The sequence below is a fragment of the Neolamprologus brichardi genome, chromosome 15, assembly GCF_056152115.1.
Source record: "Neolamprologus brichardi isolate AB-2024 chromosome 15, ASM5615211v1, whole genome shotgun sequence".
NCBI lineage: Eukaryota > Metazoa > Chordata > Actinopteri > Cichliformes > Cichlidae > Neolamprologus > Neolamprologus brichardi.
In genome coordinates this window covers 36,289,601-36,360,856 of record NC_142118.1, presented here as the reverse complement: position 1 = coordinate 36,360,856, position 71,256 = coordinate 36,289,601, and the positions used below count along the sequence as shown (strand labels likewise).

Sequence of the window (71,256 nt, the reverse complement as noted above, 5' to 3'; positions counted from 1 at the left end):
TCAAGCTGCTTATCAAAGAGGTAAAGCAAAGTTTGAGTTTCTGCAGCATGAATTTGTGTGAGAGGCGTCTTTTCATCTTGTGGGTTTATTGACACCTTGCACCAAATATTAGTGAATTAGTTTATTGTGTGGCACACGTATGATAATTTGAGAACAGAAATCCTTTTCTTCTGTCAGAACAGAGTCGTGCTTATGTACTGCTGTCTTGCTACTTTTTCATGTTAATGCGATGATGAATGAAAAGGTGTTTTAAATTTTTATTTTATTTTTTTTATCTAAAGAAATTGTACTGGTTCAACATTTTCAAATATTTGTTTTCTTGTGATTTCTGGATCTTTCTCTGGTTTTCTCTCTTTGTTTTGTTTTGTTTTATTTGACCTCTTTGCTTGCCATACCGATTCCTCTCTAAATCCTTCCGCAGGTCCTCAACCCTTTCTACATCTTCCAACTCTTCAGTGTGATCCTGTGGAGTGCCGATGAGTATTACTACTATGCTGCGGCCATTGTTTTAATGTCGGTCATATCCATAGCTACCTCTTTGTACACCATCAAAAAGGTGAGCTCTACAACACCAGGAGATTGAATTGAACTCGTATTTCTGTCAGGAGCAATTTAAAGTCAGTGGATTGAAAATTAGTTCACTTTGTTTTTCTGTAATACTTAAATTTTGTTTAATGAAGCTAAATTTTAGCACAGAGATCTACTTATACAGAATTAATCAGCAAATGTGTGAAAGAAGAAACAGGTTGATTCTTTTTTTCTAATATAAACACTTGTTTTGAAAATCTTCAGCATCCTTGGAATAACTTAAACTATTCAAGTATTTATGTCATATCAGCCACTGATAACGTTTCCTTAGATTTACTTATTGTATCATTATGTCAAAACACAATGATCACGGCTTACTTAGCTTTTGCTTTTTTTCCCACCTCAGCCCGGTTTGTCCAACCGTGTTTTTGCCTGATGGCGTTCCCACGATTGTTTTTGTTTTCAGTCTCAGATAAACGTCTTCAAAGGGTGACTCATTTATGGAACATTACATTAAGTACCACAGAATCAGACGACTGCCTGTTGAAGACCTTTTCCCTTCTTATTTCCTTCTACTATTATGATTTATACCAGTGACTAAACTGAGTATCTAATCTAGCGTTTTCAGGCCAACGCATGCACGTGGTTTACTGGCTTATGGTTGACTAACTCAAATGAAAACATCCTTGCAATTCACAGATGTTCATGGGAAAGGTTTTTTAATCATTGTTATCTTCTCTTTCTCCAGCAATACGTCATGCTTCATGACATGGTGGCAGCTCACAGTATTGTTCGTGTGTCCGTATGCCGAGCCAATAATGGTTTGTAAAACTTTTTCTTTGATTTTGTCTTTTGTTTGAGATTCAAAAATTATTTTCATAGGAAAAATGCAGCAGGTATTTTATATTCAGCTAGTTTCAAAAAGTGATTTCCAATCCAAATCTGACAACAGGGATTTTTCTGCATTTATGCCGAGCCAGCACTGGCTGCCCTCTAAATGTCCTCTGCTGTAAAACACTGCAACGTTAGAGTCTATATGACAATAAGGATGGACAGTTTGGTCTGTTATTCTGCACAAAAGGTTCTGTTTGTGTTTGCAGAAGTGATGACAATACCATCACCTTAGCAAAATGCAGGTCATTAGTTGTCCAAAGGAGGGCGGTTGAACTTGGGTTTAGAGTTGTCAGACAGCTGTGGGGGCACATAAACTGTAAGGTACTGCTTATGATGCCTCAGCTTTTTCCACTGCTGCGTAGAGAGGCATTATTAATGAGAGAAGTGCTGAACAAGACCATGAGGCTCTTAAACGCAAAATATCTCTGTGGCGGGGCTGCTGCCAGTGCTGCAGGGGAGGCGGACACACCTGCACGGCATCTGCAACTCTGTGCTGACTGACTGTTGTTGTTGTTGTTGTGTGTGTCTGTAAAGGACGACAACAATATGTTGAAAAGAATGAGTGAGTTGTCGGGTCTGCCTTGTGTTTATTACAATCTCGTCATCCCTGTTGCCTTTCATGTCCACTGTCTACACTTGGAATACATGTCTCACGTCTCCTGTTTTAGGTATGATGTCTGTATCTGATTGCACACATTCACTCACTTCGTTTCTACCACATATTTCCTGGCAGATATCGAGGAAATTTTATCTACTGATTTGGTGCCCGGTGACGTGATAGTCATCCCCAGCAATGGGACCATCATGCCATGTGACGCCGTGTTGGTCAGCGGCACCTGTATCGTCAATGAAAGCATGCTTACAGGTTGGTAGAGAAGCGTCTGGTTTTCCTCTTATGTATTTCTGGCAGTGCTAATGTCTTTTAATCCTCATTAGGTGAAAGCGTTCCAGTGACAAAGACCAACCTCCCAAACCCAGTGGCAGGGGACAGGGGGGAGGAGGCTGGTAGTGCCTACAACACAGAGGAGCATAAGAGACACACACTCTTCTGTGGCACCAATGTCATCCAGACCCGTTTCTACACAGGCGAGCTGGTCAAGGCTGTAGTGGTGCGCACAGGTTAGTTTGGGGTCTGGATTCAAGTGCTTTAATGATTAATGTGATTCTAATAATCCAGATCTTTAAAATAAAATGGGGTACTGCTACTGTATAACAGTGAGATTTAGCCTATATGGAGCGATCGTGGCTCAAGAGTTGGCAGTTCGTCTTGTAATCGGAAGGTTCCTGGTTCGAGCTCCGACAGTCTCGGTCGTTGTGTCCTTGGACAAGACGCTTCACCCGTTGCCTACTGGTGGTGGTCAGAGGGTCTGGTGGTGCCAGTGTCCGGCAGCCTCGCCTCTGTCAGTGCGCCCCAGGGTGGCTGTGGCTACAATGTAGCTGCCATCACCAGTGTGTGAATGTGTGTGTGAATGGGTGAGTGACTGAATGTGTAAAGCGCTTTGGGGTCCTTAGGGACTAAGTAAAGCGCTATACAAATACAGGCCATTTACCATTTACCATATGTTTAAGTTAGTGACATAGTCTCTAATGAAATCCTTTATCAAGTTGGCTGGAATTAAATGGTTTGTCAGTTTAGAACAACAAGCTTGCTGTTTGATCTATAAAAGTCCATTTGGTCAGAACATTTTGCCTCAGTTCAAATGACAGAATGAAAGAAAGTAAGGGCCTGTCTCAATATGCGTACTTGCGTTCTCATGTACTCGTGGTACGTCATCAGTCGGAGAGCAAGTACTGTTCCAATTCAAAGTACGCATCAAGCCGGGAACACGAAAAATTCCCGGATGTGTTCTCGCTCCGCCCGTTTTATCGCGCATGCATCGGTGGTGACTTGTGTGGACTTGGTACAGCTAAATATCCCAGAATGCATTTCGTCCAAAACTCAAACGCGGCAATGGCGGACGAGCGTGGCTAAAAACTTAAATATTACTCTTTCTGGGTCACAAAATAAACTTTTATGTTATTTTCAAGCGAGAATGTAGCTGTGTAAACTTCAAATATCTGCTCGATTTATCAAGATATCATATAAATTCAAACGTGCTCCGACGTTTTCGGAGACGTCTGTGACCCGCCAGCTCCATAGCAGACAGCGAGGTCGAGGATCACTAGAGCCGGCGAGAACATCTCACCTGCTTGTTTTATTAAGGCACACATGTACACTATTTTTATTAATAGAGATTTCACTACTGAGGTTAAACATGATATATAAGTTTGTTTGGTTTATTTCAGTGTTTGATTTGTTCCTGAGTAAATCAGTTTGGCTGTGATTAAAGTTAAGCTTCATAACATCTTACTCACAGTTAAATTAAGAGGGGACGGCAGTAAAAACTCCAGACCTGTGACATCATCAAGCGTCCTGGTGTTCCAGTTGTACAAATCGCGAGTCCGTGCTCGCGTTCTCGGCAAGTCCGGACTCGCCGAGAACGCGAGCACATGTACTTGAGCATTGAGAAAGGGCCTAAGACTTAAAAATGACCAAAAATTCCTTTTCTTCACTCAGGTTTCAGCACAGCTAAAGGCCAGCTGGTGCGCTCCATCCTTTATCCCAAACCCACCGACTTCAAGCTGTACCGCGATGCCTACGTCTTCCTGTTGTGTCTGGTAGCTGTGGCTGGAATCGGCTTTGTTTACTCCATTGTACTCAGTATCATGAACGAGGTAATGCAGAAAGTTAACGTTTCCCTTTTTAATGCAATACAATTGAATAGGGTTAGTTGAAATGCCTGAGGCAGCTGTTCTAAGAGTGAGTCATCCTCTGTAACCAGTAGAAACAAATATTTTGTTCTCCAGAAAACTGACAGCCTTCTCATGCCTTTGTGTATCTCTTAGCACTGAAGAACATGGGCTCTTTGTGAGTTGTCGAGAATCAGGGTTATCAAACATGCAAACGTCTGCAGTTTTTTGTTTGTTTGTTAGGTGCCAGCTAAGGCCATCATCATTGAGTCCCTGGACATTGTCACCATAACAGTACCACCGGCGCTGCCAGCCGCTATGACAGCCGGCATTGTGTACGCACAGCGACGCCTAAAACGTATTGGCATTTTCTGCATCAGCCCACAGAGAATTAATATCTGCGGCCAGATCAATCTGGTGTGCTTTGACAAAGTGAGTCTCTAATTTATTCAGATTATCAGTTGTAAAAGTCACTTTGTAGAATTTTAGTGCCATGTCATATGTAGAAGCAACTGGTAGCAAAGATCACCCCGAGTTGATTCATTATCTTTTATCTTTAAAGACTGGAACTCTGACAGAAGATGGGTTAGACCTGTGGGGAGTCCAGAGGGTTGAGAATGGCAGGTAAGATGCTCTGTGCCCTAAATTAATAAATGTTTACTGTAGTTTACTGCATGTTGTAGCCTAAAGAAACTACAAATCTGAAGGTGTCATTTATTTTAGCCACTGATAAACTGTTAAAAAGAGCTTAGAATATACTGGAGTGTATCTGTGTAACATTTCATGTCCCTCTAAATCAGGGATGTCAGACTCATTTTACATTGTGGGCCACATGCTGCCCACTTTGATCTTAAATGGGTCAGAACAGTAAAACTCTGATAAATGTGTAAAATTCAGTAACTAACTTAATTTTTCAAAGATTTCCAGTGGGCCGGAGTGGAGTCTTTGCTGGGCTGATTCTGGCTCCCAGACCTTATGTTTGACACAGTTGCTGTAAATGCACAAATTACACTGAGGATCTGGGGTGTTAACATTAAATTACATAGACATTTACTAGTCTTTTAATCAACTCGGATGTGTTGTTCCTGTCATGGTTGTTTCAAACAGCTCAGAAGAAATTTGGATACAAGCAGAAACCAAGAAATCTGCTTGTCTCTGAGATTCCCAGTGATGCCTAAAACTGATCATGTATTATAATAAGCAGTGGCTGGATGATATGTCTTTTTTCTAGTACTAAGTTTATCGTTAGAAAACTGAATTGTAATAGCTCTGAATTTTAAAGGCCTAATCATTTATTTACCAGATAGATTAAAAGTTTTTATTTTGCAAATGCTCATTTCTCATTTAATTTCTTGCACGATCTGATATCCTCGTGTTGGTGTTGTTCCCACATCATCATAATAAATGTTGTTCCAGGTTCAACAGTGCAAGTGACCAATCACATTGTTGTGACGTCATACTGTTGTGACTTTGGAAAAAAAACGCCGTAAAAAGTAGGGGTGGGGAAAAAATCGATACTGTGTAGTATCGTGATATTTTGTTTGCTAATAATGTATCGATACAGGGACAGCAGAAATCGATATTTTGTTACAAAAAAAGTTTTTGTGCTCTGACTTCAGAGCATGTTGATCCTTTTTCTGAGCAAGAATCCTGACATTCCTTCACTGTCCAAACATGACAGTTTACTTATTTTAATTTAAGACATGTTTTATTTAATTAAGTTTAAAACTTTTTTATTTAATGTAAAATTATATTTTGTTTTAATTTACTTTCAAATTCTTCAGTTGCTGAAGGGGCTGCATAGTTTTCATAAACTGCATAGTTCAGAATAGCTATAATTGTACCAGATGGTTGATTCAGTTAAGTTGGACTAGACTGTAATACAAACCGTTCAGTTTGTCAACAATAAAACTGAAATGAGAGAAAGACTGAGTGTGAGACTTTGATATTAGAGAAAATGAATATTGATAAAGTTTACCTTTATGTACAGAATCTGAATATCGCAAAATATTTTTAAAAAATTGCTATAATATCGTATCGTGCGTTAAGTATTGTGATAATATCGTATCGTGGGATGTATGGTGATTCCCACCTCTAGTAAAAAGAAAAGTACTTAACTTGCGAGAAACCACCTCTGTCCTCCGATCCAGCGATTTGAATTCTTTGCATTTCAGGATACTGTTCTTTAATGAACGGTAAGCATTATACATATTGTTCTTGCAACATTGGAATTTCATAATTGAATCGCTTGGCTTGCAGAAGTGTTACGTCCCAACAAGGTGATTGGTCACTTGCACTGTTGAACCTGGAACAACATTTATTATGATGATGTGGGAACAACACCAACACGACAATATCAGATCATCCCAATGTCTTATGACTCCCACAATGTAGTTAAAGGACTATAATTTAATCTCTCTTCACCGCCCACTTCTTCTGCCTCTCCAGCTTCCACCTGTCAGAAGAAAATGCCTACAAGGAAAATCTTGTCAAGTCCCAGTTTGTGGCCTGCATGGCCACATGCCACTCACTTACCAAAATAGAAGGCCAGCTGTCTGGAGACCCGCTGGACCTCAAAATGTTTGAGGCTACAGGCTGGGTGAGTTCATCTGTATCTATCCATAGAGTTATGAGACTCATGAATCCATTTTGTGATGCAGTGTCCTCTTTATTCTCCCTTCTCTGTCAGTATTTACGCTGGATACAAGTTTGCTAAACTGGGCATTATCGCATCATTGCTTTATAACATGATTCATGTATGCATTCCAATCATGTTGATGGCTCGAGATTAGAAAGGTCTTCTTTTCGTCCGGTTCGATCCCCGGGCTCTCTGTCCTGGTCGTTGTGTCCTTGGGCAAGACACTTTACCCTACCGCCTACTGGTGATGGCCAGAGGGGCCGATGGCGTGATACGGCAGCCTCGCTTCTGTCAGTCTGCCCCAGGGCAGCTGTGGCTACAACTGTAGCTGCCTCCACCAGTGTGTGAATGTGAGAGTGAATGAAGAGTGGCATTGTAAAGCGCTTTGGGTGCCTTGAAAAGCGCTATATAAATCCAATCCATTATTATTATTATTATTATTATAACCTGACACAAAAACATCTGCATGATTCCAATCATGTTGATGGCTCAAGATTAGAAAGGTCCTCTTCTTTTGTACTAATCTAGTGTACGAGTTTTAGATTATATACAAAAGCTGCGCTGTTCTGATTTTTAGTCTGACTGTCTTTGGCATGTCTGGATAAGATTATTCAAAGTAAATGTTGCCTCTGCCTAAAAGACACGTAAGCATTATTTCAATGTCTTAATGTTGCACATCTAAAAAGCTTCTTGGTATGAAATGTAAACATTTACTTATATTTACCTGCCCAGATCCTGGAAGAAGCTACCGAGGAGGAAACGTCTCTTCATAATCGCATCATGCCCACTGTCGTTCGACCGCCTAAGCAGCTGTTGCCCCCGGAGCCTGCTGTAACACCAGAGCAGGACATGGTATGTACAGCAACCCGGTTGTTAGCAGGACACCACAGGCCTTCAGAGTCTAGAAAAAGTATAAAATTATATGAATATATCTGTCCAGCATCTAAACGTGCATTTTTTGTGTGTGTCCATGTTATTATAACATTAAAAAGAAGAGTGTATTTTTACTCTAAATGACTGGTTTATTTGTTGTTGTGTGTTTGTTTTGTTTTTATAGGAACTCTATGAGCTCTCGGTAAGTAGTAGTTGTATTTCTTTTCATGCCTGTCAAAGTTAACTGTTCATTTCATTTTTATTTATTTATTTTTTTAAAGAGAGTAATTTAGTAATGTGAGTATTTGTGTTTTATTCATTTCTATAGTGCCTTTTTGTATAACTGGTATACTTTTAACTCGATTTTAGCATCTCATCTTTCTCTTTCTAATAAACAAATACTTTTATTTTGTTTGTCTTTACGTGTGCATATGCAGGCAGCCTATGAGATTGGTATTGTGCGCCAGTTCCCTTTTTCTTCAGCGCTCCAGAGAATGAGTGTAGTAGCTCGTCTCCTCGGGGAGAAACGTATGGATGCCTACATGAAAGGTGCACCAGAGGTTGTGACTAGTCTCTGCAGAAGAGAGACGGGTGAGGTGTCCGAAATGTAGAGATGTGCATGTTGTCTTACAATTTGTTTTATTTTTTTCTTTTATACATTTTTCTACAAATGTATCTTTGTCCTGGTATATCAATGATTTTGTCCCAAAAGTGGATTCTGTTCATCTGGAAACTGTTTTCTGATGAGCAGAATCAACTTTTTGGGACTTGGATGATTGAGCATACTTCAAGATAATGATTTTGTTGCTCCAAAATTAGTATTTAGTGTTGGTGCTTGCACTATGAATCTATAAATCTTGGGTTTCTGTCTTGTTTTCTTGCTGTTTGTTACTGATGATGAATCACTGATCGGCTCTCCTGTTATTGTATTCATTTCTTTGCAGTGCCAGAAAACTTTGCAGCGGTTTTGGAAGGCTACACGAAACAGGGTTTCAGAGTCATTGCTCTCGCTCATCGGCGGCTCGAATCAAAACTTACTTGGCACAAGGTCCAGAACATCAACAGGTAGCGTACTTTGCATTGATGTAATACATGCATTCTGTGATCTGATTAAGAAAATAAAGGGAAGTGGCTCTGCGTGGAACAAAAAAATATCTACTCAAACATATTTTAATGAGAGATAATTTACTGGGAAGACATGTATGTTTAATATGGGGATTTTGTTAGACACAAACACATTCATATGTCTTTCTTTGAATTAGGGATCACATAGAAGCAAACATGGAGTTCCTGGGTCTCATCATCATGCAGAACAAGCTGAAGCCAGAAACTCCAGGGGTGCTGCAGGACCTTCATCAAGCCAACATTCGCACAGTCATGGTTACTGGTGAGAACATGCTGGTATTTTCCATCATTGCATAACAAATGAGAGGTCACAGGTATGCCAGCAATAGTTTACTCTGCGTGTATAGTTTAACCAGCGGTTCCTGTCTAGACTCACTGTACTTGGCTGTGAATCAAATTCAACTTTGAACCTTAAAAAGAATTGATTGTTTCACAATTGATCGATGGTTTGCACGTACTCTGGCTCACTTTTAACCTGTTGTTTGCAAGCTCATCCATCTCCATTAGCCCCCAAACTCTACTGTGGTGTCACTTAGGGTGAGGTGACACTGAGCTTGTATTTCATCATTCATAATTCATCATCTATCATCAGTCACAGCCAAGCGAACCCTTGGGTAACTTATTTATAACCCAAGGCTGAAGATGAAAACATGACAAGCAAATGACTGAATTGTGGGATGTTATAGCAAAATTAATATTGTGATCACTTTGCAGGTGACAACATGCTGACGGCCATCTCTGTGGCCCGCGACTGCGGAATGATCCCTCCCCAGGACACAGTCATAATTGCCGATGCCCTCCCTCCACACGATGGACAAGCCGCCAAGATCACCTGGAGATACGCCGACAAACCTCGCAATGCATCCCGACTTCAGGTGAATCGATGGGTCTAATTCTAACACTGGGACAACACAAAGGCAGCAGAACATACTTCAGCTAAACATCACTCGTAATGTCACATATACATTGAGCAGTATCTTGTCTACTAAAGGAAATGTAAAGGTTTTCAGCAGATCGACTATAAAACAAAGGTGTGATCAGATCATCCAAAACCCATTACCTGTTATTCGATTAACATCAATTGCAAGTTATAGAAGTTATTTATTGATTAGATAAAATGCAGCTGATTTTAACATTCAATAGTGAATTTCTGTGTGGGTTCAGAACCTTTGTTAACCCTTTAAAGCCTGTCGGAGCAGGCACGCTCTGTTTTGCGTAACTATTTTTAAATCCTGGTAGCTCTGCAACCACGTAAGCTAGTGCAATATTTTTTTTGCATATGAAACCGGAGGAGTTGTACTTACATCTTATGCCATCAGCTTGTCCTCGGTCACAGTTTCCTTCCACATACAGCTTTGCAAAAACTGCATAAAAAGCGCTTGCAGCAACAAAAACATAATATTCCAGAAACACACTTTGCCGATCCGATCAGCTGTTCATAACACTTCCTATGTTGGAATAGACGTCAGCGTGAACTTTTGCATGTCCGCCATGACCTGCCCGAAACCGGAAGTGACGTCATTTTTGCGGAAATTTATTTATTTATTTACCATGAGGGCCTTATGAGCCTATACTGGTGTTTTTAAAAGTTATCTTTGACTTTATGATTTTCTGTGTCGTTTCTGGGATGCTTAGGACTCATATTGCACTGCTGGAAATAGTTTATTTTGATGCATATGCTGCTTTTTTTTTTTTTTTGCAAATTTGCATTATAATATTTATTTTCGTTTTTCCTGCAGTGTATAAAAATTGGTGTATTTCAAAAATAAAACTATGAAGACACTTAAAATAAATTTCCTGTGGTGGGAAACTATTTTGTGCAACTTTTTTGTATTTACAGTTTTGAGGGATAAGCCTCTTAAATTTCTCTAACTAGAAATATATGTTAAAAAAGCAAAAACGATTTTCAATTTTTTTGTAGTTTATTGCACTTTTTTGCAATTTATGTAATTACTATGCACTTAATGCATACATATTATTAAAATCTGGGCTATAATGGTTGTATTGATGTATAGCAACTTGAAATGCTCCCAGAAATGGCACTACTGCATGTAAAAATATAATATAAGCTCTGGTGGACTTGGTTCTATGGTAGGTCTTAAAGGGTTAAATAATATAAAGATGTCTTTGTTGATTGTTAAAACAGTTCAAAGACTTGGTTTTTACTATTTATTGAATGTTCCTGTTTTGTTTTGTTTTTTTTAAATCTCGATGCATTTCTTAAAATTTCTCATACTTTGGAACAGGAAGTGAACATAAGCCTGGAGGATGTCTGTCACATAGATGATCCCAAAAGCCAAGAGCTCTACCACTTTGCTATGAACGGAAAATCATTTGCTGTAATCGATGAACATTTCCCAGATATGCTTCAAAAGGTAAGAAACTGCTCAAATGAAAATGGAGCAGAAGTTGCATCAATTACATCTTTGTTTCTGACTCCTGATTGCGTGCTCTGCTTTATAGCTCGTGTTGCGCGGCACAGTGTTTGCCAGAATGGCACCTGACCAGAAAACCCAGCTGATTGAGACGCTGCAGGGTGTCGAGTGAGTATTTAGTCAAATATGGGATGTAGCTTTTAGAGGTGGGAATCACCATACATCCCACGATACGATATTATCACAATACTTAACGCACGATACGATATTATTGCAATTTTTTTAAATATTTTGCGATATTCAGATTCTGTACATAAAGGTAAACTTTATCAATATTCATTTTCTCTAATATCAAAGTCTCACACTCAGTCTTTCTCTCATTTCAGTTTTATTGTTGACAAACTGAACGGTTTGTATTACAGTCTAGTCCAACTTAACTGAATCAACCATCTGGTACAATTATAGCTATTCTGAACTATGCAGTTTATGAAAACTATGCAGCCCCTTCAGCAACTGAAGAATTTGAAAGTAAATTAAAGCAAAATCTAATTTTACATTAAATAAAAAAGTTTTAAACTTAATTAAAATAAAACATGTCTTAAATTAAAATAAGTAAACTGTCATGTTTATTGCTGCCATAAACAAGTTAAACACATTTGGACAGTGAAGGAATGTCAGGATTCTTGCTCAGAAAAAGGATCAACATGCTCTGAAGTCAGAGCACAAAAACCTTTTTTGTAACAAAATATCGATTTCTGCTGTCCCTGTATCGATACATTATTAGCAAACAAAATATCACCATACTACACAGTATCGATTTTTCCCCCACCCCTAGTAGCTTTGAACTTGTCAAAAATGAGATTTTAACATTCTGTTATTTAACATTCCCATGTGCTGCTGGACAGTTTGTCATTAATGAGCAGCAGAATCAGCTTTTAAGTGAAAACTGAAAGTTTGTGGCATCGTAGCTTTGATCTTGCAATGACTTTAAAAAGCACTGAGTAAAGATTCACTGTTTGTTCTCATGTGCTCGCAGCTACTTTGTTGGAATGTGTGGCGATGGCGCGAATGACTGTGGGGTATGTACACCTTCATCATTTGGACAACAGCTCTCTGTAATGGACACAATCTGACAGCAGTATGTATATAATGCTAACTAATCTCACCCAGGCTTTGAAGAGGGCTCATAGTGGGATCTCTCTGTCGGAGCTCGAAGCCTCAGTAGCATCTCCGTTCACCTCAAGGACCCCCAACATCTCCTGTGTCCCTAACCTCATCAGGTCTGTATTTTTATTTACATGCTGATCCATAAATGAATAAAACAATATTAAGAATAAGTATCTTATAGGCTGAATTTGCAGTCTGGTAAATATACACAGTGTCGCACTATTATTCAAATGTTTCAAGGAGTTGAATTTGTTGTTCTGGTACAATTTTTTTCCCAGTTATGTTGTTAAGACACAGTTTGCTTTGTTTTTGCAGGGAGGGCCGTGCTGCTCTTATCACCTCCTTCTGTGTGTTTAAGTTTATGGCCCTCTACAGCATCATCCAGTACATCAGCGTCACTCTCCTCTACTCTGTATGTAAAACTGCCTGCTTAGTTCGATGAGAAATCCAGTGAATTCAGATTTTGGTCATCTGTACCGTGTTGTTTTTGGTTTTTAGATTTTAAGTAACCTTGGCGATTTCCAGTTCCTCTTCATCGACATTGCTATCATCCTCCTCATTGTTTTTACCAGTAAGTACAACTAAAGTATCAAGGATAAGCGATATGTGTGTTTATTTGTTTTGAATGTAATAATCCTCACTATTCACTCTGCCCCTTATCAGTGAGTCTGAACCCAGCGTGGAAAGAGCTGGTGTCCCGTCGTCCTCCATCAGGTCTGATCTCAGGGCCTCTGCTGTTCTCTGTGCTGACCCAGATCCTCATCTGCTTGGGCTTCCAGATCTGGACATTCCTTTGGGTCAAACAGCAGCCCTGGTACAAAGTGTGGACGCCACTTACCGAGTGAGCACTGACTATTACTCCTAATGTGTAGCAGACAAATACCCAAATCCAATAATAACTTGGTTTCATTATAAGTTTTAAACGTTGTCATGTTATATGTTACACGAGGGATTAAATTCTGCACACAATAGAATTTAATCCACCACAATGAAATTCTTGCAAATGTATTAAAAATCTAAACAAATATATAACATGTACATTTTTCCCGTGACACTCAGAATTGATCTTATTGTTTCCACTGATCATGTGAGATGATCTTCAACTTGATTGAAGGCCACTTGTGGCGAATTCAGTTGATTGGGGATGATTTGGAAAGGCACGCATGTCTATATATAAGAAGCGCAAAGCAAGCCAGGATGTCCGAGGAATTGTCTGTAGACCTCTGAGACCTCTGGTACAGGAACATTTCTCCAGCACTGAAGACCCAGTGAGCACAGTGGCCTCCATCATCCATGAACTGAAGAACTTTGAACCACCAGGGCCTTAGTCTGGGTGGTGACCAGATTTGCAAGAATTTCAAGTAACGTTTTTTACTTTGTAACTGTGGGATTTGTGTATAATTGTTGTGTTGACAAATGAATTTAATCCATTTTGGAAAAGGCTATAAGATTCTGAACATGTGAAGCGCTGTGGTTACTTTCCAGATGCGGTATAAAAGGACCACAGAGTGAAAATGTTCTTAATGACTTCTCTGTCTTCACGCAGTGTCTGCAACCTCACATCACATGTTGAAATGGACTTTGGAAATGAGACGGAAGAGGATGAGCACAACATCCAAAACTATGAGAACACCAGCCTCTTCTACGTCTCTTCCTTCCAGTATCTCATTGTTGCCATTGTTTTCTCCAAAGGCAAACCTTTCAGGCAGCCGAGCTATAAGAATTGTAAGAGACTTTTCCCTAACACCTGTGTGTGTGCGTGTGTGTGTGCGTGTGTGTGTGTGTGTGTGTGTGTGTGTATAGATAGATAGATAGATAGATAGAGATATAGAGAGAGAGAGAGATAGATAGATAGATAGATAGATAGATAGATAGATAGATAGATCTATAGATATTTACCCTAAAAAAGTAAACTCTCCTAAACTGTAACATTTTATTTGCGTGTTTTCTTCACAGGGCCTTTTGTGCTGTCTGCTGGGAGTTTATATGTTTTCCTGCTGTTCATCTTGTTCTACCGAGTAGACGTCATTAATGAGTTTATGGAGGTGGGAAGACATTAAATGCACACTTTATATTCTTTAATGTAGGATACAGCTTTATTTATCACATCAGGCTCCATCTTTTCTTGGTAGTTATTCATGTAAATGGAGATTCTGATTTTGTTTTTGACTTACTGTAGTATTGCGCGTGCATAAAGCTTTAAGGCAGGGCTGTCTTGGTAAGACTTAACTTTTTCTTGTCGCTTCATTGACGAGTGTTTCTCTGTCTGTGTAGATTGTTTGCATCCCGTTTGAATGGAGGCTAAAACTTTTCCTCATCATCTTAGTCAATGCTGCTGTGTCTGTTTTGGTGGAGGTAAGATCCACACGAGAACACTTGGGTAACAGCTGATGTTTTCCCCATGTTCAGATTTTGTTTTCTCATGCAGTGTGCTCATCTTTATCTCATTTAACTGGACAGCAAGATCAGTTTTGTGTTGTAAAGCAGAAATGGAAAGAAGCAAAGTGTGAGGTTTTTAATAGTTAACCATTTAAAGAATGTGACTTTATTTTGTTACAATATGTGCATTTGTGGGTATTTTACTCCACGTTTGTCTAATTAAGGATGCTTTTCAGAATTTATTTCTGTAAACCTTCACGACACTGGATTATTAATGCCTGCCTGCTGACTCGTTGGAGCAGTATCACTGTTTCTGCCCTCCTTTTTAGATAGCTGCCCTTGCATTCACGTACTGCTTAGTATGCTTGTAGATGGAGCCTTTTCCTAAACTAACAGTGCAGTTTCCATTCATCTTTGAAGTGAATTGGATGGACAAAAACACAGCAAGCCGATTCTGTTCCATCAAGAGCTTGCAGACAATAACCATGCACGGCCTTCTTACTAATAAGCTTAATTTTAACCTCACATGAAATGATTAACACTCAGTTTCATGGAAGGAAAAAAAAACGTCTATACTTGGTACTTTAAAGCAGTGTGGCACTAAAAATCAGTTGCGCACCTTTATAACAGGAGCTTTGTGAAATCAAACCAGACTCTCTGTAATTCTTTCCCCTGCCCACTGCACCATCCCATAGACCATCATCCTTGACATCGTCTTACGGAAGCTTGTGTTCAGCCGAGACAAACAGGGCAGCTTTGGCGTCACTCCTGCCGCCCCGGCACCACAGGTTGGAAAAATCTGACACCTTTTTCTCTCGCCCTTTCTTTTTACTCTTGTGTGGTGTTCTCTCTCTCTCTCTGTTCCCACTTCTCTAATGTAACTGCTAACCACGTGCATGTGCAAAACCTCAGTCTTCTTCTGATCTGTACGCTCCTCTCTTTGTCCCTCTGATGGGCACTCTGGTCAGGGCTTAAAATGTGGTAACTCAGTTTTATTCAGGCTGAGCCACATGACATCAAATGTTGAAACTATTGCTAGATGTCATAGATTGTTGCTGTTGAAGCAGCGCTGGCCTTCGGTGAAGTAAACCCATAATCTCATCATATCTAATGTGTGTAGCTTGAATGTTTTTCTGTACTGTAGGTCATTTAAATAAGTGATGTTTCCATGCAATAGACATGCAGAATGCTGAGCAAAACATTCATCTACTCTTATTAATAATAACAATAATAATAATAATACATATTTCCCATTGCCTAGCAAGTATGACACACCCTCCCCCCCCCGACCGCTCCACCCCCTGTGGTAGTCTGCAGGCCCTCTGCTTGCTGCCCTTCTTAGCATCACTCAACATTGTCACTGGATCTCATCAAGTGTAGTATGTTTGTATTTGAATAGTCAGACCTTGTCAGTGTGTGGTTTATAAGTTACACTTTTGTCTGTTTTTAATGTAAAGATCCTTTGTTTGTTCTTTGAATCCATGAGCTTGTTTTTAAGGAGAAGGCTCAGTCTTTAAGCTGTCTGTTGCCAACTCCTGTAGACCAGAATCATGCTGAATTTTGTTTTAATCTGCATGCATGCACAGTTGTTATAGTTTATCAGTGTCAAGAAATATGCATATTACAACTTTGACACTATATGAGCATGTTTATATTTTGCATGTAGCAGTTTTGTTTGATTTGGCTGTTCAAGTATTCATTAAAAAAGAAACACACATACAATCTTTGTCTGTCAGGAAACCTTTCTGCAGTTTTACTCATTTGATTATTTTTCATGTTGTGGTGTTCACAGGGAGCCAATGATCTGTATGGACACAAGTGTCTGTCCTGCCAATGTTGCCCCCGCAAGATGAGACCCAAAGCTCGCTACATGCACCTTGCCCAGGAGCTCAGTGTGGACCCCGACTGGCCTCCGAAGCCCACCACTACCACTGAAGCCAAGCCACGCCCAGAAAACGGCTCAGCCTATCAAATCATGATCAATTCCTAGCACCCCACAGCCTGTACTAGCTTATCCAGCTTCTACCTTTCATACAGGAAACATGCATATGAGGTGTGTTCAGTAAATTTCAATGGAACTGTCATGGGATAACGTCTTGCCTTCACTGTTCGTGCTCCAATGCTGTATAGTTTCAGATACTGTATTATTGCGCAAAAAAAATCTATGACACACATCTACCAAATGAATTTACATTGAACTTCTCTCAGTACTCTTGCTCTCTTTGGTTCACCCCCACATGCGCTCTCAGGTCGCTTTTTATTTATCGTTAAAGGTGCAATATGTCGAACACCTTACTCTCGAAAAGGTCAGTGTTGTTTTGCAGGGGCGTGCAGCAGCTCCTCTGGAAGTAGTGCTGCTTTAACTTTGCTTTTACTTTGCAAAGAAGGATAAGTGCAGCAAACAGCACAAGGCTAAAACTGACCATAGCAGGTTGGGCTCCACTGTTTTACACCTTATAAAAGAAAAACACAATCTCTGGGAAGAGCTCTTCCTTCCTTCATGTTAGACTGACGCAGACTTTATGCAACAGTGACTCAGTGTCTCACCTTGAGATACAGTGCGGTATTACACTTCAGTACGGGCTGGCGCTACCTCGTTATCATCCTTACTTCAGTAGCTGTCATACAATCTTCTGATAATTTGTTAATTTTTAAGCAGTTTTAAGCTGCCAGTCTTGTATGTTTCACCTTTAAATGTCACAAATTGACATTTTATTACAGTGTCTTTACTGAAACTAAGCAGCATTCAACTCGGTCTAGAAGGAACATTGAAAAGCCATCAAAATGGTGCATTTTCCCCTTCAAAGGAACGTTCAATACAGGTTCAGCATAACCTCGCTTTGTGTGTGTGCCAAGGGGGTGGAAAAGAGAGCCGGGGCCCACTACACTCCAGAGCTAGCCTCTCACATACGTGTTCTGTCAGAAATCTCAGTTAAGGTGTTTAATCCTAATTAAGTTATTCCTTTTATATGATTGTCATAAATAACAAGGTCTGCAGATTACAATATTGACCACAATACTAGAGTTTTGATTAAGAGTGGAATGGGATGTGTAGGTGTTTCAGAGAATGGAGAAGTACAGCGTTGGATAGGATGTTTCTCAACAGACATTTGCACATATCTTAGCTGATGTGAATATTGCTCTAATTGCTACTGTGTAGTGCTCTTTTGCAGCTAATGTAGATACATAGAATTTCAGTCAGCTGTGGGGAGGTTTGCAATTGTATACTGGCTGCATTTAGTGCTTTGTGCAGTTACACACCCATAAGGGGAAGTACCTTTATATTCCTGCTTTGAAGTAAAGACACACTCAGATATCTAATTGGCTATCGGAGATCATGTTAAACATCTGAAGAGTACAGAATTATTTTTTAAATCTACCATCAGATAAATTAGTTCCATGATTTGTTGACCTGCTATAATTAGATGTGACCTGTTTCAAAATCAGTCTGTTCTCAGGAACGTCTCATTTCCATGGTTGGGAAGGTTAGGGAGAGTGTTTTTTACAAATTGATTGGGATTAAGTGTCATTTATGCCAAGTTTCAGTCAACTTTCAGTCAGGCCATTATGGCTTGGTAAATAATAGGGGGAAACCTTGATGCTGCAGAAGGATATGATTATGTAAAAAAACAAAAACAAACAAACAACAGTGAATATTTGATGTACTTCCATTATGGGGTTTTTTGTTTGTTTTGTCCAAACATGCTACCTCTAAAACAAATGACTGAATTCTCATCTATCTAACAGTACTGGCATTAATGCTAATATATCATACTAATAGAATTTACATAGAATATTGCATCTTTATAATAATTGTCAGGATCACATGCTGTTAACGCTGACTGGGAACAGCAACGCCTCCGTTCGGCACCTCCCTATCCATCTATACTGCTTTGGCCTTCTAGTGCTGAAAATCTAGCAAACTCGCCTCTACTTACTGTGCTTCTCTCTACTCTTTCAAATTGTTTTCTAGTGTGTAATAAGCTTTATAGAATTATGGGCTGCTAGTGGAACTTTAAATCATAAATATTTTGTTTGCATCTACTGTATGAGCCATGTCCTGTCTGCAGAAAACATGGAAAAACGTGCATGAAACCAGCTCTCTATGGCCACGCTCTGAAGATAGTTGATGGTTGCAATGCTAGAAATAGCACTTCAGTTACAAAGCTTAACTATAGAATTAAGAAAGATTAACATTACATTTATGTATTACAAAAAAGGAAAGAATCTACATCAGAAACGGCATGAATCTGTCTGATTATTGTGGACAGCTAACCACATGCATGATACCATATGAATCTAAGCATCTGCATATTCAAAGCCTTTTTAGATTGGCTCCAAAAAGGCAGAAGTACATGCTTACATTTTCAGTTTTAAAAGGAGATTTCTTCCTATGGAAGACTGATTACAATACTGTACTACATTATAGCAGCTGTGCAACTGATCCACTCGCTGTTTTAAAGCAATCATGAAATGACAAAACCTGTACAAGATGGATGTTTACGCAGCCAAATTTCTGTATTACACGTAGCCTGATTGCAAAGAGTCAAGAGCTGTATTTATGCTCACTCCTCTTTATTTGGCATTTACAGTAATACTCCATGAAATGTCTTTCAGACTAGATTTTGAAGGAGCTGTAAATGATTGAAGGCTCTCCCGAATAAAATCTAATGGGGAAAGTTCAGTCTTTTAAAATGGGTTTCAGTCATTACTGATCAAACAGATGGATGAGAAAGATGAGCATTCTCATATGAAAGAGTATGAAGATTTTTTTTACATTGTGCATTTATAGCCATGGACGTGGAGAAATGGGCAAACTTCTTTACAGGCAGATTAAAAACCAGTATAGGAAGACTGTAGTGTCACTTTAAACCAACTTGCACAAATCAGGTTAACTGTATCAGTGTAATTTAAAGCACAGCAGGTTGCCTTTCATGAATTGTAGTGGTTCGGTTTCTTCAGAGTGCTCATTAGAGATGATGTGACGCCGTACAGAAAGAAAAACGATTAAAAAGAAACTTGATTCCTCCAGGGGAAAAATGGAGCAAATGAATTCTCAGACGTCCTAACAGCGCTGTTATTGTCTGACACTTCAAGCATTTATCTGGTCCATTGATTTTTTTTCTATACAGTGGAAATTGTCATATTAGTAATAATAATGTAAGGTTGCTCCAGTGCTAAAAGCCATTTCAGCAGTGTCTGTTCAGATGCATTCATGTGAAAGTTGCATAAAGCTTTCCTTGGATGCATTGTTCATTATTACTTTGTGCGTAAAGAAGGCTCTATAGATGGGATGCAGATGTGATGATTTGTATTCATGCGAATTCAAAGCATGGCTCACATTGGCATTTTTGTGCTCATTAGCAGAATGGTTGAAGTGTGTCGTCATGTTGACTGAAAGCGATTTGGCTTGTGTGCTCTGACACTGGTCACATCCGTCACACGACTTTCTCGCTTTTTTATATTAATTATATAATTTTTTTCTAGGTGACCTGTGAGGTTAAGAATGAATGTAATGCAAAAAAACCCCTACAAAATTTAATCCAATGCAATATTACAATTATTGATATTTCCAAAGACTTTTCATCACACTATTTTCTTTCCAAAAAAAGACTGAAAGAGAGAGCTTTCATCTGTCCTCTGTCAGTTTCAACACAGCAAACGACAGTTTTTAGTGGTGATAATGTTAATAATGTTAGAGGTTGGATCATATATGAGATGTACATTTCTAGTGTGTGCAGAAGAGTCAAAAGTTATAAAAAAAATTATGGTTTTTGAATTATCAAAGGGCTGGTGTGTCTTTTTCTACTTTTTTTGGTACTGTGTTACAATCATTTGTCTATTTTTTGATTTGTACTGTCCGATGGATTAATCTGTACTTTTGTTATGGAGTTGCATTATCTTTGTTTTGGGGGCATAAATCCTGGGCATTTATTTCATAGTTTGAATCGAGTTTTGCAAAGTATGATTAGGGCACTTGGATTAATATCATTTGGGCAAAAACGTGTTATAAACTTCATCCAAACCTTTAGTTTGGATGAAGTGAAATGTTCACCATCCTAATTTCAAAGATTTGTCTTTAAAAAAAAAGAAGAAGAAGAAAAAAAGATCTGTTTCTGTTTTGTTTTTCACTTTTTCTTCAGTTTCTCTTGTGTGTAAACTTTGAATTAAATTCTGTCACAAAAAGGGAATTCAGCTGCAGTAGGTTAGCCATCTCTGCTTAGCTCATTCAGAATATGAGCATCATCTGACAATCTTCTCTGTCCTGATCGTCATATGTATGTATTTTACTTTTTTTAAACACTTCCATGTAAAGTGTAAATGTAATTTAGCAGAATGTGCATTGTTGCTCAACATCAGAGGCCTGCTGTCATACATACATAGCTGCTTAGGAGCAAAATGTTTCAGTCTCAGCTGCATCGTCACTGTGCACTTCAACACAAACAGTTCCACCTATAGATGTGCAACGTGTGAGTACTACTATTGCTTTTCCCTGTACTCGGGTTTTGCCTTTTTACTGTAACAACTGTATAGAAGCAGTGGATCTTATGCTGAAACCTCTATGCTCTTAAACAGGTACAGGACACCAACTGTTCAGTTAGCATTGGCCTCTTATTTAAACCATGTATTTAAAACACACCACCGAATGGCATTTAGATTAAATCTAAATTTAATCTGAGTGAATGAACACTCGTGGATGTCGTTTCCTCAGGGAACTGGGTCTATTTGATCATGTATTTGTTACGAATTAAGAAATAAAAGTTGAAACCCAAACTGAATGGGGGGGGGAACCCAGTTGATTTGATAACTTTATCACAGCCAATCTGGGTTTTGTTTTTGTTTTTTCTTTCAGGGCAATTTATTTGCTGTGCTTGTTATTTGCAGGTCCCTTACCTCAGCAAGAGGGTATATGTATTTACTTTTTAGCAGAGATGTAAATTGTTTTTAAAGAATTTTGTACTTTATAATTTATTTCTTATTTATTTTAAGTTCTTTTTCCCTGAGGATTGTATTTCAAATTTATCTTGATTTCTTTCTTTTCAATAAATGTTTTTTAAAGCAACCTTGATGATAATAGTAATTTTCATGAATAGGATAATGTGAGGGTGGAAGTGGAAGAAGATTTAACAAGAAACAACCTGAGCAGAAAATACATTAGCTTGCCTATTTACAGAATTGAACCCCCAAACTGGGATATGGGTTATTTGCATGTGTAACTGGTGTGATTCTGCGTTGTCTGATAAAAAAGGTAAAAGAAAGAAAGACCTCCAAGTAAATAATTTGTCCACTCCAGCTCCTACGACCAAATACAAACCATTGAGTCAATGATACAAACAGTGGGGAAGAGGGTTAGCTCAACCCACCACAACTTCCAAGCTAGCAGGGAGTATATATTCATGCTAGCATTTATGGCGCCTAAAACACATTTATGATACACACATACTACACACTTAACATTAACAAAAACAGGCTTAATAATGACAATAATTGAACTAAAATCGCAATCAGAAACATCCAGGTGGCTAAATATGCATTATATGTGTGTTTTAAAGTGTTGGAAAGAAATGACACCCACCTCTCCCACAGGGGAATTGTAGAAAAGGGGAGAGGCAAAAGGGGTACACTGTATTTATAGGATTGCACCAAAGAAGAAGAAAAGAATGAGGAGGGGCTCTAACTGATAATGAACATAACTACAGGCTTGGAGGTCCTAAAAGTCAGGTATAAAAGGAACAGTTTGGGGGTTTAGAACACATTTTGTGTAATTATAACAATGTGATTTATAACCCTGTTACACATGTAAAATTAAAACATTTTAAAATATATTACTTTTGTTAGTGTTGTGTGAAAGTCTTGAGTCACCTCTCATAACCTATATTTTGTTTCCAAGGAGCCAGACTTTCTATATACTGGGCTATGACTGATTAGAGCATAAAAAGACACTTAACTCAAAGCAAAGCAGTGCTGTCTGCTTGTAACAGACAACTTGGTAAAGAACCAAATTTAAATGGTCGTTTTAGGCAAAGTGCAAGCAGCCCATCGCATTTTTCTACCCTCTTTTTAGTCGAATCTACGTAAAATGCCGGAGATGATCATTTGAGAGGCATGAAACGGTACTTTTGCATTAACAGGCAATTTCTCCATAAGATTAGAAATATCTCAGCGTCACAGCGTGAAGTGCAGTGTTTTTTTAAAAAACTGAGGAAACAGTTTCAGGCCTGTTACTTCTTTTTTTCCCTGGACTTGTCCTATCTACATCACATAGACCGTATGCATTAAAAAAAAAAAAAAAAAATAGGGAAAAATTCAACAAAAACCTGAGATCCGTGTGAGCCACTGTTCATTGAAGCTTCATCTGAAATGGGCAAAGGCTGGTTATCAAGAAGCCATCTTTAAGGAAGGGAAATGGAGACGAAAGCCTGAGGTTTTTGAAAAGTTACGCTTTCTGAGCATCTTGTGAATGTAATGACCAGTGATGTGACGTTCTGTATCGAGGCTTCAAAGCTTGTGTCGAGTAATTGAGGAGGCGTTTCCGCGATGCGCGGCTTGCTTCATTTATGGGAGGAGCTGAAAATGATGACGTCCGAAGCCTCGTTGCCCGGCTGTACCACGTGACTGGTTCATGAAGTGGTTCGAACTTTGCCGCGAGCTATGATAGAGATATAAACCCCTCAGACTTCATTCAAGATGTGGGTGTTTGATGGAGAGTTGCGGTTAGTGAGAGTTTGGAGGTTTATGAGAGTGAGGAGAGAAAGTCAGGAGAGAATGGAGCCAGCTAAGAAGAGGATGATGTCCTCCCCTGTGTGGGAACATTGTGATTTTATTCCTCCCAACAAGGTATGTAAATTTCTACAGAAGATGTATTTTCATAATACTGATGGTGCAATACAATTTATGTTAAGCTGTCTTTACTTTTGTACAAGCTGAAGTGTTTGCTATGTGTCAGGGAGCTGGGACATAACAACAACACCTCATCCATGCTTAGGCACTACAGAGCTTTGCATGAGAATAAGATTAACACTGATTGTGGAGCAAGACCAGGTGAGCCATCAAATGCCATGATAATATAGCATGCTGTAATGTTACTAAATTATATAACAATATTATACAACTGTAATAAGTTGTATAATATAAGTTACATTTATATTGGTGCTTTGCTCTCCTGAGGAAAGACAACAAAAACAATCTCAAATAGATGAAGACCTGGTTAGCATGGTGATTGAGGACTCCCAGCCATTTAACATTGTGGAGGACAAAGAATTTAAAAGATTTGTTAAATCATTAAATCCTAGCTATGTTCTCCCCACTAAAAAGGTCATAAAAGCAGTGAAAATTTAGTTTTTACAGAATAAAATGTGGGCAGGACTGAGGCTCAAAGCCTCAGTGTGTAGCTGTCCATACCTCAACGTTACAAAAGCACAACCACTGTCCACACCCCAAACCACACCTCACCTCACAGCAAATGATCATTTCCATTTTAAGCATTTCCAAATGATCATTTTCCATACTGCCAGTATAAATATACAAAGTATACTGCCATCGCTACACTATAGATGTTTTACACACTCCTTTTGTTGTTGACATTTACAGGCTGTGTGCAAAAGGCCAAACTCTTCAAATTCATGCCAACTAATATTTTTACGTCCAGTAGGTGTCCTACTAGAGCAAATGAAGCTTCAAGAGGCTTTGCGCTGGGGTGAACTAATTGGATGAAAAGCTTCAGTGCTTCATGAAGCTTCATCTGCCCATCACTAGTAATGACTAAAGAAGGAAGTCATCTAGGATGGTCAAACTTATACTATAGGTGCATGCTCTAGTAGCCTCCGAGGCACCTGCTGTTGTCAATTGACATTACATAAATAACATTGAATTGTATTGAACTATAGAGACATTTAAAAATCGAGAAAACACAATATAAAAAGAAGAAATAATGGCAGCTTTATTTCCAAAACACATGTAGTGCACATTGTTATGGTTATCCCTAAAAACCCCGACACAGACGACGAGGGTGTCATTTGAAAAGAGATATTAAAGCAGAGGTACGTATAGGAACCAATTCACTACATCGTTTATTTTGTCAGTGCTCTTTTGGCGGTGGAACTGCTCACCGGAAGTGGACTGTCATTCCGATTGTGTCCTTGTTAGCTAGTTAGCCGCCACAACGGGCAAGCAAATGTGTGTTGTTTGGGAAGATGAATTAAACTGTACCTAAATAGTGAATCTGAACGACATCTCCGTGAAGCTGCTGTAACAGCATCATGCTGCGTGTCGGGAGCAGAGCTGCCTGGTGAGTTTGCATTTAATGAAGGTAACAGAAGCCAGGGTTAGCTACGGTGTGAGGAGAGCACATATGAAGCTGCTTCCTCTGACAGCTCAGGACGGCCGAGCTGGTTCTGTGTAGCTGACAGCAGCCCCATGTCATAGTAAGAAAGATAAAGGACACATATTATAGGAGTTATCACGGCTGTCTACATGTGTCGTGCGTTTGGTTTATGTTGCCGGTGCTACTGCAGCATAAACGTTACCCTAGCATAAGCCGGCTAAAAGTCTAGCTCGGTCGCTGAGTGTGTACAGCAGCTGCGTTATTTAAAAACAAAAACGATAGATTGACAGACCCCTGTTAACTGTATCTGTACACTTAGTTAAGTGATTTATTGTAATAAACTGGGTTGTTTATAACGTTCAATGTCAAACCTGAAAATGTGTGCCATCTGCTTTCCTGCGTGTTGCTGGAGTCTATTGGGGCTACCTTGAACAAAAATGACTGCTTTTGTAACTGTTCTGTGGAAATGAGGTGTCTTTATTTTTTTTCATCCACACCTCTGACATCTCAGCGTGGCCTGCAGGAACCTGGTGGCCAACAACATGGGGGTGAGATTTCGGATACCCTTGCAGAAGCTGCACCCTCTCTCCCGTGCTATCCATCACCGTTACTCTGGAAACGGCAACCCTCAGCGCCCTCCTCATCGCACAGCAGCCCGCTATTTCACCTCCATGTCTCGGTTGCCCATGCGGCCGCCGAAGCCTCCCCCGGGCTCTGGGGGCCACGGGTACCAGCAGCAGCGCAACTTCTGGGTGGCTCGCCTTGCTTCTCGGTTGCTGAAGCTCAGATATATTCTGCTGGGGAGTGCAGTGGGAGGAGGGTATACAGCTAAGAAGGTCAGTGTGGAGTGTTGTGCTTTGCTCGTCATGTGAGATGCAGGAAAACTGTTAAACATACTGAAGCATGATTGTTTTTTTTGTTTGTTTTCTGCCAGACCTATGATGAGTGGAAGGATATGCTGCCTGATTTTAGCGAATACAACTGGGTGATTCCTGATTTTGTTTGGGAACTGAGTGAACAAATAGATCTTGGTAATTTTTTTTTTACAAACAATAATGATTAAATCCCTCACATTGTTTTCCACCAGCTGTATCATGAGCTGCAGCTCTGTGTCTTTTCCACCTGACTGTCTTATCCATTTCCACCTGCAGATAAACTGGCCAAAGCTCTACCAGAGATGGAAGAAATAGCCAAACTACTACCCGACTTTGACAAAATTGGGGAGAACTTCACATTCCTCAAAAGCCTCCTCACCTCTGGTGAGTAAACAAAGCATCAGCATTCACTTAATGCAATTACATATTATTGTAAGAAATAGCATGTGCAGACATCTGAGTGTCAGGATTTAGAATGAAGGTTACAGTAGCTTCACTGAAGCAAGCCTGCTTTCCTCTTCTACCTTCTTACCTGTAACATACTCCAAGGGTTGCATTTTTGGTCTCTCCGACCTCTAAGGGACCTGAGCAGAATGAGCAAGTAGACTTCTGTATCCTGTTACTTGCTGATTTTTCTGCTACACCCTTTCTACCTCTGGTTGTGGTTATTAAATGATTCCTGATTAACTGAACCCTCCAGTAATTGCGATTTTGTTTTATTGCTGACTTTGGCTTCATGGTGTCACCATTTAGATAGGTCCATGTGCAGCATTTATGTGTGGTATTATACCAATATAAATGTATACATGTCTGTTATTTCATGACTTTCATTTAAAAACATTATCTGTACAAACTGATTGTGTAAACTGTATGACGTTTCCTGTGATAAGGAATTTCACTACAGTACAAGTTTGTTCCTGGGAACATGAAAGCTTAGATTTGTACTAATGAGCCTCACTGAGTATTGTGTAGGAGGCATTTTGACTGGATGAGGATTTGATCATGTTTTGTGTCATCGTACATCAGCATTAATGTTTAAATAAATACTAAATATTATATTCTGCCTACAAATTATGAAGGATCGGTTATGCTTTCATAATGAAAAGCCACTAATGATAAATGTAACATTTATGGCTTTTTTCAAGATGACGCCCATTTGAGGGTGTTCTTATCAATTTGAACAGTTTCCTATTAATTAGCTAGGTCACTTAAAGCTCTGGCACAGCAGTATCTGTGTATTAATATACATCATCTAGCTAGCTGTGTCCTTGCTTTGACCATCATCCCTTTGCTTCTGTCTTTTATGATTTTTATCTTGTGTTGTTCTTCCTTTCTCCTCCCCCCTACCCTCCTGTTGTCCTCCACGTTCTTCACAGGTGTGAGTTTGGGTAGTGAAGTCAAAGGAGCTTCTGGTCTGCATCTGTTGTTAGGTGTGTAAACCCAGCTCTCAGTAGTGCTGCCCACTCCCCTCTTTTCTTTCTGTGGCTATCTGACAATTGTCTCGCCACAGCACTGGCGTGGTGGCCATGATATTGGCTCTGAAGGCGGTAGCAGAGCATCTTCCTGGGATATGCAGTTAAATGCTGCTGTCATTGTTCAGACTATTTACAGAGTTCAGTAAGTGTAACTACGAGGGTTAAAAGGTCTAATCTTGGACTAAGCTTTGCTTGAATTGGTAGAAGATTTCACTACTGCATCTTGAAGTCACCCCAAATTCATAGAAACCTTGAAGTTTACCTTTCCATAGTTAATTTAGAGCACAATTTTTAAAAAAAAATTTTTTTAAGCAAAAGCTACAGAAAGGGTCTGGAGAGCTCATAAATGCAGATCATTGTTTTTACCTGTAGTATCTCCCCTTTTCCTTCCTTTAAACCGGACTGTCCTTGGCTGTGCTTTGTCCTACTGTGTTGTGTATTCTTTGCCTCCTTTGACTTCCACCCTTTTTTCTCACCTGGGTTTTTTGCTTCTGTCATTCTTTCATCACTAATCGTTGGGGCAGGTTCGTTTTGCTTGAACATATTGTTATTCAAATGGTTGGAAAATGAACACAAAGCTGATTAAGATGTAAATGAATTCCAATAATCAATCCAAACAATTAGCTGAAATTAATTAAATAACAATAATGTAACCCTTAAATGGGTTAAGATTAATAAAGGTAGCTCATTGCACAAAAGTATGTGAAATATTTACCTGAAGGGATTCCCACACAGATGTGACCACACCTTTGCAAGGAGTCATAATAACAGCAGGGAGTGTCTCTGGCTCTTACTCACGCACTATTAAAACTTAATGTACCTGTAATGGCTTCAGGAAAAATATTTGTCCATTGATATAATCCAAATACTTATTCCCAATGCTACTACATATTTCTCTGTACATGTTCATTCTGTTGCTTAGTAGAGTTTTCCTTGTGCATTGTCATAACATGTCTTGAAAACTTAATTTCACCAGTTTCGATTAGGTGCCAAAGTAATATTAGAAAATTAAATGTAAAGATCTTAAAGAAGTCAATTCTTGAATTGCTTTTTGTCCATCTAAAACTGTTTCTAACAAGGTATGGAAGTTAATCAGAGTCAAAGACATCAGCGTCAAACGGATGGAACCATTTACTGTATTTCAGTGCTTCAACATCTCGTCCTAGCTGTGCTAAATGTCCTGATGATTATCAGACTGTTATACGTTTCTTAATAGCTTGAAAAACTCATGTAGTGCTACATTTTCCAGACATTTGAATTTTAGTCATTCTGCTCTTCTATTTTTCTATCGGGGTCTTTTAGCTATAGTCACAACTCTCCTAGTTTGAGCTGCATGTAATAATATTTATGTATTTGCATTAGTAATCTTATCCTGGGTTGTTATGTCTCCTCTGATAGAAACTTCAGGTGATCCTCCACTAAAGGCCACAGATTCCTCTGCTGCAGTCGCACATGAAGCTGGTGATAAGCAGTACAAAAAGGCAAGTAGATAGAATCTGCTCACACTTCCTAGTTTTTCTTCTCTTTACTCTGACACAGCTCGGTCTCGCTCAGCTCCTGTCTGCTACTTTTCGCTTCAAGGAAAAGAACTATGATCATTTAAATCAAAATGCCCCCCAAGAAACTTAAGTGTTAGTTTGTATTACTCAAAAAAAAAGTACATTTTTAAATGTAATGTGCTTTGAAGACCTGGCAGCGATTGAGGCCCATAGTCTTTAGCAGTGTACTACTTGGGGTTCGTTTTGATTCAGTGAGTTCTTCTGAATGTGAAACGCGAGTTAAAAACAATCTTACCAGCCAATGCACAGATATATAAAGGTGTAATAGTGAGAACAATTACAATTAAAGATGGTAAATTGCCAAAAAGCTGTGTGTAAGTGCTGCTAGAGTAGTTTGATCTTCAAAGTTTTAAACCTGTACCTGCAAACTGTACAGCACCGAATCAAAGTGTTAAGTTCTTACACACACTGCTGCACATGTGAGGAGTTTATTGACTGTTGTCTCACGTCGGTGGATATTTGCTTCTTTTAACTTTATTTCCTTATTTACAGTTATTTCATTTCTGTTGTCCTTGTGCTGTTTTGTATTTTCTATGTATGTTTGTTTTGTTTTCTATGTTTCAGCGCATCCATGTCCTATTATTTATTTATCTATTTTTACCTTGTTTGTGTCTGCGTGCATATGTGTGGTGTATATGTGTGTACGTATGTGATTGTGTATAAGTGTGCTTGTTTAACAGTCTCGAAAGTTTAAAGGAAAGTGACAGCGACTTGGAGTATTAGGAGGTGCTTTTAAAAAACAAAACTTTCCTATTCCCTATTTTTTCTATGATCATGGTCTCCAACATGAACAAAACACCAGTTTTTATTATATTATTTGCACATTTCACAGAGTGAAAAAGCAAAAAGATGCACACAATTTGACATACGTCATGGTGGGGACTCTTGAACTATTTTTCCTGCTTTTTAGTATGCTTTGTGCTTCACCCTGACCGATATCTCAGTGCCTGCTTCGCTTGGTTAATCATCAACTTCCGACCAGTTGTTTTCAGGTCCATTTAACGTTGTTTTGCAGCACATCTAAACATTTTGGTCAAAACTTGAAACTTGTTTTACAGAAGTTGTGTTATTGAGGAATGATGAACTTCAGGCAAAGTGTTGTCCCACTCATGATGAGCAGATAGCCAAAAATCCTCAGTGGTGCATAATAATGAGCAAATGCAACAGTATCACAGTTGCTGCCACTCGCTGAGAGGCACTGGTTGTCGTATTAGTCGCCTCTTCTGCCTTCAGTCTGACAAAGTTCAGCATCTCTGTGTTTTGGATTTAGGAGAGGCTAGGGATGGGTATTGATAAGATTTTCACGATTCCGATTCCATTTTCGATTCTGTTTAACGATTCGATTCTTTATCGATTCTCTTATCGATTCTTATTTTTAAAAAAGGAGAACACTAAGGTTGATTAGCTTAGAACTTTGTTTTATATCTTCTCTTTGAACAAGATAGACATTTAGGAGTAACATGGCCTTACAAACCCAACAGTGAGATCTTAAGAGATCCACAGCCTACGGCTCTTCAATGGGGTGTCACAGGGTCCCCAGGAAAAAAACATTGTAAATGTAAAATAATAAAATAAATATTCTTCTGTAGCAATAACAAAGTATAACATAAATTATTCTGTGGCAATTACACAAGAATATCCAGTAATGTCCCTGCCTACAATTAAACACATTCACTTACCGAAAATCATCTGATGTGGCAAATGGGTGCGAGCCTTTGACCACAAACTTAGTCACTGCTCGGTGACATTCGTCTATCCTGGCCTGAAAGGAGACGCTACCGGTAGACTGCAGCGAGAACTGCCAGCATCTGAGCCAGACTCTGTCTCTCTCATCATGGTCACCTAAATGCACAGTAATGGCAGGTTTTGTAATAAGGCAGATCGCGCTAACATAATATGCACTGTTAGTTGATTATTTACCTGCCGCATTAACGAGAGAGGACGTGCAAACGTTACCGCTGCTGCTGGGTTGAGATTCACGAATCGAGCGGAATTAAAAACACGACATTCATTTAAGGTTGTCGTGTGTTTTGTGAGCAAATGCTTTTGCATATTCGTAGTGTTTCCTCCCTTAAATGAAATATCTACTTTGCAAGTATTGCAAGTTGCCCTGTTGTCATCCGTTCTCGTAAAGTATAACCAAACTTTTGAGCGTTTGAGCCGCTTACGCGCCATGTTTCCTGCCAGGTAAATGACGCTCCGCAATGTGGTGACGTCATTCAGGGCGACTGGAATCAATAAGGGAATCGTTTGCAAAAATGGCAAACAATTAAAAGGAATTGAAACAGTGGGAACCGGTTCTCAACAAGAACCGGTTTTCGATACCCATCCCTAGGAGAGGCTGACTTTGCTCGGTTACACTGATGATGGTGGCAAGATTAACACAGCCAAAGACTGTGATTCGTTTTAATGACAACCGTTAATTAATACAGTTTCATTTTGACTCAAAAACAAAATCAATCCCAGAGACAAAGACAGACGCCCTCTGCTGTAGCCCTGTGTTGGGTTACTGCAGTGGCCTGTAATGCTGGCCTGCCCCGTGGCCTGCAGATGTGTTTGTTGCACCTCCTGCCTTTTTCTCACTATGACATACCTCAGCAGGGTCTGCTTGGCGAGCTCATTCTTATTCAGCAGCAGATCCAGCGGCACGAGGAGGAGGTCCGACGGGCCACTGCAGCCAGTAGTGCACGCCCCCAACCGTCAGAGCCTGCTCCGAACCCCAGCCCCCCTCAACAGTCACGCAAGGTGAAGGTCCAGTCCCGCTTAGATCTGCTCTATCATACAAGAGACTCCTAAAGCTTTATAGCTACAGCGCAGATTTAAATCGTTGGACTAAGTGATGTCAGCCAGCGCTACCTTAAAAAACCACTAGAGTAACTTCACACCCAGTTGAAAATCAGTGTTTCCTCTCTGAAAGGTTCAAGCCTCTTTACCTCGGCGGTGCTGATGGGCACAATTAAAAGTGTGAAAATAACCACACACGAGTATACTAAACAGTTACTGTAGCGGTGACCTCATAAGATTTTCAGCTGGTGTAAAGTTGGTGTATATATATTTGTTTTTGTTAAACTGGTAGTCCACATAAATTGGCCTGTCAGCAGATTTTATTCCACCCTCTACAGTATTAAAAAGCAGTCGTCTTCTTTGACTGTGCAGTTTGAGTTTGTGTTGCCAGTGTGCTGTTGAAAGGGCTTGCATGGACCACAACAGCTGGGTTTGCTAGAAATGGTGACTATAGCCAGCGTCATTCTCCCACGCAAGTGGCTGGATAATCATCAGCAGTACTGCATTATTGTGCAGAAGCGCTGCATGGAGTGGAGTGAAGCCTGCCGCATGGTGTGAGCTACACTGTCATGACTGGATCTAACTTTTCTTTATCAATTTACTTCATCAACACGCTTAAGCTCTCTAAGAGCTCCTTAAAAATAATGAAGCGATCTCTTAGCTTTTCAAAAATCTTTGCTATGTAGTGCAAGAATGTAAGTTGAAGAACATTTCTTACCCCTGTTGTGCAGTATAGAAATAGTTTTTAATGAAATAGTTTGGCGCGTCTTTAAATTCCTTTTCTTCTTCTTCTATCATTTGTCCATGTCTGCTGTGCTTCCTGTCCCACATCTCATTGTTACAAACATGTTGCATATATATAATCTACAAAATAAAATAGTTTGTCCAATCATTCAAATTAAGCTGTAATGACAGTGAATTTGTGATTAAGTTCACTCTGTGATTTGTGCCTGTTTGTGAATCATAGTGTGTTGATTGAAGCTGAGCGATGCCAGAATGATAGTATGTGCCTGAAATTTGTGTTCCTCTCTTGCATTAACTTGACTTTCAACTCTCTCCGTAGACAGAATGCACGGATTGAGCCTTTATGATGCCGGTGGGAGTTCAGTTGTTTGAAGGTGTTCTGTGAGAGTCGTGGGGTTAGCTCTTGTATTCAGAAGAGAAAGGAAGCATTAACGTTTGTTGTTGTTTTTGTTTTTTTTTCTTTGTCTCTTCTGTGATCTTTAGTCATCTGACAAAGAAAAGATAGACCAGCTCCAAGAAGAGCTGCTGCGCACTCAGGTACAGTAGCTGCGACTTACATTCTCCTTGCTTAAATGTAAATGTTGAAATGTTTCTGGTTGTTAGTTTTGACACTGTATTGTATTGTATCTTTATTTATTTCAGACATATACAGAAAAAAAACAATATATACACAAGTACACATACTTGCATTTACAAATACGAATATATATGTAAATACACACACGTATGTGCTCAGATAACACAAAAAAAGAAAATAAATAAAATAAAACAGAGTCTAAATGACATGAAATGACAATTATTAGGTCTGAAATGGAGTAGGAAGAAGTATAACATACTTATTAATCCCTACCCCATGCTCAACATTCTATTGAATCCCACTATTCACCTAATTCCCATCATCACTTACCCCACACAATAAACAAGGAGAACATGTATAAACATAGCTACAGTGATAGATATAATTTAGATACAATTTAGCATAGTTATATATACAATGGGTGATCAACTTTATCAGTTTCATATTCTTCCAAAATCAGTTTTCGAAACATCTTTATAAACTGACTAGTGCTTGAACATTGCTGTAGGTCCACAGTAAAACTGTTCCACAGTTTTACCCCATAAATAGTAACACAAAAGGTTTTAACCTTTGTCCGTGCTTTAAGAGTCTTCAGATTTAATTTTCCCCTCAATTCATAGTCCCCTTCTCTGTCAAAAAACATCCTCTGTACATTTCCTGGTAACATATTGTATCTGGCTTTGTACATAATTTTTGCAGTTTTATATTTTATAAGCTATTTGTCCATTAGCTAAGATATCAGCGCATGCTCGAGAGACTGGAGAAGGAAAACAAAGAGTTGAGGAAGGTGGTGCTGCAAAAAGACGACAAGGGCATTCACCAAAGGAAAGTGAAGGTGGGTTATGAACATATTAAACACATACAGATTCTCTTGGTCTAGATTTTACTTTAATTGGGATTGCTTTTTCACATGTGAGCATTGCAGATATCTGGAATATTTTCCAGATAGGTCCCAGAGTGTTGCAGTTACATTTTATTATGATTAATATCTGTTAATGATAAAAAAAAAGTGTTGCCTTTCATAGATTTAGTTATTCTCCAGCTCTTCTTTGTTGTGACAGCTAATTACTCAAAGACTGATAATTAATTACTGTTCTGTCTCCTTGTGTAGAAATCCCTTATTGATATGTATTCTGAAGTCCTGGATGTCTTGTCGGACTATGATGCCAACTACAACACCCAGGACCACCTACCCAGGGTACATATGAGCTTTATTTGTTGAACATCTGTGTGTTTTTTAAGAAACAACATTTTTTGTGTCATTTTTGTGTGTGTGTGAGTGTGTGTGTTAGAATTGATATCTTGACTCATAAACATCAACAAACAACTTCCTAAATACCCGAAAGGTTCTGTTAATCAATGAATCAACTTTTTGGGATTTCCTTACGTGGATGATTGAGCGTGCATCTAAACTTTGTAAATATGTTGCCAAACTTGCATTTATTGTTACTGGATCACAGAAGGCCTTCTGTTTCATTTTCCATCATCCCAATGCTGTTTGGTTGAGCTGTTTACCTTTCCCGGTCTCTTTGTGTGGTCTCACCCTCTTCCTAAACTTGTGCTTCAGGTCGTTGTGGTGGGCGATCAGAGTGCTGGAAAGACCAGCGTGCTTGAGATGATAGCACAAGCCAGGATATTTCCCAGGGGCTCAGGAGAGATGATGACACGCTCTCCCGTCAAGGTGTGTGTGTGTGTTTGAAAGATTTCATATTCATATGGCCTTTATTTAATTGAATATTTTGTCACAACATGGTCAGAAAATGTCATCATAAACAGGTTTACAGAAGGAACAACAAAGATGTTTTTGAGTGTTGTCACACAAGCATTCTGGGAAGTTAAACCAACATTGACTCGTTTTTTTAAATACATAAAAACTCTTATGTTGTGTAGGTAACATTAAGTGAAGGCCCTCACCACGTGGCCATGTTCAAGGACAGTGGCCGAGAGTTTGACCTAACCAAAGAGGAAGATGTAAGTGACGCAGTCTTCAAGCCATCCATTTGATAGAAACTACAACTTCAAGCTAGTTGTTTCATTAATTAAAGTATTTATTGTGCTCTTTCTTTCTGTGTCCCACAGCTGGCTGCTCTGAGGCATGAGATTGAGCTGAGGATGAGGAAAAGTGTGAAGGAAGGACAGACAGTCAGCTCTGAGGTTGTACATATACTAACACTCAGATTAAACAAAGTTTTTTTTCTGCAGTGTTTCGTGAAATGATGTTTTCTGTTCTGTATGTTAGACAATATCCTTGAGCGTTAAAGGGCCTGGCATCCAGAGGATGGTACTCGTTGACTTACCGGGTGTAATCAGTGTAAGTCTATATTCTGCGTATAATAATGTTTCAAATTCCTTTGGCTGTATTAGGATTTCATTTGGGTTTTTTTCTATAATTTACCTTATATTGATTTACCAATATTTAATAGATATATTTTTAATTTTTTTTTAATTATTTGTTTTCTTAAAGTGTAAAAGTTGCTGTTAGAGTCACTATTTCACTTTTTGCAAAAATTGCAGTCTTAAAAACTTATTTAACGTCTTGTAGACGGTGACTGCGGGCATGGCAACAGACACTAAGGAAACCATCTTCAGCATCAGCAAGGCCTACATGCAAAACCCCAATGCAATCATCCTCTGTATTCAGGGTAAGATATGCATATGTTTCCATTTTACAGTAATAAAACCAGCACATGTCAAAGTGAGAGAAGAGGTGATCTCTACGTGCACTAACCCTCTTGCTCGTTGTCCAGATGGCAGTGTGGATGCAGAGCGGAGCATTGTAACAGACCTGGTTAGCCAGATGGACCCTCAGGGAAAGAGGACCATCTTTGTCCTGACCAAAGTGGACCTGGCTGAGAAGAACCTGGCCAGCCCAAGCAGAGTAACTAGTCTTTGCCATCTAAGAAAATGTTGTAAAATAGTTACTTTATAGGTAAAAATTATACTATTAACAGCTTCAAAAGCTTTATTTTATTTTAATTTCTTAATGTAGTGACAAAAATACAGGTCTACCTAATGATTCTTGACACCTAAAAGAAAACATTATCATGACATTGTTGTTCATTGTGTTAAAATGACTTCTTATAAGTGATCATGTTGATTCGTCATGCAATTATTGCAGTGTGATTAGAGCAATTTGCAACTACACCACAAGAGGGCGCTAAATCCTTACAGTTTAACCAGATTTTCTTGGCAAGTCAGCACCTGGTTTCAGAAAACAGTGTGCACACAACAGGATGGAGAATTTCAGTCATATTTGTTTCTTTTTTTTTTTTTCAGATTCAGCAAATAGTGGAAGGCAAGCTGTTTCCCATGAAAGCCCTGGGCTACTTTGCTGTTGTAACAGGAAAAGGTGACGTCCACTACTGTGAACTCCAGCATGCTACATTTATTTTTGTGTCCCTTAATGATGACTTTTAGGTCAATAATGTCACATTTCCATAGAGAAATTTGTTTTAAAATGTTTTATCTCCACGTTAGCTTAACTAAACAGCAGGTGAAGTAGGTAGCCGGGTAGATGACCCTCGCTGTGTGAGGGAAGCTGAAAGAATTCAGGGATGCCTGCTGTTAAAACAAAGAACATGTGCAGGGAATCAAAAGGCGTCTCATTCATCTTTGCCATAAGGAAGTCATTGTTTTCTGTGATGCATTCAGAGAAATGCAGTAATGCAAATGCAGTAATGCAAATGCAGTAATGCAAATGCAGTCATTTTTAAAGTGCAAACTGGAGCAGAGCAGCAAGCCTTCCTACATGAGCACGACACGTATTCTACTAAATGAAGGTTACATTTAGTACAAGCCTGCTCTCAAATAAAGGCCGTCTGCCTTTGGGCTAAATAAAAGACTCGGTCACTACTTGATAGAAATACATTATGTAACACACAGCATTGCATAGAATAGTTGCTAATTTATGTTAAATTATTTGCTCATACTTTTTATTGCTAATTGCTTGTGTCCAGGAAGCAGTGCTGAAAGCATAGACTCCATCAAAGACTATGAAGAGGACTTCTTTCAGAACTCTAGGTTACTCAGGCAAGTTATACCATCTAATATGCAGCTTCTAAAAGTTCGTCAAATAAGTAATTCCAGAGTTGAGAAATAATTTGTGTGCACAACTAGGGACGGCATGCTGAAAGCTCACCAGGTGACTACAAAGAACTTGAGTCTGGCCGTCGCTGACTGCTTCTGGAAGATGGTGCGGGAGTCTGTAGAGCAACAAGCTGATGTCTTCAAAGGTATGACGGCACCTTCAGCATTTAATTTTATCCTATAAAGAACCGATTGATTTATATAGATTGGTTGTTTGCAATGAAACATTTATATGGTCAGATCTGTTTGCAGTGATGTGCATGTTAATAATGTGAATAGGCATGTTAGGATTAACAGTAAAAGGAGTAGCTGAGCTTACTCTTTTCAGTCTCCCTATATTGGCTTTCCTCAGCCACTCTGCCATACTTTTCCACCCCCTCTGTCTTGACTTCCAACTACAATTAGTCTAGACAGTCTCAAGCTCATTGCTAACAGCATAAGAGATTTATGGCCATGAGACTTCACATCCCATAGGTCCATTGTGTTGAGCATCGATCCATATCCCATCAAATCACATGCAGCCAGCTTCCATCCTCCATTCTTGGCGCCACCACATCTCCACAAACCAGCAATTAGCCTAATCTCCACTGTGGATAGGGAGCTGTGGAAAGGGGCAAGAAGCTCAGTGTGCTAGTGTGTGTCTCTGTGTGCATACGCGAGAGGTAAAACTCTGACTTTTGATAAAGATTGTGTGATTGGCCCCATCTTCCCTCCTCCCCAGAGACCAGTTAGGGAGAGTAAGTGTGCAAAGCCCTCATCCCCTGTTATTAGAGAATAAACACCATCTGGTGACTGAAGGCTGCCGTCATATCATGCTATGTGAGAAAAGGCCAGGCTCTGTCTGTATAGGCTCATTGCTTGATGATGATCGAGATCTGCCAATGGATGGAGCATAATCTCCATGGTGAAAAAGAAAGAAAGATTTAAGTGTTAAGTTTCAGCCAAACAGAAGAATGAGCACTAATTTGATGATTAGTGTCTGTTGGAGCTTTATGATGTTGCTGTCTATATTAAAATTATTATGTCACGTTTCATGTGTAAGACTGTTTAAAAATTAATTAGAACCTCTGCACACTCTCACCTACTAATATTTTATTAAATCACAACATCTCAGATAGGGCTGCACGATTTTGCATAAAATGAGAATCACGATTTTTTGCTTAGAATTGAGATCACGATTCTCTCACGATTTTCTTTTCCAGTATAAATATTTATTGCACTTATTAACTGCACATCAACTTCGTAACAGTTGAGACTGAACATAAAAACAATAAATAAACATAAAAACAACAAATGTCTCACATTTTGTCGTTGCTGCAAAATGTTGTACTGCTTGAAATTCGTCTCCACCGTTGCTCGACACTGCGTGTATAGAGCAGGTAGTGCAACAATAGAAAAATAGTTGCGGGACGGCACTGTGTAGCGTTTGTCTAGGGTGTTGATCATTTTCCTAAATCCCTCGTTTTGCACAGTGTTGATGGAGCCATATCTTTGGTCAGGTGATAAGTAACAGCCTCCGTAATTTCTTTGTGCCTGCGGGAGTTCGACGGGTATAGGGAAGCGCTGTATAAGGTTCCCGTTATTGATGTTTGGGTGGTTGACAGGGACGGATTTTCTCCTGTCACTTTCTCGTCATCCCTGACGTGCTCTCCGTTGTTTTTTCTTTGCCAATTTTAGTAGCCAGCTTCTGTATCACGTGGTATAAGGCTCCGCCCTTGTCATTTGTTGAGCAGGAAGAGTGAGCGCTTGTTTTCTTTTCTTTCTTTTTTTTTTTAATTCTTTATTTCTAAAATATTAATTCATGAAGGTGATTACAGGCATTAATCAACATAATTTACAAGGGAAAAACAAAGCAAAACGAAAGAGAAAGATAGAAAGAAAAAGAGAAAAAACAGTCGGGAGTGACCAGTTAGCTAGGTTGGTGTTAGCTAGCGCTCGTTTTCATGCAGATTACGTACCGGATCAAAATGCGGTACAATCGTCGTCTTTTTTTTTTTTTTAAATCGTTGTCATTTGGAAATGAGATCGCACATAAGTATGAATTGATATCGCGGTTTTCTGACGATTAATCGTCTAGCCCTAATCTCAGACTAAGTGACCCTCATCAGGTACAAAACAGTTTTCATATAATAACTCTGATCCAAATCCATCCAGCCTGAATGCTGACAGTCCCTCTTTAGAACTGTGTGGATGTAATCGATGATAACAGTAGTTGCTCTTTATTTAGAGGTTTTATCACTAAACCAATAATTACATTACTGTCGTTATGGAAGTTTTCTCTTATCTCTTATCAGGATTATTTGTTTATTTCCTGTGGGTCATTCAGGTGTGCAGGGATTTTAAACCACGTAAGAATGAAATTCGTTCATATTGAAGTTGAAAATGTTTGTTTAAATATTCCTTTTCATGATCCCTGCTTTAACCAGCTTCACGATTCAACCTGGAGACAGAATGGAAGAACAACTACCCTCGTCTAAGAGAGCTGGACAGGGTAGGAAACACAAACAGTCATTTCTTTGAACTCTCACATAGTTCTTTATAAAAGAAAGCGTGCTCATTAGTGATGCGTATTTTATAAATTACATTTGTGTTTTTAAAAGAAATGTCCTTAAGAAATAAGAGTTTATTAATATGTTAAAATTGCACTAAAGGTTTTTAATGTAGTATTTAATCTTTTTGCAGAATGAACTGTTTGAAAAGGCTAAAAATGAAATCTTGGATGAAGTTATTAGTTTGAGTCAGGTGACTCCACAACACTGGTAAGTTCCTCTTGAGCTAACATCAGTGATTCATTATTCTTTAGTTCTCACCATCATTTCAGTGACTTTGTTAGTTTTAGTTGTTTGTGAGGTGAATGATATTTCATGTTATGGGGAAAGAGCAGCGTTAAAATGTGCATTAGTACTTAACCAGCCATGAGCTAAAAAGCAGATCTTTGTCTGCATGTAGCTGTATGTGAATACCACAATGAGTAAAACCTTGCTTAAATGAGATCTATGCGTGCTGTTGTGGGCATCCCCTGTGTGCGTGGCATCAGTTTTCTCTGATCAATAATCTGATGAATGGCCCATGGACAGGAGCAGGGGTGGCCCTGTTAGCCAGCCAGCAGCCAGCCAGCATTATTGGAAATGGCTCTTATTGACAGTGAGGAGTGCTAGCTGGAACAAAAGGGGACCTAATGAAATATGGCTGTGCGTTTATGATAAATGAGATAAGTGCAACGCTTCCCTGGTCTCAGCGGGATTTGGGACTCGGGGGAATCCTGGGTTTTGTTCTGCGTCGCTGTGGAGAGTGTGGATGCTGTTAGCTTTTAACAGGGTCATAGTATAGATGTGGGAGTTTACAGTCTAGCGTCCCTCTTTGCTCATTGTTTTCCTGCTCCGGCTGACGACTTAACTGCACTCAGCTGGACACCTTGGTCCAAAGCACTCTTTTTGTGTTTTTGTCTGTCTTCTATCTGTAACTGAAAGTGATAATCCAGATCTTCAAGATCTTAACATGGGTTAGAGTTATTGAGCTACAAAGTTTGGTACAAGTCGGCGCACATCTCTTTCAGGACTGACTTGTTTTTTTTTTCCTTCTTGTAGGGAATCTATTCTACAGAAAAAGCTGTGGGAACGTGTTTCCACCCATGTAATTGAGAACATCTACCTGCCTGCTGCCCAAACAATGGACTCTGGTACCTTTAACACCACTGTAGACATCAAGCTCAAACAGTGGACTGACAAGCAGCTCCCGCACAAAGCACTGGAGGTGAAGCACACTTGTTTTATTAGTCAGCTCATATCATGATTCATTCAGTTAAAATGATTGTTGTTATTTTAAGAATTATTTTATTACATTTTGGTGAGTTCACTGTAGGGCTGTTCGATATAACGATATATATCGGATGACGATATAAAAACGTCTATCGTTTCATTTTATGCTATTGTTTGTTTCGTGGTGTCGCAAAATAAACTGTTTACGGCAATATTTTTTCATTATTTTGATGGTCGCTGTAGTGGCTATATTCATTTCCTCTTTCTCTCTTTCTCTTATATTTAATATAACCACACTGTAACAACAGTAAATCCGTCACGTCACGTGTCCGCTTGTTTCTTTTCCACATAAACCTTTCACAATAAAGCTCAAGATCCTGTTGAGACTTTTCAAAATAAACTGAATCACGTGAAAGAGCAGATTGTTTACGGATGAGAAGTAAAAAAGAGCCGCCAGGTGCTAAAAAATAAACCTTAGACTCAAACGTTAGAACAGGCTTTTCCCCGCAGCACGCCGTGTAATAAATACTCACAAAGAAAACAGCGGCCGTTACAACTTATGTCTAAAAATGTATCGTTTCATGCATTGGTTAAAACACTCGACTCCAGCTACATGACGCCCAGCTGGAAACACTTCACGCAAGTCGAGCTGCCCGAGATTCACAGAATTTACAGAAAAAGTTACATTTTTGTGATTTATATCGTTATCGGACGATAGAATTCTTATATCGGGATATGAGATTTTGGTCATATCGCACAGCCCTAGTTCACTGTCATATTCTATTGTTTAGTATTTCTTTTCTTTTTGCTGTGTGTTGTTTTTTTTATGAGTATCTTGACTCTAACTCGATTAACACAGACTGTAGAACTTGTAAAAACAATTAAATCCAGCAGTGGCTTTATTCTAATAGCCCCTTTTCCCTCCTTATATTTTGCATACTTTGCCCCTGTCAGGTTGCCTGGGAGACACTGCAGGAGGAGTTTGCCCGCTTCATGGCTGAATATAAAGGCAAAGACCAGGATGACATTTTTGACAAGTTGAAGGAGGCTGTGAAGGATGAGAGTATTAAGAGGCATAAGTGGAATGAGAGGGCCCTGGACAGCCTGGTAAACACACAGTAAAACACCCTCACAAGCAGAAAGTGCACACTTGTTTATTGAAGCTCCCAGAGCAGACAGAATTTCATGATGAGATGCCATCAGCATAGAGAATGTAGTCGTGATGCAAAGAAGCACTGATGCTAACAAGTGGACTGTGTTTTTTGTGCTACTTACCTCTGTGTGTGGTTGTGTCAGAGGGTGATTCAGCACAATGCCCTCGAAGACCGCTCCATCACAGACAAGCCCCAGTGGGATGCAGCAATCCAGTTCATGGAGGAAACCCTGCACGCACGCCTCAAAGACAGTACGTTAGCTATGATAGGATCATATGTTAAAACTCTCCTCGCAGTCTTAACCACACAAAAACATTTGTAGACTTTTATGGTTCTTTTTAGTTTTGGTTTTTAGTTGGAATCACATCAACACAGTTTCAGGTTCTTACTTTTGTCCCAGACATCAGTCACACCTGTCCTGACCAGGTTTTAGGTGATCATGCTTTTGTGGTGCTTTTGCTGCCACAATGAGACGTACGTCATCTGACGTATGATTTAATTTTGTTCTGTTTTGCTCTTTGCCCTCGTCCTGCAGCTGAATCAGTAATCAAAGACATGGTGGGACCAGACTGGAAGGAGAGGTGGCTGAGTTGGAAGAATCGAACACCAGATCAGGTCAGAGTTGCAAGATTTCCTCAGAAGTCATAGTTGTGATGGTACAGTAGCTTTTATAAGGAGCTTTGAAGCTGTGAATTGGAAAATCTATAAAGGCTGTCACCTTACACAATGGTCTAATTCCATCCACACTGTAGAGCTTACATATAAATATGTAATATTTTACATTTAAATGCTCCTTGAAGTGAAGACTTGCTTTTCTAAACCTTGCAGCATATTCGTAATGAAACAAAAAATGAGCTGGACCGCCTGCTGAAGCTGCACGATGAGCACACGGCTTACCTGGCTAATGATGAAGTCACCACAGTACGGAAGAACCTGGAGGCACGGAGTGTAGAAGTTGACCCGATGCTGGTGAGATGGAACGGATTATTCCAAACATTTCTTTTGTAACAGCAATACCTGGCAATTACGTTTGGCCTCTGTTAACTGGTGAAATATTTCCACACCTGCTCAGATCAAGGATACGTGGCATCAGCTTTATCGGCGACACTTCTTACAGAAGGCACTGTCACACTGCAACCTCTGCAAGAGGGGTTTCTACTACTACCAGAGACACTTTGTTGACTCTGAGGTAAGTAGAAAGAGTTGTCTTTTATTTTTTTTATTTATTTATGCAGTTTCACCTGAGGTCAGGGTTAGTTTGGAAAAAATGTAACTTTACTCTGGGGCACCCTGTGTACTGAACAGTGTTGGTCAAGTTACTTGAAAAAAGTAATCAGTAACTAATCACTGATTACTTCCCCAAAAAAGTAATCCAGTTACTTTACTGATCACTTATTTTCAAAAGTAATTAATTACTTAGTTACTTTTTAAAAACACGATTTACAATCTGAATAGGTGATAAAGTGATAGATCTTTCAGCCCAATTCTACTTTTTCTGCATAATCATCATACAAAATGTAATCAAATGGAAAAGTCTCTTTTTAAAACTTGTTTTATTAGTTTTAATCTTTTAACTTTATGCATCAAGCAAAAAAATTAAATTATCTGCAACATTCTCTGACTGGAAGAAATTTGTTTAACATTTAAACCTATTTTCTGCACATTCCAGCACATAAAATAAAATATTTTGTGTGTTTACACTCAGTCTTTCAAATAGATGCAAGTAAAACACAGCAGAAAATAAATAAAGTCAAAGACTAGCGGTCCTGTTGCTCTATTTTCACCTGTAAAGCAGGAGTGGGGTAGGCGGAGGTTTACCCTGGTGCAGGTGTGCAGCAGCGGTCAGTGGAAGAATCCGCGAGTTTCCCATTACGTCGTAGCTACTCGGTGCTTGCTCGGAAGTTTAGGGTTTTTTTTCGCTGTAAAATGAAGTTTTCTTCCCACGCACAACGGACACTAATGTTTTTGTCACTTTTTATGGAATCAAACTCAAAGTAAGGTCAGTACTTCCACGCTTTAAACGCTGCACGCTCATACTCTCTCCGTACTCGATATATGATCCATTGTTGATCTGCACACAGCTGTTGTCACGAACGTCGCACTCATGTCAATGTCATGAGATATTCTCACAAAAAATCACGGTTTTAGTAACGCAGTAATGCAGCGTTCTTACGGGAAAGTAACGGTAATCTAATTACCGTTTTTGCAATAGTAATCCCTTACTTTACTCGTTACTTGAAAAAAGTAATCAGATTACGTTACTGCCCATCTCTGGTACTGAAGGCTGAAGACCTAGCAGGTACACACCCTTGATTTGTGTCTGTCCCAGGCCAAATAAAAACCTAAAAAAAAAACAATAAAAATTTGATATCCCTGATTGTTTCTGCAGTTGGAGTGCAATGATGTGGTGCTGTTTTGGAGGATACAGAGGATGCTGGTTATAACAGCCAACACTCTACGACAGCAACTTACCAACACTGAAGGTGAGCACTGTGGACTGGGGGGGGGGGGGGGGGGGGGGGGGGGTCTATGTTATTTCCATAACAGCAGTTGTAGCTATTTATGGAATAAAGTTAAAAGTATAGAATATCAAACCTTCTATTTTTAATGATTTCAGCCTTGTAGTTGTCATTTCTGTGGGTTTGTTTTTCTTGTTTTTGTAAAACCAACAGGTTATTGGCAGGAATTTTACTTCCTCCTTTTATTTTTTTCCCTCCCGGTGGAGTAAGTTGTTCCATCAGTGGTACTTTGTGTGAAACATGTGAAAAATGCAGTCCAGTGAATCTAGTTGCACGTCATCCCCAAAGCTGATACTGAGATCACATTTCACTGTTGGTTAGAAATGTTTGACTGAAGTAGTCTCTGCACTTTCATTGTTGGGCTTTTTTATATCCTTTAGCAAGGTTCCAGTAGTTATCCAGATTATCTATAAAGTAAAGACAAATGTGAGAGTGACAGTCCTCCTCCGAGTCTTTTTAATCATTATAAAGTGTTTTCATAACTTGATTCATCAAAACAAAAGATCGAGAGAAAAGTGCAGTTCATTGTTGTTGGGCCAGGCATTGATTATTATTGTTTCTTGTGTATCTGTCTCTGTGCTCACCAGTGCGCCGATTGGAGAAAAACGTGAAGGAAGTGTTGGATGACTTTGGAGAAGACATGGAAAAGAAGACCCAACTCATAACTGGCCGCCGAGTCCAGCTGGCTGAGGATCTCAGTAAGACACACAAACACTTGCAGAGCAGAAAATACACTGCAGACACACAAAGGCTATAAAGAAACACCTGCTGAGTCTGATTGTTGCTATTTAAACTTCACAGTTCTTAACTCAACACTATCAGATATTATATACAGTAATGTGCAAAAGTTTTAGCCAGGTAAGGAAAAATGCTGTAAACAAAGAATGAGTGTTAATCATTTATTTTCATCAATCAACAAAATGCAGTGAATGAACAAAAGAGAAATCTAAACTAAATCAATATTTGGTGTAGCGACCCTTTGCCTTCAAGACAGCATCAATTCTTCTTGATACACTTGCACACAGTTTTTGAAGGAACTCGGCTGTTAGGTTGTTCCAAACATCTTGGAGAACTAACCACAGATCTTCTGTGGATGAAGCTTACTCACATTCTTCTGTCTTCATGTAATCCCAGAGACACTCGATGATGTTGAGATCAGGGCTCTGTGGGGGCCGTACCATCACTTCCACTACTTCTTGTTCTTCTTTATGCTGAAGATAGTTCTTAATGACTTTGGCTGCATGTTTGGGGTTGTTGTCCTGCTGCAGAATACGTTTGGGCCCAATAAACAATCATATATATTTCTGAAAACGTTCCTTTCTTCTTCTTCTTTTTTTTTTTTAAAACAGCATTTTTTTCCACACCTGCCTAAAACCTTTGCACCGTACCGTATGCATATCTTACTTTGACCACTCAGGTCAGCTACGTTATATTAAGCACGTGGATCCATTCTATAAAATCCTAGAGTCATCAGTAGGTGGCAGTGGTGCTTCAGAAATTTATATTGATTAGTCCAGTATGTCAGTATTATTGCATTTAAGTTAAGCTGACAGTACAGGCCGGCTAAAAAGGCCTGTTTTCAGTTTCCTAGAAAATAGGATGCTCTCTAAGAAGTAGGTAAAAGCAGACAGAAAATATTTGTAAAGCATTTAAAGCTGTTTCTATTTGAAAAATGTACAAAGACGTACAAATGAATTGTTCAAGCAGAAGAACATTATTTAAAGGAATATTTACTTATATGTAAGCTTATTTTTTACAGCAATGAAAAGTTGAAAGGGGGGAAACAGAATAACAGAAAAGACCAGAAAAGTTTTGTGTTTCTTAAAAACACATCTCGTGGAACATTTCAGAACAGTAATAGGTTCAAATACACGATTGGATATAAAAAGAGATGCTGAGTCTTTGAGGAGGAGAGATGGAGAGGAGCTCAGGCAATAGTTCAGTTTAATAAAAATGCTTCTCATTTTAAAACTAAAGTTGGAGAAATCTCTGAGGTTAATTCATCTATATCAGTCGTCATCCATAGCAGATCCTGAAGCATTAACATGTGTTTGGGAAGCTTTTATTACCCTTAATGTTAAGTTCCAAGTCATCATCAAGTAACAGTAGGTTAATATAAATGACAACATGCACAATAGATGCTCTCACATTAAGCTTAAATAAACAAAGAAATTAAGACATTAGCTAAATAATAGAAGTGTATTTAAATTTATACTTTTTATTAAAAGAAAGAAGCAGCTGTTTTCAGCAATCTGATAAGGGGTAACCACAGCGCCTACCTCTGCCCGTTTAATTTGGCTGTGTTTTACGTGGGACGCCCTTCCTGACACAACCCCAGAAGAGATTTTTAATCTTGTGCACTTAATCTCTTCAACGCCTTCTGGGAGTTCCTTTATATTTGGTGTTCGCTTGGACTCTAGCAAGAACTGATTATCAATGATTGACCCATCTCCTCCTTTCCTTCTGTGATTTTGAGGAAACTGCTCTTGCTTAAGCACAAATATGTTTTTGCAAATAAAATGACTGATTCTCAAAAGTAATTCGTACTGATGTTAGTTACAAAATAAGACATAGACTCTATTCCTGCAGCGACACAGTGCACATGTGCTGTATCTGCTCTGTAAGTAAGTTTTGGGAAACTTTTCTTGGGGGTGGACCGATATATCTGCTCATTTTTACCTGTCAGCCTTTTGAAGGCTCCTAATTAAAAGCTGGTGCAATGAGTCTTCTCCAGCATTGGTCTTATTCAGAGAAGCTCTGCTTGCTAAGCAAAGTTTGTGTTTGCAAAGTGGCACACATGGCTTGCTGCCATTTCAGAAGTATCTGTGACACACACACACACACACACACACGAGCATGCACATGCACATGCATAATGACTGTTCCTGTCACCACAGAAGTACACAACAATTTAGACACACTTGCCTTTAAGTTGTAATTTTCTCACATTTAATCCAAGTCAAAGCACAGTGTTAAAACACTGCAAATGCCTGCATGGTCTCAGAGTTTAAAGAACAATACGTGCCTCAAATACACACATTAGAGTGATAAATGATAAGTGAATTTACTAAAGAAGGCTTTTAACTGTTGACAATTAATAACCTTAAGTCAGTTTTTGCAGGAATCATTCTCCTGTCAACTTCTTTTAGATTTTGTTGACTTTCATATGTTGCATGTAAGCTCTGATTGTCAAAAACACATTTGTGCTTTTATTACCTTCCATGTAAACAACAGCAGACCACATGTACAGTATTTATGTAGGCAAACACTTCACTGCATCCAGACATAGTCATGCTACATTAAGAGGCACTCGGAGAAGACAGAAACACACACGAAGGTTTTTGCTGAGGGTTTTTCTGTCACAGAGCCCCCTCTTCATTCCACACACGTCAGCCATGTCTAGACCTGCCTGGCCTTGCAAATTCTATAAGGCAAGTGGATCCATAAACTTTTCCAAACACGACATTCCCACTTTCCATCTGGAAAGACTGTCCTCACTAATAGATGTAGGAGTGTGTCTGGAATTTCTTAAGAAACCATGTAGTGTAGGACCACACCTGTGCATGCACACACATTTTTTTGTTTCTTTATGAAATCTGTTATTTGTAGTGAAGTGTTTGCTTCACTCTTTAAATCTGTATCAATACAAGCAGCCATCATTTGGAGGGTCAGATGGGAATTTTGACATCAGGAAAAAAAATCAGTTTATTGTAATTTGGAGGTATAATGAACGTAAATTTAAACAGAATAAAATGCTCTGTGAGTCACCATGAACCACTGACCATAAAATGCAGTTTTCTTTATTGCATTTTACTCCTCATATCTCACTCCCTTCACTCCTATCTCTACTGCCGACTGAAATCTAACGCCACTTATTTTGTTGTAACTCATAACTAACATTCCAGCCTAACGTTGCAGTCTGCTGGAAATGTACCTCACAGCACGCCGCCCTTTTGCAGCCCTAATTTTACAGTGATGTCAAATTTTTCTTTTCCTTCTGCTAAGAAAATGTATGTTCCAGAGTTTGAGCTTTGTCAGTCTGTCAGGTTGAGTTAGTGGGTGAGCGGAGGATCTGGGTCATTAGCTGTCGGACACTTTGCGCAGGGCATTCGGTGTAACACAGCCTAGACCTAAGTGTGTGGGTATGTGGGTCCTTGAGTCTAGACTGAACCACGTGGCTCATGGGCTGAGTTGGTGACATGCCTCAGTTTCCTCCGGGCAAAGATTTCTTTTTTTTTTTTTTGGTTCCTTTTTTAACTGAAAGGCTCATCATAAAGGTTTCCTTTGCAGAAGCTTTTCACTTGTGCAAATATAGTAACTGGACATGGCAAAGCATAATTAATAAAACCCAACTTCAGCATTCTTAATTAGAAGTATCAGGTAGTGATTACTTTGTACTTTTAAGGACATTTCTGCTGTTAGGAGACCCTAAATCTGTCTTTAGCAACATCAGGCTGTTACTACATTTAAGAACACATGATAGGAATCACACATGGTTCCTTCTGAAACATGCAGTTCTCGACAGGAGAAGATTTTTGTTTGTTTTTTTTGTCTGCATCTGTGTGAAACAGCTTTATTCAATGTAGTTCCATCAATGATGAAATCATCTTTTCTTTGCAATATTGTTTCTCCTTCATTCTCCAGACCTTTTAGAAACAACAGGTCAGACTGCCTCAGGCCCAAACTATGGCCTGACCCCACAGGTCAGCCAGCTGATACTATAGGCTACTTGATCCAGCTATTTTTTTTAAACCTCCCTCCAACTCCCTGGGTCATTCTGACCCTATTTCACTGCCTCTGTTTAAAATCTATCCACCTGATCCTGTCTATCACTTTTCTCCCTTGGCAGAGGGAAAGAAAAACACAATGGGCAAATCTCAGAGGAGGGCTCACCTTCACCTTTATAGCCTCTCCGGTTAGAGAGGAGAGAAAGTGGGAGACATTAGAAAAGATAAACACACTTAACAAAAGCAGAAATGCGCTTCCAGGGGTGGACTGTTGTTAAACTCGTATTTGCCCGTCCTCGCAGACAGACCTAAGATCACTCAGGTTACAAATACAGGTCAGGTGTGTGCGTGAGGGAGAGCATGAAAACTCTGTTAATTAATAGTACGCTGCAAAGCGGGGGGGTGTGTGTATTTGTCAGCGTGTGCCAGACCAGCTGTATGGCACAGTGCCGTCTCTGGAGCAAAGCCCAGGCCTAATGTGCAGGCAGAGCCCTCTTAGGAGACCACTGGGCTGTCGCTTGGCTGCTTCATTGACCCTCATAGAAACGTAGTGCAGTGTGTATGTGTTTGAGTGTGTTTGCATGTGTCTGTGCTCGTTAGAGCTACTGTGGTAGCTGATTATAGAGAGCGTGCTGTACCACATTGTTTCAAGGATTGCTTTTATTTTATCAAGCCATGAATGTCGTGAGTTTTTAGGGCTCATAACACTCATGAACAGAAATAATCGCTGCACCATTTTTCTATGTCAGCACTTTGTTTTGTGTGAGATATTTGTCAGTTGTAACACACAGATCTGTTCAAGGTGTTGGTGTTTAATGTTTATGTTAACATTAAGTTTAGTGTATTCATGCGTTATTATACTTTTTAAAAGAAATTCATCTGATACTATTATTAGTATAAATGCAGACTCGTTATTTCACCACACATCTGCTGTTCAATTCAATTTTATTCATATAGCGCCAAATCACAACAACAGTCACCTCAAGGTGCTTTATGTTGCAGAGTAGATCGTACAATAATAGATACAGAGAAAAAAACAACAACAATCATATGACCCCCTATGAGCAAGCACTTTGGCGACAGTGGGAAGGAAAAACTCCCTTTTAACAGGAAGAAACCTCCAGCAGAACCAGGCTCAGGGAGGGGCGGGGCCATCTGCTGTGATTGGTTGGGGTGAGAGAAGGAAGACAGGATAAAGACATGCTGTGGAAGAGAGACAGAGATTAATAACAGGGATGATTCAATGCAGAGAGGTCTGTTAATACATAGTGAGTGAGAAAGGTGACTGGAAAGGAAAAACTCAATGCATCATGGGAATCCCCCGGCAGCCTACATCTATTGCAGCATAACTAAGGGAGGATTCAGTCTTTTGCTTTGCTTGCAGTGTCCACAAATCGAAATCCGGTGTGTAAATGGAAGCTGGAACAGTTTTTTATTTCTTCCTAGAGCCAGTTTGGCTGTTTTGGAACAGGAAGGAGCAGATTCCAGCAGTCACTCCCACATTGGTGGCTTTTTATCTACCTTGTCAGATTGTTGAAGAACGTGCACACAGTGCACTGGTCCCTGAATATCTAAATAGAAATGCACATTTGCACCTCCTAAATATTTTCAGTCCCAAGATTAAAAACTTGTATTTCTCCACAAATGGATGGTTTTTTCAACATATAGTATTACATCCCTGTTTATTTATTTTTAATAGGTTAGTTGGCGAGTTTAAAACTTGTTTGTAATAATATGTTTCAGATTTGGTCATTAAGGTTGAATTTCCAAGTTCCCAGGTGGTATTTTCATCTGCAACGCCCCAACTCAAAAAGTCACAGTAGACCCACCAATCCAGTGTTAGCCATCATGGCAGAACTTGAATGTAAACAGTAATGAAACTGCAGTAAGTGTGTACTGCCACTGTTGTGTATTTGTGACTCATTAAATAAGGCATTAACAGAAAACTGACTAGACTCTATCTATGAACATGCTGCAGTGGCGTTTTTAAGCACAAAAAAATGTATTGCACAGCAATTTTGTGAACTTATTGTCTGTTATTCCTTCGTACAAGACTGAACATCTCTGCTTTAAACGTAAAACTGAATAATTGATTACAGTGTTCACCACAAATGTGTTTGACTGTTTTGAGGAGAAATGATAAAACACATTTAGTCTTTTTTTTCTTTTTTAAAGTTTGAATCCATGTTGACAGCTCATGATTGTCACCACACGGGAAGTTAGTCATTTCACGCTGCTTGGACAACAAAATCAATCAGTCTCACACTTTGGTTGCTGACATGTTTTGGGAGGGGTCGATTCAGATGAACACCTGGGACCGAATAACCTTTTACATTAAGTTCATCTCCTCAGCGGCGGGCTCATTGACTCTGATAAATGCAAGAGCGTGTGGAAAATTATGGATTTGAGCTTTTGTGACGCGAGGGTTAGCTGAGGGTCGTGGAATGAAAGGTGTCAACAGAAGGTGCTCTGAAAACAGCGCTAATGTGTGAAGTGTTTGCGTGTTTGCACATGCAGTCACTTTCTCCTTTTTCTCGCGTGGAAGCCGAACACAATGAGGCTGTGGTTGTCTGGGCTTGCTCAGCGGAATGCCCTCTCAGCCTCACGCTCACTTCGTTTCCTTTCATCTCCTCCCCCCTCGTCCTCTTTTGAGCAGCTTCCTCCAGAGTGATTAGGGAAGGCTCATTGAGAGGTGCTCCTCTGTTCTCCCCTGCTGTAAGGGATGACGTATCATCTTAAGGTGTTGTGTGCACATGTTCGCTCATTCAGAAGAGAGGGGAGCAGAGGGTGGTGGCATGCTGTTGCTGCTGTTGCTTGTACAAAGCTTTGCGGTGCTTCTGTTGCTTTTCTTTATGACTTTTAGGTCATAATTCATTAGGAATTAATGGTGCTGCTATTGAAGCTTGTTTAGAATTAGACATATTTCCAGATCTGCACACAAACAATCATTAAAGATGCTTACCTAGCTTTTTCCTCAACTATGTTTTTATGTCAAACTACAACGGCACACGGTCAGAGGTGTCTTTTTATTCAGAATGAGAACATTTACAATAAACACAGCTGCCACAGCTGAACGACAGTTTCCCATTTCAGCAGATTCTACCACAGTTTCATACTTTTTATGCTATTGATACTGCAAGTTGTCAAATCGCAGCCAGCAAGGAATTTGCCAAAACACTCACCAGTGATGAAATTTCCATGAATAATTTTTAATCTCTGTACAACTGCATTCAGAACGCACCATTTCCACACTCTTTCCCAGCGGGCTGCCCTTCGTCACTCACTATATTCATGAAACCCAGCACCTTCCAGATTTCAGGATCTCGGGTTGTCTTTTTTGCTGAGGATGTGGGCCTGGTGGCTTCATTGAATGGCAACCACAAGCTCACACTCTTGCAGCGTGTATCATGGCTCTCAACCGAAAAAGGGTGAGAGCCCACTTCAGGTTTAAATATGAGTTGCTGCCCCAAGTGGACAAATTCAGCTGTTTCAGGGTCTTGTTCAGAAGCAGGGGTACAGTGGAACATGAGATTTACGGGCAGTTCTGTGTAGTGTTTGCAGTGATGTGGCCTCTGTACTGATCGGTTGTTGTGAAGACAGAGCTGCCACTATATTGGTTTTTTGGGGTTTTTTTGTACATTCCTACCCTCACCTACGGCCGACCAAGATAATATTACAGATACAAGCAGCAGAAACGGTGCCTGAGCTCAGAGAGAGGAACTCAGAGCTGCTACTCCAGCAAATCAGAAGGACCCTGCTGCAGTGGTTCAGCCGTCTGTCTAGGAACTGTCAGAATGTGTGTGGTGAGGGGTTTGAACATGTCCAACTGGGACTCTCCCCTCGGGCATTCCCAGGAAAGGCTGAAGAGATTATGTCCCTCAGCTGGCTGGGATGAGGAATGTTTGAGGTTAAACTGCTGCCTCAAAAACCCAGATCTGACACCCTCTTCTGACAGTGTGAAGAAGTTAAACGACACATTTAATTCCTGAGATATCTTAATATATAAAAAGTAAATTACTTCGCTCTATTACTTAAATCAGTGGTTCTTAACCTTGTTGGAGGTACCGAACCCCACCAGTTTCATATGCGCATTCACTGAACCCCTCTTTAGTGAAAAATAAAATGTGATTTTTTTCAAATTCAAGACATAGATATGTTTTTTATTGGTGCACAAAATGAGCCGTGCATGTCACGGTGGAGGCTCTGCCGAACCCCTGAGACCGATTCACCGAACCCCTAGGGTTCGATCGAACCCAGGTTAAGAACCACTGACTCAAATACTTATTTGAGTATGATTGGCCTTGGGGGAGGTCATCAGTAGGAAAAGCTGTGAAACTTGTGAAAAGTTAAAAGTCCAAACTGTATGCCCTCTTTCACCTTTTTCTGAAGCTTCCCATTGGCTGGATTCATCTTTGTCAGACAAAGTTTGGTATCAGGGCTTTATGTTTGACACCCGTGCTCTACAGTGACCAGTGATTTTGCAGACACAGCTACTTTTTTGGTCCACTGGCAACTACAGAGTATAAAGGTTCTTGTCACCTCCCACCTACTGTGTGTACTACGTTTGTGTTTTGTATATATCTGATCACCAATCAGACGTGTGTATCTGTTTGTGGTATCCTGCCTTAACTCTAATTGCCTCTGAATACATCTACACTAGTCAGAAGTGTGGTTTTGTAAACCGGGAGTCTTATTAGTGTTACAAGTAGTTTTTTTTCTCCCCCACAAAGAAGGAAACCTCAGACTGCAGAGTCGCTGCCAGATGATTCATTTTCTCCTTGGGAGCATCAAGTACACAAACAGTAGATCTAGAAGTTGTCATAACACCGGCAAATATGAAGCAGTACTTTGTGTATTTCATTTCATGTTGTTTGGTAAATGTTGTGGGACTTACTGCTTTTCTGTTGTGAGGCACAATCAGATATCTGTAAATCCTTTTTGGTTTTTCCACATTTTGACAGCTCTTTGTTCACTGATAAGTAAAGTACAAGTGAAGAGAGACTGAGGTGTTTTTCCTTAATATCTGCTTTATTAGAGGGAGTTTTATTTCCCCGTAATATTTGCTGATTGCTGCTGTTGTTATATGGAGAGTAGCCGTTGTTTAGGATGCCCAGCAATCAAAAGATTGTTGGTTTGATTCCCAGCTCCCCCTCTCCTCCTCCTGAGCTCCAAATAGCTCCAGATGTGTGTGTTTGTGTCAATAGTGGTTCACAATTGTGTTTTGAGTGGTTAATAAGACTAGCTATCTTTACATAAATGCCGGCTGATTTTCAACGCGTCTGTCTTGTTTTTCAAGGTAATTTTTGAAACTGTCCAGCATGAACTTTCTACCACAATAAAGTGGATTGCTTCGGTTATACTCACTCTTCTTCAGTTACTCCCTCGTTACCTTTGCTCGGCTTACCTGTTTCTTCAAGTCTCCTTTCTGTCACCTCCAGCTATATACCATCAACAGTTTTTTCCAACTGCTGTGTATTACTGGTTTCTCTTTCATTGTGCTCTTTCTTTTCTTGTTATCAAAGCTCTCCCACCAGCCAGCTGCCACCGTTTACCAAAGTCATGACCTGTTTCTCTTTCCACTTTCCCATCATCTGTCTCTTCCCCTTTATTCCTCGCTGACTTCTCGCTTCCTTCCTGCACTCTGGCGCATCCATCCATCTATCCATCCTCCCATGTCAAGCACCAGGAATCTTTGTTTTACACACACAGGCATGCCCATCATATGATTGACACGCTGTTGTTATTGCTGATCATTAGTCATGAGCATTTGTTTAAACAGGGTTAGACAGAGGACTTAATTACCTTTGCATCACAGTTTAATTTAGAAAAAGAGGAAGAAGCGCAAGCAGTACAAGATTAAAAAACTGAGTTTCATTCATTAAAACAGCTCCAGTGTTATTCAGTTTGTTGATAATCTTTGGACTGCATTATTCAGACGACAGCGTCGTAACACCCGTTTGTCTGCTTGGAAATATCCTCCCTAGATAGAAGATCTGTGAATAAATCAAATGGACTACAGAAGCAGGGAAAAAAGCTGCGTGCTTTAGATGACAACCAGGCAAGAGGTGATGATGGAAGTGGTGATGCAAACAAAAAAAGGGGGGAAAATGAAGGAGATTGTGAAGCCATCTCTCATTCCCCTCAGGGAAAGAGAGAGTTAAGTGTGGGAAAATAGGAAAGAGAGAGATGTGTGGTGATGGGAGGGAAAAGCAAGGCTTCTGTTCACATGTTCCCAGCACAGTTTGGCCACCGGGGAGCCGTTCCCACTGATCGCCGTGTCACTCACACACATGCACGCACCAAGCTCTGACATCAGGTGCTGCTTAAAATGAGGTAATAGGAAAACCATACGCTCTCTCTTGTAGGCAGTTTAAAACAGCACATGGTGTCGTTTTCTGTTTTTGTTTTTTATAATGGATTTTTATTGTTGTGGATTCTGTGTAGCAGTATAGCAAAATAAAAATGTGCAGATGCGAGAGATTTGTTGCCAATATGATGCATTTTGTTTCCATTATGCTATTATAAAAGTAATGTAGGATTGATTGGAGAGCTTGTAAGGAAATGGTCCAACTAAACAGGCGCAAATATGAAATCATTAGGTTTCCAAAAAATCTATTATGCCGGCTGGTTTGCATAAGTGTTTTTTTTATAAATAAAAGGGATTCTCGAGCAGCGTATTTTACAAGAATACTCGTAAACTAAAAGAAGAAACGGTGCTACTTTCTCCATCTTTGCAAGTAAAACACCTGCAGTTCACTAAGTTACCAAGTTTTTTTGTTTTTAAAGGAATTTTAGGCGTTTTCTGTCTTATATCGATATAAGGTGTGTGGAGTCCAGAGCAGCTGGAAGCGTGTATTTACCTGAGGGCGGAAAAGGGATGAGGAACGCTGGCCCCGTCTTACTTGCATGTGCTTAATGCAGAGTTCATTGGCAGTTAACCTTAGCCGCACACCTGTGGCTGATTCGGCGCAGGGGAGTTTCTTTGAGGAATCATGACAAGTTATCAGTTTAGCCAGACTCGGCTTCACATCCCCGGGCTCATGTGGATCCTCGTGATTGATCGCCACTTAGCCTCACAACTGGCCTCCATTTGAGTGCACGAGGTGAGTCTCGGAAAACGAGCTGTGATATACACCATGAGTCACGAGCAGATTTACTGTCTCGGACTTGTTTTATAGAATAGTTATGGTGACTGTTTCCTGATATGTTTTTAATATGTCTGTTATGTACCGTAGAGTTAAAGCCATCGAAAATGCAAATTTATTCCAAATTTGTTACAATCTTTTGCACTAAAAGTCTGACCAGCAGTCATCACCTGGCTCTTTTCAAAGCTTTATCCCCACATTTTGCTGTTTTTGTTTAGACTGCCCTTTGGCTGACCCCACGTTTTGACCTGTTCAGACCACTCTGTGTCTTTCTCCAGGTTAAACTGCGTTCTCACAGGCATCTGTTTTCTAGATAAGAGACTCAAGTGCGAGGGCTGATTCATGGCTCTGTCACTGACATGGCGTTAGGGCTGTTGACATACCGGCACTCCTGGGGTCTCCCATGGACCAGTTTCTGCTATAGCGTGACTATCCAGATTTAGTGACAAATCAAGCAACAGCACGCTGAGGAAAATGGCTTTTCTGTTTGTTACATTAAGAGATCAGCTTTCGGAGAAGGAAAGGCCAGGGAGTTAAATATTCACTGTCCCCACCTACACTATGACCTTGGCAGTCACGAGCTATAAAAAGTTTCTTCGTGAATGATGACAGGCCGGGACAGGAACCAAGCCCCCACGCCGCTCTCTCCAGCGGCCGTTCTGCAAACTGTTGCTCTCCTGCCAGAGCGGCATGCGAAAGAAGCCTGAACCTTGGCGCCGAACTCGTCCAGCGAAATCTTTCTGTCGCCACTTTTTTCATGACAGCCATCTTTTCTTCACTGCTCCCTCCCTTTCACATTGAATGAAGAAGAGTGACCACATCCCAGAGGAAGGGGATTAGGTTTTTTTCCCCCTCCTTCTTCACAGTAAGTTGCAGTTCCCCCGTGTCTTTTTCTCTCTCCTCTGTGGTGGCTACTTGTCCAGCAGGGCCACACAGTCTAATTACAGGTCAATTAAAGGCTTTCGGGATCAGTCCTTCTGCCAGCAGTTCAGCCATGGCAGGCTTAGGGGTTTCTACAGAGCGAGAGTGAATGAGATATCATTTCATGTGGAGATCAGCCGAGGGAAGGCCTTGAAAAAGAGGATTTACGGAAAAGGCTCCCCTGTCTTTCTTTTAGTCTGCCAGTCCCTCCACACTTGGTAACCCACACACCACCAAGCATCTTAAAGAAGGGGCCTCTGGGATAGAGGCCAGAGGATTATGGGAATATTCATGACCAGATAAAGGGGTGAGCGGTTGAATGACTGTGTTTTGAGGCTCATCTCTTAGGTAAACAGGCGCTTAAATTGAGTTTTAGATCGCTACTCCCACTGCTCAGTGTGGAACAGGCAATGGTGACTCTGTCCACTTTTTTTGTTGCGTTGAAAAGAAAGCCTTGTTGTGGCCTTTTTTTTTTTTATCCTGTCCTTTGGTAGCAAACAGATGGTAAAGGAGGGAATAAATATCTGTTCCTCGCCGTTTCTATCCACAGAAAATATTGGCTGTTCTGAAAGATGCCATTCACATCCACCCGTGTCCTCCTGGGCTCCTGAAAGCTGCTCATTTTAAAGTCATTAAGCATCCTGCTTTAAGAGAACGGTAAATGGGCTTTGCTCCTTTGATCTACATCTAGTCTAAATAAAATATATATGGCTATTTAATGTACAGCTAATTGAGCATGGCTGCAAGTGGAACTGATGAATTACAGCAAGTTACTTCATAAATCAACGTTTTCCTTTACTGCAAACTCCGCTACAGTCTACCTGAAGCCGTTACACTTCATGTATGCTTTTGTTTTTTTACATGGATCTAACTTTACAAGCAGCCTGTTTTATCAGAGTGCTTTTGTGCTATTCCATGTGTCAGGTGTTTTCACGTCTGTGGTGTTTAGTCTGCTTAAATCGAACTGGTTTGTTTTCCCCTTCGGTGCAGTTCATTTGTGTAGAGGTGAAGACAGTAATCACACTCGGGTGCTAACCAAAACAGCCGCACTGAGACCCTTCGGAGGGTCTCCAGAGCGGTTCGTTTATGGCAGCGGTCTCCAACCTTTTTTGCGCCAGGGACCGGTTTATGCCCGACAGTATTTTCACGGACCGGCCTTTAAGGTGTCGCGGATAAATACAACAAAATAAAACTAGTACCAGTACCGAAAAAAGAAGATTTATTCATAACACACCTGAAAAGACCCAGGAAAACCGAGTTAACGATCAAAACGATAACAAAATAACGATAAAACCCCTGAAAACCATACATTTCACACCTGAGCCTCAACTCTCGCGGCCCGGTACCAAACGACTCACGGACCGGTACCGGTCCAAGGCCCGGGGGTTGGGGACCGCTGGTTTATGGTGTGAACGTGCTCCGACCTCGATCATTGTAAGTTTGAGCTAAAAACAGCTTCTTGTTCTGGGATGAGGCAAGCTAAAGATCTCTATGGGCTAGCAACTAGCTGTAAATGTAAATTCTTCATGTTGTCCAATAGTCCAGAACACAGCACCTTCTTCTTCCTGTGTTTACTTTTGTTGCTCCCGTCCCGACCAGTAAGCGGGCTGAACATTGTCTCTGCGTAAACATTAAGCAGAATCACAGGTAAAAGTTTACAAACTCGTCAATGAATTCGTGACAGAGTAAACAAACTGTCGGCGTGAAGCCTGTAACCCTTTCACAACATAATCAACCAAACCAGCTCTGACAGCGTCCCTACAGGCCCAGATGTCAGAGTCTTAAAATAAAGTTTGAATAGCATTTGTAATGCAGTAACAAGCCATTGTCGAATATTTCCAAAATATAATGGTGACCGGCAAATTACCGTTTCGCCCCCAAGGCAGCGAAAAAGAGTTGCATTCAGCAGCTCTCTGCCACTATTATTCTCTAAATACACCTGAATAGTAATGACATCTACTTAACTTGATAGGAGTTAGATAATACTGTGGTCCACTGGATGAGTGATGGGTTTTCAGTTGCCTCAGCAGCAGGTGTTATAGAAGAGTGGATTTCACCCTCCCACTGTAAGCTTTCTCAGGCAGTTCGGGAAATTAGACGAGTGTCTTTTCTTTATCGCAAACCCCCTAATCTCACCTCTAGACCACTGCTGCCTCCAGTGAGCTAACGGAGCTCAGCGTCTCTGCCTGGTAGCTGGAAAGGATCCTTAATGTTTGACCTGTGCTAAGCAGTCTATATTTGAAATGCTGAAGCTCTATAGAGCACCTTATCATCAGCCACATCTAAACCCACTGCAAAGCTTTGAAGCTTGAGCCAGGGGATTTCCCAAGTTTTTGATGATCTGACAGCCAGTATCCTCCTTTCCTCGCACCAGCCAAAACCCTCTCACCTCCCCCTTCACCCCATAACTCCCATCTCTTTCTTCACGTCGGACAGATGTTGCTAATCCCGTTCTTATTGGCTCGGATTGAGTTATGTCGTCCTGCGGTCGGGACACACAGCCCGTGAAGCCAAACTCTGCGAGCAGCCTTTGAGCCGTGCCTTGTGGTGCGCTGCGTGTTCGAATGGCATACCAGAGGTTTAGGTTTCATTCAGCCCCACACCTGCTGCAGCGACTTGTCAGCGTGCACCTCGACAGGCCCCCTTTAATGCCTCCATTAGGTGTTGTAATCTCCCCCTAACGCCCTGCCATTTTGCCCGAGTGTGTTAACGGAGTATCAAAGGCCGGGGATTTTTTCCTTCGGTTTTTTTCCCCGCCACCTGCCAGCGGTAAATGTGTGGGAAGGTGAAAAAAGGTGGAGGTGACATGACTGTGCAGCGCTTGCTGGTTTTCAAGACATTTGGGTGGTGTGTGCGTCTCACAGCCAAGCTTTTCTGGCTGTCAGTCAGTTTTTCTCAGTTCTGCCTACCTGTGTGTGTGTGTCTGTGGGTTTTTTAGGTTATTTTTGTAATCCAGGACTTCTCAGCTTTGCCAGTTTTTTAGGACATAAGTGTGGGCGTGCCTTCATCTCTCCCAACAACTGTTTCTCTTCCCATCAATCAAGGAAAGGATACCTAAGCAGCCATGCTCCCTTCAAAGGGGGGGCTGCACACAAGCGCCTGAGTGTGATATTTAGTTTCACTGCAAATCACGCACGCAGTTATCACTTTTGTACTGATGTGAAATGGACACTTTGGTCACTGTTGCTCCGGGGTCCAAGCCTCAGTGATTTATCTTCTTTAAAAGTCTTTTAAAAGCTTTCTGCGGCCCGCCTCGTAGGAAAACAATCGACAATGGTTCGTCTCTGGATCTCTTTGCCGCTGACTGATCAATATAGTGCACTGCTAGTTTGTTTTTCAGAGCTCATGTTTGAGTTTGTGCTTGGGGGGGATCCAGACAGATTAACAAGGGTGACAGAGAAGCTGCGCAGCCAGCCAGCCGGGCCTGGAGGTACAGCTGGCATCGCAAGCCACGGCTTCCTTTTCTCCCGCGCTGGCCCGCAGACTTCCTTCCACCACTGTTTAATCAGCGATTAAGTCCGCTTTAGACTGCGCGCTCATCTCGTGTGACAGTACACGTTGGGTGGAAGGATTGCTCGTCTTACGCAGTCTCAGGACAATAGGAGTTTAATCACGAAAAGGAGGGACTATTTCTTCAGTAGACCCCCCTTCATGTGAAATGTTGTTACGGTGTCTCTCTTTGTGTCTGCCCTGAAGGTACATAGTATTTTTTTTAAAAAGGGGAGGGGGAGCGAGAGCTTTGATGTGGTCCGTGCTAACCGGGAATGGGTACACAAGCCGTCGTCGTGATGTGCGAAGGAGGCCTGCCTTGAGGTTTTGCTGTCACTGTCAGAGGCGACCATCTGGTGTGTTGGTGGAGAATGTGTTGAAGTGTCTAACTGTAGAGGTGTATCACAGGAATGAGAGCAGATTTATTAAACCGCCACCTCATCCTGGTTCTGTTTACTGACATTTTAGTGTTTTCTTAACTGCAAAAGCTGCAGAAATCAAATTCTCAGTTTTTAAAGAAAATTGGCTGATGCACAGGAAAGTTCTGCAAGCAAATAAAAGTTCAGTATTTGTCCACATAGTTATAGTTTTTGTATATGTAACAAAGACAAATCAGATAACTTGTATTACTCAACAAAAGCTGAATTCATTAGCTGCTAGTTTTTTTTAACAGTAATGCAGTACGTTATTTAAGTACTCGTCACACAACTCATTAATTACTGTTATGTTCCTCACATGTACGATGATCTGAAAGCCAAAGTGGCATAATTACATCTCCACACACCAACACAAATCCCCATCCTAACGAGGACACGTACGTACTTTCTCTTAGTATTTAAATATGAACACAAAGCCAGTAACACAACGCAAAGATGAACACATTCACAGAGAGACTTCAAAGCAATCTTCACAGTGATTCTACCTTAGAAACACGAACAGGTAGAAACGGAGGCTTAAAGACCAGATTGGCCATCACTGCCTTTGTTATGTTAAGTTCAGGCTCTGGCTGCTGGGCTGGGGTCAGCATACGGTCAGCTTTAGCATCACTCTGGGTTCTTGGGTAACTCTGTTAGCATGCTGTCTGTGCAGAGTTTGTGTTAGCAGTAATCATGTGGTTGTTTCTGTCCTGGATGCAGTTTGAACTTCATTGTTGTGCTCTTGTAAAAATAATGTACAAAACTTTAAGTGGGTTTTTTTCTCTATGGCAGGCAAATCACAAGAAATAAATATTATAACATCATCATGAACTGAAATCAGCTCATGTTGGTTTTTTTACATTCTATTTATTTGCTTTCTGTCTGCCTGACATGCTGATAACTGAAGAACTACTCGACACAAGTAACAATATAATTGTAACTTTAAGCTCGTAGGACCAGGCGTCCACATGTGTGGACGTCACATTTTGGGTTATTTAGACCATTTAGACATTATACTGCTACTGTTCTATCAAAGTTTTAAACTAATATCCTCATATGTGGCTCTTATTTTTCTTAAAAATAAAGTAAAAATAAATTCTGGTAATGCTTTGTTTTTACATTCATTGGGACCCAATGTGACCAAATATCAAAGAGAAGTTAAAAATGCATGCCATGGAAGAGTTCGGGTCTTAGGAGGTCAATGTAATTACTCAATTTCGTACAGTAACATGTTACTTTACTGTGTTATTAACCTCCTAAGACCTGAACTCTTTCATGGCATGAATTTTTAATTTCTCTTTGCTATTTGGGCTGATTGGGACCTGATGAATGTAAAAACAAAGAATTAGGTGATTTTCTTTTTTCTTTTTTTCTTTTTTCTTTCTTTCTTTTTTTACCTGAAAAATGAGAACCACGTAGGAGGACATTTGCTTCAAATTTCAATAGGACAGTGGCAGTATAACATCCTCATAAGTGGATATCAGGCCCTTGAAGAGCAAAATTTAGTCAAAAAGTCTGACGTGTTCCCAGTAATACATTAACTTTACCTTTTCTCTCATCACCCTCTCATCTGCCATGTAAAAATGTTGTCATTTGGATCATTCGTATTCCAACAAAGTTCACTAAAATCATAATTAAGAAACAAAACGAATGCCTGAACAACACTCCAAAATTTACTTTTTTCTACTTTGAAGTTTTTTTTCTTCTTCTGTTTTTTAATACTCAAGGCTTCAGGACCTCTAAAACCTCTTCCTGGGTATAAAAGATTGAATAGTTGTTATTAGGAACTAAAATCAGACTGTGGATGCTTTTATACTCTCTCTGTGACTAAGGCAGATGTTTATTTTGAGAGTTTAAAGAGGGAAATTGTACATTAAGACTTTTTTTGGGGGGGGGGAGTTTTTCTTCGAGTGCCTGAATATTAATGTTTCTTAGCTAATAATAATTATAATGCATCAGGCTGTTTTTAGTGTCACTTTACTAGGCTCACTTATAAATGTGAACAGCCCAAAACCTTTGCATTATTTATTACATAAAACTCAGAACTAGGCATCAGTTATGTTACACGTTTGTGCAGTTATATATGTTCTTGGTTTGTGAGGGTTTCTTTTATTGGTGGAGGACAAAAATGTAAAAGTTACTGAAGTTATTGCCAGCTGATTTTGTTTGCTGACGATTCTGTTCTCTTAACAAACCCACCGTTTGCTTCTCTGCAGAGAAAGTTCGTGAGATCCAGGAGAAACTTGAAGCCTTCATAGAAGCTCTTCACAAGGAGAAATAGACGAACCAGGTATTTGTCTCTGTAACTGTCAGCTCCTAACCAAACTGATGCCCCGTTCACTAAACGTAGCCCGTCTTATCTTCTTGTTGTTATCAGAGCTCTTGAAAATAATTTGGATCACAACAGAGAAATGCACTGAGCAAAGACGACTCATCTGTAAATGACTGTCTTCACCCCAAACACTCACCACACACATCATAACCACCCCTCCACCCCGCGGACACCTATGGAGAGACGGACCTGCACAGAGCGATGAGATGAAGGAACAGTTTTCAGGCTTTCTCTGCGATTTTCTTGTAACTTTTTCTCGGGGTGACCAGAGGGACTTCTGTACAGGAGCCCAAACCTAATAAGAAGCTTGCAGAGTCCTGTCAGACGTCTGCCCGCTTGTTTTCAATAAATGAGTAAATTGTGTACATGTTTATCTCCAACTTTCTTATTCCTTTTCCACTTTACGTTATGCCCTTGTTTTCTTTGTGTATATGTAATTATGCAGGTGTGTATTCACTGATCTGTGTACAGAGAGAGACCCTATTGCCATCGGCTCCTTTTGTCTCACCTGGTGCTCCTAAAACATGCCAAGTTAGTAGGCTGGTAGGCACAGAACAAGTCTTGGTTTAGTTTGGTTGCACTTCCAACTTAAAGCACTTACGTTGTCTCTCTGTGCTGCGAGGGGATTCTCCATGCAGGCTACATGTTCCCCTAAATTAGGTGTTCCTTCTGCAACCTGCAGAACATAGTCAATCAATACTGCATACTACTTCTTTGCAGGATTAAGAGAATATGATATACAATATACAACACTTTGATTTTATTTCTTATTATTTGGTTCTTTTGAAGTTTAATTAGCAAAAATTAAGTATTTGCATACAATTACCTGATTAAGCTCCAAGCTCAAATGTCTAAGTCCATGCAGATCTGTCTATGTGGCGTTTCTTGGTTTGTGCAATGCAAAAACAAGCAGTCAAAATTAAAGCATAATGTAAACACCTCACTAAAAAGACCTCTGCAGTTTGCTTTAGGCGCTTTCAGTAAACAAACACAACAGGTTACGTAACCTTTGAAAGATCAGAGCTGATATCATCTGTCAGTTATCGCACATTTCTGTGGACTCGACTAGTCCATCCCGGTCCAGTGTCCAGTCACTCAGGGTAGGTTTGGTTCTACCTACACCGGGTTTCATGTTCTTTCGCAGTAATGTTTGTGTATGCAGCACAGGCACAATTGTCCCCTCTTTGTGTGCGATCAAATGCTTAAGCTAAAACAGCATAAAGAAGAAAAGAGGAAGGGAAGATTTTAAATGCTTCGGTCAAATCACAGATTCTCCCATCAGCCACTCGTTTCCAGTCTTTTTGCTCTTTCCTTGTTCTTATCTTCAGCCCCTCTTATCTTGGTCCTCCATCACCCACGTAGACTTCTGCTCATTCTACCAAGCTGGAAAAACTGTTAGATTTGCCTGAAGGGGGGGTGGTGAGACCGTGTTAGTTCCTCTTCCTTCCTTCCTTCCTATCTGTACATGGGGAAAAGATAAAATATAAAACTTAATGGGCAGTCGTGGAGCTCCTATCATGTACAGCACCTGAACGCAGAACTGTGTAACAGAGTTGGTGAGTTGGTTCAAAAACGTGTTTTATGTTGTAGAAAATAATGTTTGCATGGTGTATCCCATCCGCTGTGCTTTATTTATTAAATTGTGTTTAAAAGTACAAATTGAAAATAAAATTGACAAATAAAAAAATCATTATTTCGTTTGTTTGGTTGTTTCATGACATCACTGGAAGCTTTTTGCAGTTTTGCCTGCTGGTTCATGCTAGTGGCCTCTAACAATGCTCCTCAGGTGAGTCTGCACTGACATAAGTTTTATATTCATGATCCAAAACATGACTAATTATACTATCGTGACCCTCTGATTTATTTAAGGTACCATCACCAAGATGATTGCTTGTTCTGGGTGACTCGTGGCTTTGTGCTGCTATGATTTTCTGAATTACATGAAAAAAACTTTAATAGGTTGTTTTAATGTTAATAGACTAATGGGTAAACTAAGTGTGCAGTCTACCTGTTTGCATGTGAACATTATCACTGTGAGCTTATTAGCTTGCAGTTTAATCCACAGAGCAGCTGTTCTGGCCATCCAGCAGTGGAGGGGGGATTGTAATATTAACCAGCACTTCAGCGTCCTGCAAACTGTTATTCTAATTTAAATAGTCATTCATTTCCTTGGTCACAGAGAAATAAAGTCAATTCCTGTCATCTCATTCGGCTGCTTTGCTCTTAATAAATTTTCCCATTGAGTTTAAGGCAGAATTCTTTATGATTCTCTTATAAGGCCTCCAGTACTCTAACTGTACGTAGTTTCCTTCCATTCTTGTCAGTCTTTAGGTGCACCTATACTGCACATTCAAAAAAATATCTATTTAGCCAATCACATGACAAACTCTAGACATAATTAACTGGAATAATCACTTGTTACAGCCAAAGTATGCAGAAAAACATCTGTCAGTGCACAGTATGGCGAACCTTGATGCAGATGTGCTACACAGCAGGCTTCGCTCCTGTCAGCTAACAACAGGAAACTGAGGCTACAATTAACACAGAGCCACCAAAACCAGGGAAAAGAAGAAAAATGCCGCTGGTTCTTCTGAGTCTGATTTCCTACTGCAACATTCAGATGGCAGAATTAAGCATAAAACAACATGAAAGCAGGATGTTACAAAACTGAGATTGCTGTACCCGGATGGCCTCCACAGTCACCATGTGATGGAGCAGTGAAGGAAAGTCAGGCACAGGTTAAAGTCCAAAAAAAAATTGTTTTCTTTAACCCAAACACAAACTTGGTTAAATTATGCAGAGAAATCTAAATCTTGGGCCCATAGAAGAGGTCAAAGTAACAGAACTCTACTCAAAAGCTGATAACACCCAATAATACAAACTCAAGCAGACCTACCTAAAGACACAAAGGGGAAATAAATGGTGGCTGATCAGCTGACAAACACCCTGATGTTTGGTATATATTACCACTGTAGCTGCAGCCATCACACACCAGTAGAGCATGTTTGGAGTGAGGTACAACAGGAGCATCTCATGAAGGATGTCCAACAAAGCAGCAGCAGCTGTGTGATGCTATCATGTCAACATGGGCCAAAATATCTGAGAAATGTTTCCAGCATCTTGTTGCACCACGAAGAATGAAGGCAGGTAAAAGGGATCTAGTCCAGTACGTAATAAAATATTAAGAGTCGAGACTCCATCTGTCTGAACCTTCAGTGTTTGTCTGCTCTGTAGCATGAACTGTATATAAAAGACAGACTAGATGTTTTTTTTATTTACGTTCTCAGTAAATGCTTTACTGATCATTTTGTGGTCTCAATCACTAGTTTCATTCATTATTGAATGAAAATGAAATGAATAACTCACATAATAATAAATAAATCACATCTGGTTTAAAAGCACACTGGTGGCAATAGTAAAAATACTCAGCCTGAAGTTTGAAGACAGAACAAGTCGGGGGTGACGCCAAGCTTGCTACTTCCCTGTTTGATGAAGCGTCTATGTATGGATTTATCATGTTGTGTACTTTTATCATAAAGCTGGCTGCTGCTGTTCGGAGTGAAGCCCCTGGCCCGGGTTTGAACAAACTCTGCAGGCTGCTATCTTATCCCAGATCAGACTGAAACTCACTGTAGCCCGAGGCAGCAGGGAGAGGCTCTGCCTGATTAATAAGTCAGAGTCCAGAGGTCCTCCACTTCTGGGCATTTTCTCTTCTTTCACAAGAGCCTGGTTGTTATTGCATCCTTGCATTACTCAAAGGGCATCAGCCTCTGAACCATCACCTGAGGCTTTACACATGAAAATGCTTCTTTCTGTCCTACTATTATATCCCGCTGTTTTCTTAAAAACAAAGTGAAAAAAAGAAAAAAGCCTAATGACTCTAGCAGTCGTGAAAAGAAAGGGGGAAAAGTCAACCTTCAGCAGAAGGCCTTTGTGCTATCAGATAGCCATGTTCAGGGAGCGAGGGAGGCCGGCACTATAGCACTATAACCCATTAGCATCTGCAAAGACCGTCACGTTGACTAATAGCCAGGCGCCACAACAGCACAGTGACGCGGTTTGTGTTTTCCCTCAATCCCCTTTATGCTGCTGACACAAAAGCAGTCAGGCCAGACCTGTCAAATGTGCCACAGCAGTGGACCTGCACAAAGCTTCATTTCTAGTCTTTCTGTAGAAAAAGAAAAGCCCAATCTTGTTGCTTCATTTTTTTTAAATCCACCATCTAATCATACAGACGCATTCAGGGCCTTTTCACTGGGGGTGTGGCGGCTCGGCAGATGATGAAAACCAAGAAAAGGGTAATAAGTTGTGGGGATGGGCGTTTTTTGGCAGTAGCAGCAGTGTTAGCATTTGTTTGCCTTCTTGTTGGCAGCACCCACTTTGTTCTCGCCTTTCTGTCTCCTCTCTTATCGGCTTGCTGGTTGACTCAGAGGGAGATGCAGAAATTCAGAATTTATTGTACACGTCTGCTGATTTAAAACATCCTCTGGTGGATGAGGGTTAAAGACTTCCACTCTTGCGCTTGCTCAATGAATTGTTCTCTATTGATTTTGTGCAAGGCAAAGTCAGAGGACTTTCAATTATTACATCCATAACGGTGGAGTCACAGTCTCCCAGTAAAGACAGCTCTTCATGTTTCTGGCAGTATGTTGTTGTAGTCGTGTTGCAGAATGAATTTGTAACCAATCAGATGGCATGATGAGGATTATTCGTTACTTTTATTTGGTTATTTAATACTTTGTTTTTAAAGATGATTCTAGTATTTATTCTAATTATTTCACCTCTTGTTTGGTGAAAATACCAAGACCCAAAGAAATCTGTTATTGGTTGATATCATGTCAATAATTGAATGACAATAAATCTGAGTCTGATTTTTTTTCTTTATCTTTATCAAATATAAAAATGTGGTGATTTGAAGCATCTGGGTGTGATAAATATGCAAAAAAATAAGAAATGATGAATGGGGCAAATCCTCCTTTTATAGCACCTAACACCTGAATACATCAATAAATCAGTAAAATGCTAAAATTACAGTATATTTAAAGAAATGGCAATTTATTCCACAGACCATAGGAAATATGAACACTGTGCTAGTCTCGCTGCATGACGGGCTACTTGTAAAATTTAAGGGGACACTATTAATACATAAAAGACACTGATTTGGCTGATGGGAGGCACTTATCAGCCCCTCAGTGGAAACAGTGGATGTAAATCTAACACTTTGTGCCCCAGGAGACAAACGGCCACTGTTGAGTCACTGCTGATGAATCTTATCAGAAGCTTGTTGAAGCAACAGGCTTCCTCCTCTGATTTAACCAACAAGCCTTCTACTGTCCCCGGGGCCCGCTGCTTTCTGCCCTGCAGAGAATAGCGTCACAATTGGCCTTTGTGTTCATTATGTTGGAGCCATCTTCCCATTGCTCTGTGGGGTCCATTCCAGAGCTGAATTAGGCCCATGGGGATTTTAGCCAAGTCATAGAGGTCACTGACCTTCCCTGTCACAACCCAGGCTCACACACATAGAGAGAGCCGGTCCCTGCTCTGTGCCAGTTATAAATTATTGCAGCGCTCTGCGCTTATATTGAGCTCACGAAGGCCGACCGTGTGAATCCCGTGGTGGTCCTGTATCTGTGAGCGTGTGTGTGACCACGGGAGTGGCGCTGTAGAGGAACGCCGCATGTTCTCACCATTCATGTCTCACATCCCGCCCGAAAGAATCCATGAAATGACCTCATCGTCTCACAGCGCAGGACGTCATAAATGAATCAGGTCATTGTTGAGGGAACCGGTCCCCATGAATAAATCCCCACTGGACGACCTGTATTTTCCTACCAACCCACACACAGGCTCAGCTGTGTGAGAGAAACAAACATACCCCAAACCGTAACATGAAGGCTTATCTCACATCTGAATCACTTTTTTTTTTTGTAGTAGTATTAAAAATGTGTCTAATCCTGTTGCTGGGTAATCAATGCAAAGAGATAAATCCAGTCATAAAGGATGCAGACTAGTATAACAGCATTTTATTTAAAAACAAGTCTGCTTCATACACATGCCGTCTCTGTGATTAGGTGGCTACACCGATGAGTGATTGTGCTGAATGCTTGATATGACCCTTTAAAGATTACCCAAAATGCACTTCTTGAAATTAAGGAAGCAAACATGTTATTCTAAGCCATCATAGTTAAATAATTAAATTCGATTTTACTATTGAATTGAATTAAATTGATTTACTATTTTACTATTGAAACTATGATACAGTATTTCTTATCAGATTGATGCCTAAAGATGGTTATAGAAACATTTTGCTGAACAAAGATGAGACTGTAACTTTAAATTGTGGAACTTTGAGTAAAACTGACTTAGTTGCAGTTTTTAAAGAGATCAAATGGACCCTTTTATGTGGCTCTATTGTGAACTTGTGATGTTATAAAGGTTTAATAATACAGAAAAGAAAACTTAAGATATAATTCAGCCAATCCACGTATATTTCAGGGGCCTGTAAACTAAGACAATTATCACAGTATGAAGGTAAATGTTTTACAAGTGGCTTCGTTAAATAAAATAAAGTTATTGTCTTAATTTTGTAACTGATTCTATAAAGAACTGAGTTTACAGTGTGACTGCAGTTCAATGAGTGACGCTTTTGGAGGGATTCAGGAACATCCCACTTCAAATATTCATGGCAGTTAGGCTCAGCTAAGGGATGAGATGCTGAAACCCAGGGCAGAGGTGTGTGTGTGTGTGTGTGTGTGTGTGTGTGTGTGTGTGTGTGTGTGTGTGTGTGTGTGTGTGTGAGTGTGACAGAGGGGTGGGAACTTTCCCTCCGCAGAATAGAGATATGCAAAGTTGCCATGGAAAAACCGATCGCCCCACAAACTGTTTCTTGATCGAGTGGAGGTCTTAGTGAGAGGGAGGGATGTGGAGCTTTTAGCACATGAAGCGGCTCTGGGCTTGCATGGACTTAGTGGGATTATGTGAGCCTTCATGGCAACCAGTGAGGCCAGCAGGTGAGGCCTGGGCTCAGCAGCCTTAGCCTTTAGGTAAACAGAGGGGAGGGCTGACAGATCCTGGCTGTGTTGCCAGGCTGAAATTGTATCTGTCCACACTACTTACATCAGTCCTCCTGCACAGTGGCAGTGGCAGGGGACTGCACTTGTTGCAGGATGGGGGACGCTGAGGACCGGCTTTCATCGTCTGAGTGCCATAGTGAGGGCAGACCAAAAACGGTCTGGTGACATTACTTGACTGGCCATCAATAGTATCTTAGCAGGCGCTAAAACCAAACGCAAACACAGAGCGTGGCTGAATGTGAATGTTTGATGCGAGGCTCGGTTTCATTAGTGCATTAAAGCCGAGCAGAAACGACGACACCTTTGGTAAAGCAATCAACTTTGCGCGCCTTTTGTCTTTTTTCACCGAGTCCTGATCTCATTTTCACTGAGCTTACACTTTTAATTAGATTTGCATTTTCAACCCGGCCTGTTTTACATGTGTTCAGGGAATTAACAGTAAAAAAACAGGCTTAAGTTGCGTGAATGGTTCAGTGTTTTCCCAGAATACTTGGACTTCAACCTGCCTGACATGACGCCGGATTAAGACGAGAGAATTGCCACGTTACGTATTCAGTGTTGTCAGGAATTTGTGCGCGTTTGTTTTACA

At 40.2% G+C, this 71,256-nt stretch overlaps 2 protein-coding genes across 7 annotated transcripts in view; both read left to right on the top strand.

Annotated features, from left to right (window-relative positions):
• Window positions 1-18,291, top strand: part of atp13a3 (ATPase 13A3) — a 38,271-nt gene extending 19,980 nt beyond the window's left edge. The window contains exons 8-34 of one of the 2 annotated variants that reach the window (XM_087852791.1): window positions 1-20; window positions 422-556; window positions 1,277-1,349; window positions 2,156-2,287; window positions 2,359-2,541; window positions 3,980-4,137; window positions 4,396-4,584; window positions 4,715-4,776; window positions 6,601-6,751; window positions 7,523-7,642; window positions 7,848-7,865; window positions 8,101-8,254; window positions 8,608-8,728; window positions 8,926-9,050; window positions 9,503-9,663; window positions 11,035-11,163; window positions 11,252-11,331; window positions 12,200-12,242; window positions 12,334-12,443; window positions 12,646-12,742; window positions 12,829-12,901; window positions 12,994-13,171; window positions 13,877-14,055; window positions 14,287-14,375; window positions 14,605-14,685; window positions 15,405-15,497; window positions 16,502-18,291. The exon at window positions 1-20 is cut by the window's left edge and continues 50 nt beyond it. In XM_087852791.1, the coding sequence (XP_087708917.1) occupies window positions 1-20; window positions 422-556; window positions 1,277-1,349; window positions 2,156-2,287; window positions 2,359-2,541; window positions 3,980-4,137; window positions 4,396-4,584; window positions 4,715-4,776; window positions 6,601-6,751; window positions 7,523-7,642; window positions 7,848-7,865; window positions 8,101-8,254; window positions 8,608-8,728; window positions 8,926-9,050; window positions 9,503-9,663; window positions 11,035-11,163; window positions 11,252-11,331; window positions 12,200-12,242; window positions 12,334-12,443; window positions 12,646-12,742; window positions 12,829-12,901; window positions 12,994-13,171; window positions 13,877-14,055; window positions 14,287-14,375; window positions 14,605-14,685; window positions 15,405-15,497; window positions 16,502-16,699 (3,152 nt within the window). In that variant the 3' untranslated portion in view covers window positions 16,700-18,291. The remainder of the gene's footprint in view (window positions 21-421; window positions 557-1,276; window positions 1,350-2,155; window positions 2,288-2,358; window positions 2,542-3,979; window positions 4,138-4,395; window positions 4,585-4,714; window positions 4,777-6,600; window positions 6,752-7,522; window positions 7,643-7,847; window positions 7,866-8,100; window positions 8,255-8,607; window positions 8,729-8,925; window positions 9,051-9,502; window positions 9,664-11,034; window positions 11,164-11,251; window positions 11,332-12,199; window positions 12,243-12,333; window positions 12,444-12,645; window positions 12,743-12,828; window positions 12,902-12,993; window positions 13,172-13,876; window positions 14,056-14,286; window positions 14,376-14,604; window positions 14,686-15,404; window positions 15,498-16,501) is intronic. The other variant, XM_087852792.1, reaches the window with a different exon arrangement.
• A 6,516-nt stretch (window positions 18,292-24,807) lies between these two features.
• On the top strand, window positions 24,808-65,284 carry opa1 (OPA1 mitochondrial dynamin like GTPase). 5 transcript variants are annotated; one of them, XM_035908235.2, is made up of 31 exons: window positions 24,808-24,997; window positions 25,557-25,869; window positions 25,968-26,064; window positions 26,185-26,292; window positions 27,285-27,338; window positions 28,782-28,864; window positions 31,544-31,687; window positions 32,954-33,007; window positions 33,778-33,882; window positions 34,159-34,245; window positions 34,615-34,728; window positions 34,938-35,018; window positions 35,127-35,201; window positions 35,287-35,358; window positions 35,590-35,689; window positions 35,795-35,925; window positions 36,324-36,396; window positions 37,004-37,076; window positions 37,164-37,279; window positions 39,560-39,624; window positions 39,816-39,892; window positions 40,721-40,886; window positions 41,846-41,998; window positions 42,188-42,296; window positions 42,581-42,660; window positions 42,874-43,014; window positions 43,118-43,234; window positions 44,435-44,528; window positions 45,152-45,262; window positions 63,479-63,552; window positions 63,640-65,284. In XM_035908235.2, the coding sequence occupies exons 1-30, from the start codon at window positions 24,969-24,971 to the stop codon at window positions 63,541-63,543; spliced, it is 3,087 nt and encodes a 1,028-aa protein (XP_035764128.2). In that variant the 5' UTR covers window positions 24,808-24,968; the 3' UTR covers window positions 63,544-63,552; window positions 63,640-65,284. The 5 variants fall into 5 exon arrangements, with proteins under 5 accessions (XP_035764128.2, XP_006792134.3, XP_035764129.2 ...); XM_006792071.3 differs by having other exon boundaries at window positions 25,545-25,869; XM_035908236.2 differs by lacking the exon at window positions 27,285-27,338 and having other exon boundaries at window positions 25,545-25,869.
• Window positions 65,285-71,256: the final 5,972 nt, after the last annotated feature.

Excerpts from the sequence above, each read along its gene's own strand:
- opa1 (XM_006792071.3), top strand. The coding sequence starts at position 24,969 with ATGCTGCGTGTCGGGAGCAGAGCTGCCTG. Across the intron at positions 40,887-41,845 it reads TCCCGCACAAAGCACTGGAG|GTTGCCTGGGAGACACTGCA; the intron begins GTGAAGCACACT and ends TGCCCCTGTCAG. Across the intron at positions 45,263-63,478 it reads CCAGCTGGCTGAGGATCTCA|AGAAAGTTCGTGAGATCCAG; the intron begins GTAAGACACACA and ends GCTTCTCTGCAG.